Source organism: Dryas octopetala, chromosome 4 (genome assembly GCF_963921425.1).
Source record: "Dryas octopetala chromosome 4, drDryOcto1.1, whole genome shotgun sequence".
Taxonomy (NCBI): Eukaryota; Viridiplantae; Streptophyta; class Magnoliopsida; order Rosales; family Rosaceae; genus Dryas; species Dryas octopetala.
The window spans coordinates 15,861,152-15,930,913 of NC_141369.1; the positions used below are offsets into that span (position 1 = coordinate 15,861,152).

At 35.2% G+C, this 69,762-nt stretch overlaps 8 protein-coding genes across 15 annotated transcripts in view; 5 read left to right on the top strand and 3 right to left on the bottom strand.

Annotated features, from left to right (window-relative positions):
* The first annotated feature begins 365 nt into the window (after positions 1-365).
* Positions 366-9,781, top strand: LOC147287310 (putative protein phosphatase 2C 6). Of its 3 annotated transcripts, none has more exons than XM_086242273.1 (4): positions 366-485; positions 5,126-5,410; positions 9,048-9,153; positions 9,294-9,781. In XM_086242273.1, exons 2-4 carry the CDS (start codon positions 5,144-5,146, stop codon positions 9,632-9,634), a joined length of 714 nt encoding a protein of 237 aa, XP_086098399.1. In that variant the 5' UTR covers positions 366-485; positions 5,126-5,143; the 3' UTR covers positions 9,635-9,781. The 3 variants fall into 3 exon arrangements, with proteins under 3 accessions (XP_086098399.1, XP_086098400.1, XP_086098398.1); XM_086242274.1 differs by having other exon boundaries at positions 458-550; XM_086242272.1 differs by lacking the exon at positions 366-485 and adding an exon at positions 800-1,103.
* An 8,437-nt stretch (positions 9,782-18,218) lies between these two features.
* On the top strand, positions 18,219-20,085 carry AHP4 (HPT phosphotransmitter 4). Of its 2 annotated transcripts, XM_086241710.1 has the most exons (6): positions 18,219-18,400; positions 18,600-18,730; positions 18,821-18,889; positions 19,069-19,140; positions 19,359-19,431; positions 19,799-20,085. In XM_086241710.1, exons 1-6 carry the CDS (start codon positions 18,341-18,343, stop codon positions 19,844-19,846), a joined length of 453 nt encoding a protein of 150 aa, XP_086097836.1. In that variant the 5' UTR covers positions 18,219-18,340; the 3' UTR covers positions 19,847-20,085. The 2 variants fall into 2 exon arrangements, with proteins under 2 accessions (XP_086097836.1, XP_086097837.1); XM_086241711.1 differs by lacking the exon at positions 19,069-19,140.
* A 1,365-nt stretch (positions 20,086-21,450) lies between these two features.
* ELF7 (hydroxyproline-rich glycoprotein family protein) lies at positions 21,451-28,246 on the top strand. The gene is made up of 12 exons (XM_086241869.1): positions 21,451-22,905; positions 23,348-23,416; positions 24,558-24,665; positions 24,759-24,939; positions 25,027-25,103; positions 25,190-25,309; positions 25,775-25,880; positions 26,831-26,917; positions 27,028-27,096; positions 27,193-27,264; positions 27,396-27,539; positions 27,640-28,246. Exons 1-12 carry the CDS (start codon positions 21,962-21,964, stop codon positions 27,775-27,777), a joined length of 2,115 nt encoding a protein of 704 aa, XP_086097995.1. The 5' UTR covers positions 21,451-21,961; the 3' UTR covers positions 27,778-28,246.
* Positions 28,247-28,768: 522 nt separating this feature from the next.
* Positions 28,769-39,406, bottom strand: MET18 (ARM repeat superfamily protein). Of its 3 annotated transcripts, XM_086240015.1 has the most exons (20): positions 39,251-39,406; positions 38,853-38,915; positions 38,714-38,768; positions 38,296-38,393; positions 38,046-38,204; positions 37,866-37,925; positions 37,076-37,264; positions 35,660-35,713; positions 34,985-35,071; positions 34,145-34,862; positions 32,525-32,904; positions 32,152-32,225; positions 31,339-31,447; positions 30,246-31,138; positions 30,032-30,107; positions 29,839-29,950; positions 29,616-29,692; positions 29,260-29,340; positions 29,105-29,184; positions 28,769-29,003 (listed from the first exon to the last, which is right to left on the bottom strand). In XM_086240015.1, exons 1-20 carry the CDS (start codon positions 39,320-39,322, stop codon positions 28,976-28,978), a joined length of 3,465 nt encoding a protein of 1,154 aa, XP_086096141.1. In that variant the 5' UTR covers positions 39,323-39,406; the 3' UTR covers positions 28,769-28,975. The 3 variants fall into 3 exon arrangements, with proteins under 3 accessions (XP_086096141.1, XP_086096144.1, XP_086096143.1); XM_086240017.1 differs by lacking the exon at positions 28,769-29,003 and having other exon boundaries at positions 29,092-29,184; XM_086240018.1 differs by lacking the exons at positions 37,076-37,264; positions 37,866-37,925; positions 38,046-38,204; ... (2 more) ...; positions 38,853-38,915; positions 39,251-39,406 and adding an exon at positions 36,871-36,938 and having other exon boundaries at positions 28,771-29,003.
* A 1,019-nt stretch (positions 39,407-40,425) lies between these two features.
* LOC147287314 (uncharacterized) lies at positions 40,426-42,397 on the bottom strand. Its single transcript, XM_086239278.1, has 4 exons — positions 42,066-42,397; positions 41,883-41,990; positions 40,872-41,802; positions 40,426-40,760 (listed from the first exon to the last, which is right to left on the bottom strand). The coding sequence occupies exons 1-4, from the start codon at positions 42,309-42,311 to the stop codon at positions 40,540-40,542; spliced, it is 1,506 nt and encodes a 501-aa protein (XP_086095404.1). The 5' UTR covers positions 42,312-42,397; the 3' UTR covers positions 40,426-40,539.
* A 125-nt stretch (positions 42,398-42,522) lies between these two features.
* On the top strand, positions 42,523-44,063 carry LOC147287315 (2-oxoglutarate (2OG) and Fe(II)-dependent oxygenase superfamily protein). Its single transcript, XM_086239279.1, has 2 exons — positions 42,523-42,995; positions 43,222-44,063. Exons 1-2 carry the CDS (start codon positions 42,636-42,638, stop codon positions 43,834-43,836), a joined length of 975 nt encoding a protein of 324 aa, XP_086095405.1. The 5' UTR covers positions 42,523-42,635; the 3' UTR covers positions 43,837-44,063.
* Positions 44,064-44,333: 270 nt separating this feature from the next.
* Positions 44,334-51,310, bottom strand: LYK3 (protein kinase family protein / peptidoglycan-binding LysM domain-containing protein). The gene is made up of 11 exons (XM_086239277.1): positions 50,115-51,310; positions 49,428-49,502; positions 48,434-48,727; positions 47,870-48,015; positions 47,685-47,774; positions 47,491-47,596; positions 46,917-47,068; positions 46,731-46,828; positions 46,500-46,647; positions 45,299-45,406; positions 44,334-44,827 (listed from the first exon to the last, which is right to left on the bottom strand). The coding sequence occupies exons 1-11, from the start codon at positions 50,713-50,715 to the stop codon at positions 44,663-44,665; spliced, it is 1,983 nt and encodes a 660-aa protein (XP_086095403.1). The 5' UTR covers positions 50,716-51,310; the 3' UTR covers positions 44,334-44,662.
* A 15,034-nt stretch (positions 51,311-66,344) lies between these two features.
* Positions 66,345-69,762, top strand: part of LOC147287317 (auxin-responsive protein IAA26-like) — a 3,729-nt gene continuing 311 nt past the window's right edge. Inside the window, exons 1-7 of one of the 3 annotated variants that reach the window (XM_086239867.1) lie at positions 66,345-66,763; positions 66,974-67,056; positions 67,196-67,794; positions 68,481-68,764; positions 68,945-69,095; positions 69,462-69,526; positions 69,633-69,762. The exon at positions 69,633-69,762 is cut by the window's right edge and continues 311 nt beyond it. In XM_086239867.1, the coding sequence (XP_086095993.1) occupies positions 67,268-67,794; positions 68,481-68,764; positions 68,945-69,095; positions 69,462-69,526; positions 69,633-69,682 (1,077 nt within the window). In that variant the 5' untranslated portion in view covers positions 66,345-66,763; positions 66,974-67,056; positions 67,196-67,267 and the 3' untranslated portion in view covers positions 69,683-69,762. Of the gene's footprint in view, positions 66,764-66,816; positions 66,881-66,973; positions 67,057-67,190; positions 67,795-68,480; positions 68,765-68,944; positions 69,096-69,461; positions 69,527-69,632 lie in introns of those variants that run through there. The other 2 variants (XM_086239865.1, XM_086239866.1) reach the window with 2 other exon arrangements.

Genomic DNA, 69,762 nt, shown 5'->3' on the forward strand with positions numbered 1-69,762 from the left:
AAAACACTTATTGAAACCTTGCAATCTAATAATTTACCTTTATTATGTTTATGTATGCTCACATTTCTCATACTGAGGCAAATCTAACGACAAAAAACACTACCGAACTTAAAAAAATAATAATAATAAAGGAAGAATCGGGATTAAGGATTTGGACAGTGGCAGAGCTATAAATGGGCACCATTGGGCTACAAAATCTCAGGCCACCCATCTTAGCCCAATTACACAGTTATTAGTGGGCTTGATTCGTGCAGCTCACAATTTTTTTTTTTTTTTTTTTTACGGAAAGCGATGTCGTTTGACCGGCAAACCACCCAGTAGAAATAAGAGAAACAGAGCCGAAACTCTTTTAGTTTCTTTCGTATCTTCTTCAGTCACTTTGGTTTTCCTACAATCTCTTTCTCGCTCTATCTGTTGGGTGATCGAGATGTTGAGGCTAAAACAAAGTTGGCCGATCAACTTTGAAAAAACCCCAAAAACAAAAGGTACACAGCTCTTTCACTTCTCCACCTAACAAGCTAAAGAATTAAAAAACAAAAAAACAACTGAGGTAATTCCATGTGAATTGTTTACCTTTTCCATGCTTTAACTTGCATTTGAGCACACCCATCTTGTTTTCATTACCCTTTTTCTATCTTGCTTCAAATTAATGTATTCAAGTATGACTGAATTATTGTTTTGTGTGGTTCATGTTTCCATGCTGTCTCATTGGATATTTATTGTTTGTTTTGTGTGATGGTAGTACCAGCTATAAATGTGTGATTATTTGATACCCTTTGATGCATGGTGGTTTTACATTCTAGAACTGTTGTTGCCTCTTCCTTGCCTTGTTGGTTGACCAAATTACCATCTTTACAAACTAATTTGCACCCACAACTTGAAAAAGAATTTCACTTGTTCCAAGTGATTGCTAGTGCATTCTGGTATACAATAGTCATTGGTGGTGATAGCCTTTCGGAGGAGACTTTGGGCATGAAGGACAACTCACTATATGAGTGTTTGTGCCTGCTCCATGCAAGGATTTTTGTTCATCCACACATTTCTACAATCTGATTGAAGGTCGTTTTGCAACACCGGGATTCATTCTAAAGGAAATGTTTAAGGTTGGATTAGAAAACATTTTGGGATGATGGATGTAGTCTTGAGGATGAGTTGTACATTCTATAAAGGGAACTTTATATTGTTGGCATTCAGGGAATATTGTATTAATTAATGGGAAAGTGGTAATCCATGAATAATGTCATGTGGGCTATGAAACAGTTTCCAACATTAGTCTCATTATACTATAAACATGAATGGGCTTTCAGTTAGGATTCTTGAATTTAATGATCAGGTACTCTATATGTTGTTGTTTCCTTTTGACTGTCACAATTCAAAAGGAGCCTGATGAGCTAATTGGTCATTGAAGGCGTTATGCTCTCCTCTCAATGCCAATTATGTATGTTTCCCCTTTTTTTTTTTTTTTTTTTTTTTTTTTTTTTTTTTATGCAGTTGAAAATTCCATATTGAATAATGTTAAAAGTGTTTTTACCAGAGATCGTAGGTAATTTCTCTTGACAGTTCATATTGCTGTATATTTTAATGTGCATCTTTGTTTTTGCCTGTGCCATCTTAATTTTTTTATTAAGTTATAATAAGCCTAGAAGTCTTTATTGCTCCATAATTTTACAAAATTAAACTAACTTAGTAGATATGTTTAAGTGATGTATCAGATTAAAAATTGCTTAACATGTTGGAGCAGTCACAGTTTCATAATACTCCTTGTATCATGATACTGAATAACATTGTATTGATTCATCTGTTGCAATTGAATTATTGGTTGAGAAAATATATATATGTTACTTTGCGATGACTAGTGGTGTCCAATTTGATTTCAGTCTAGATGGAGAGAAGACATGTAGTGTAGAAAGGAAGGAAAGTTTTAAAGTAGATTAATGCCGGGGAAATGGAGAGCAGTACATATAAGGACAAAATTTTGATTTTTAAAGCATGATTCAGACACTAAAAGAGGAAAGGGTTAACTCACAGGTTTAAGGGATTCAAGTAAGAAGAAAAGAATTCTCATGCCTCTAATGGAATTCAGTTTCAATTCAATAGGTCGTAGAATCTCTAAGGTCTAGGATAAATTAATTATGTCCAATTAAAAGTTGTCCTTCTTACCGAAAATGGTCCAAACCTTTACCGCAATCTCATTCATGTCTTTAAAGCAAAGATCTTGACAGAAATTTATAAATCCAAATGATTTTCTAGAAGGACAAGCCCGCTAAGATCTCTCTAAACACTATCATTCCCCCATTTACTTAATTTGTGCAATTGTAGTTCGACCCCTTTTTTTTTTTGGGGGGGGGGGTGGGTTGGGAAGACGAGATAACAATTGGCCATATGTTGTCAGTAGAGGATCTTTTCTATTTGTGTTTAGTGACCATTCATTTGGACACCCCTAAAGGATCATACTTGTTCCACATAATTTTCGGAGAAGCGAGTTATTATAGGGCAAGCATTCTACTTCCAGCTAGTCAAATCCACTAATCCTTGCAGAAAGGAAAGACAGTGGAAAACCAACTTACTTAAAGACGGAGTTGTCGTTACTTTTTTTGGGCGTATTCAGCTCATTCTAGACTCTTTGTAGAATGAATACTTCTATGAATGGGCCGTATTTGTATGGATACTTCTATAAGTGGGCTAGCCATTAAATGCCGATACTTTTCAGATTCTCTCGGATATATATCCGTCTTCTTAGGCATGTCAATAATCATAGAATAAATTATAAATATGTAAACTTCTGCAATACTTATTATATAGGGTGCGTCTTTGACACATCTCAAATGTATATTGCAATCAATTCTATTGTTGAAAAGAACAGTGGTTGAATTTATAACATAGGATTGGTTTATATATGGTATGACTAATGCTAGAGTTGTGAATGTTTATGTCATTATACTAGCACTCTCCCATGAGCATACAAACGTGCTTGCAAGATTTCTATTTTCCACCTTTTTTTCCTTATTTTATTTTAAATATAGTTGATAAGAGGATCTTTTCTGTTGTGTTTTATATTTAGTGACTATGCTATTGGAAATTCCTAACTGAACATACTAGTTCCACCTTATTCTCTAATAAGTGATTAATGTATAGGCCAAGCCTTCTTCCAGCTCGTCGAATTTCTTGCAGAAAACCAACTTACTTAATGACCAAGTTGCTATTGCTTCTTTTTAGCATTTTCGGCCCATTCTAGAGTTTTCATAGAATGAATACTTCTATAAGTGGGCTGTATTTGTATGTATACTTCTATAAGTGGGCCGTGCATATATGCATACATCTACAAGTGCGTAAGTGGGTCATATTTGTATGTATACTTCTATAAGTGAGAAATATTTGTATGTATTTCTTTTAGATACTGATGCTTCTAAGATTCTCTTGGATACACACCCACCTTCATATACATGTCAAGAATTATAGATCAAATTCGTTAATTTGGAAATCCAATACTAGTTAGGGCTCATCTTTGACACAGGAATGTGATTGAATTTGTAAATTTTCTCTCTTTCTTTTCGTAGGAGAATTTATAACATAGGATTGGTTTATAATTTTTTTATATATGGTATGGCAAATGATAGAGTTATTAATTCTTATGTCATTATACTAGAACTCTTCCATGTGTGTACGTGCATTTGAGATTGCTATTTCTATCTCTCTTTTTTTTCTTATTTTATTTTAAATATAGGTAATTCTAACCGACAGAATTGTAAACCAGTTGTGGGTGGCTTTTCCTTTGTTTCCATATATCAGTGTTTTGCTTTGTTTTTTTTGTTTTTTTTTTTTAAATATGGATAGTTGTAACTATACGGAACTCTAAAATAGTTATTGGTAGTTTCACCCAGTAAAATTTGAGTCTGAAGAAATTTTTAATAAAAGCGTAGGACATAAATATTGAGTACATAGGGAAAGTGTGAATCAAGAACCCAACTTTTCTCTTTATATAATGCTATAGATTAATTACAAATGCAGGATATATATATATATATATAAAGTATTACAAAACAATGCATATGTATGTTTAGAACTTTATTTATTTATGTATTGATTGAGTAGCCCTTCCATATCTTCTCAATCTGTATCCTATATCCATGTTGATGTTTCATATATTCGGACATGATGTAATCTTAGTGTAATTAATAAAGGCTTTGCCGTATTTGTAGTCTACATGGGGTTGGGAGAAAATATTGGTAACCCCAACAACCAAATGCTAATATCATGAAACTGGATTCTGGTTCATAAAGGCCTTAGAACTCCTTTTCATATTTGTTTAGTCATACTCTTACTATACTGGTATTTTGTTTCTTTCACTTCATCATCTAGTCAATTGGAATATGATTTCTCTTTTGAGGATCTACGTTTTTAGGATGTCTTTTCCATTCTTCCTATTAGTATAAGATAATGAATATATGGACCAAGAGAGGAATGTAGAACTGCATCAAAGCAGTTGTATGAATGCTCCAGCCAAGAAAGAATCAAATCATGTACTTTTTCATAATTCAGGTGCCAACACATGGAATAAATCTTTTCTCCTGCACTTTCTCACACATTGAATTTAGAGCAATTTGTATTTGGTTGGGCAGAAACTTTTAAGCATTTCATGGTTCTAACTATTTTAGGTTTTAGATTATACTCATATGTGTTTCTGCATTTTCTATATTACATTTGTCAATCAGCATTTCATTCATCTACCCAGTATGTGTGAAGCTAAACATGACTGTCGTATCATCATGACACAATTATAAGGTATAGATTCTTAAAATTTTGACAGAAGTACAAAGATGTTTGTGTGTGTGCTATTGAATCCATTGTATTAATCATACAAACCTTTGTTCAAAGTTTGTATTTATGTAAATCAACAGAGAAAAGTAATGGAACTTCGATACATTCTAGATGGAAATGATGGTTGACTCTTTTGTCTGTGTCTAGGAATATTTATCAGGCAAGTTCATAATGGAGTGTGTAATACACGTTAAACATAGATTGCTAGATTTATCCTGTGTAGTAGACATGCTTTACCATTGGCCACAGATGCAATGCAAATTCAACTCATGTAAATTTTTCTCATCATTTGGATGATGATTTTCAGGTGAGTCATTATTGTTCAATGAGGCTCCATAAACTATTAGCAGAGGAGTGGGATAGAGAAGTTAGTGAAGAAAACTGGAGTAGCAAGTGGGAGATTGTCCTTTCCAGGGCTTTCAACAGAGCAGATGATGCTTTTAAAGACAGGGCATTAGCACCATACACAGTTGGATCAACAGCTTTGGTGGTGATTCTGTCAGCCTGCCAGATCATTGTCGCCAATTGCGGTGATTCTAGGGCTGTGCTTTGTCGTGGGGGTCAAGCAATCCCTTTGACATCCGACCACAAGGTCTGTCCATAAATTTCTAATCTCTTTCTTTCCTTTGGCTATAGATTGATATGGATACGGTCTAAAGCTCAATGGTACTCATAGGTTATTCTTTGCATGTTTTCTTCTCTTTTTTTTGGGTCAAAACTTTGCATGTTTTTTTTTTTTTGGGTCTAAACTTTGCATGTTTGCTTTTTATGTAATTATTCATTCTTTTACTCACTCAATCTTTAAGCTTATATTTTGTTTTTTTTAGAATAATTTTATATTAACTATACCTACCCAGGGCCGGCCCTGAAATATGTGTTGTGCTCAACTAAAAGTGTGGGCCCTTTTCAAAATCTACATTAAAAAATATTTAAAAAAACAAATTATATTAAAATTTAATGCGTATTACTAATACTTTTTAATCTGACTATGATAGAAATATATACATATATATATATATATAAGAAGAGAATGCCTATGTATCTGATTATCAATGGTATTATAGTGTTATAATAAATAAAAATGTATTATAGTGGACTTGATGATTTTGGGCTGAAAATTTGAAGACAATAAAAATATAAAAAAAATAAAAATAAAAAAAAAATAAAAAAAAAAACAAGAAAAATATATTAATACAAGTGCCAAATACAAAAAGTAAATACCCACATGACCAACCCACCAAGAGAAGCCCAATTTGATAAAACTCAACTAACCACAGTTTAAGTTAAAGTGGTGTTGATGTTATATGAATAGCAGATAGCTTTGAAATTACATACATGAACCAAGGTTGGGGGTTCTTTATTATGGGGGGCCCTGTCCAAGTGCACCGGTTGCACATGCCCAGGGCTGGGCCTGTACCTATCATTAGCATATGTAATACATGCTTTTGTTTAATGGCTGAAGATTTTCATATGAAGTTCATGTGCATTAAATTGTTATGTAATTACATCTCAAGCACTGCTCATTGTCAATTTTATTGCATGAAAACGTTGAATATGCATGTAGAACATTATGGACATGAAAGAATATGGTTATGTTGATATCTGGTAGATTCTAGTTTCGTTATGTCAAATCCTTAGACAAATTGGACTATGTATAGATGTTTCAAATGGCAGTTATTACATTTGCTTTTGTATGGTCCTTAGAAGCTTTGATCTGTGAGTGACAATTCTAATTGATCCTGGTAGGGGAAATTTTTTGACCTTGGTCGTGTGGCCTTGTGGGAGTTAGCTTTTGTGAATTCGTGATACCTTGTGTCAGGGCTGGAGTCACCCCCCCCACTACTTCAAGCAAACCCTCTAATATTAAGTTACGATCTTGCAATATCAAAAGCATAAACACTATTGGCCCCTGCAAAAAAATATTGAGTTATATTTTGTTTTTTTAAAGTATAATTTTATATTAACTATACCTACCCCGGGCCGGCCCTGAATTTTGTGTTGTGCTAAACTAAAAGTGTGGGCCCTTTTCGAAAATCTACATTAAAAAATATTTATAAAAGAAACAAATTATATTAAATTAGTGCATATTAGTAATACTTTTTAATCTGACTATGATAGAAATATATATATATATATATATATAAGAAGAGAATGTCTATGTATCTGATTATTGATGGTATTATAGTGTTATAATAAATAAAAATGTATTATAGTGGACTTCATGATTTTGGGCTGAAAATTTGAAGACAAACCAAAAAAAAAAAATATATATATATATATATATTAATACAAGAGCCAAATACAAAAAGTAAATACCCACGTGACCAACCCACCAAGAGGAGTCCAATTCGATAAAACTCAACTAGCCACAGTTTAAGTTAAAGTGGTGTTGATGTTATATGAATAGAAGATAGCTTTGAAACTACATACATGAACCAAGGTTGGGGCCCTTTATTTTGGGGGGCCCTGTCCAATTGCACCTGTTGCACCTGCCCAGGGCCGGGCCTGTACCTACCATTAGCATTTGATTAATACATGCTTTTGTTTAATGGCTGAATACTTTCATGTGCATTAAATTGTTTATGTAATTACATCTCAAGCACTGCTCAGTGTCAATTTTATTGCATGAAAACTTTGAATATGCATGTAGGTATGGACATGAAAGAATATGGTTATGTTGATATCTGGTAGATTCTAATTTCGTTATGTCAAATCCTTAGACAAATTGGACTATGTATAGATGTTTCTAATGGCAGTTATTACATTTGCTTTTGTTTGGTCCTCAGAAGCTTTGATCTGTGAGTGACAATTCTGATCGACCCTGGTAGGGGAAAAAATTTGGCCTGGGTCTTGTGGGAGTTAACTTTTGTGAATTTGTGATACCTTGTGTCAGGGGCGGAGCCACGTTGAGACCAACAGTGGCCATGCCCCTGCCCCCCCAAAATACTTCAAGCAAACCCTCTAATATTAAGTTACAATCTTGCAATATCAAAAGCATAAACACTTTTGGCCCCTGCAAAAAATGCAGAGTTAGACTATTTGGCCTTTCTTTGTTGACTCTTGGCTGTGTGCGGCTCTCTCTCGGTCTTTAGCCCAATTTCCTTGTGCTTGTGTTTTTTTTTTCCGGTACATCATTGCTTTACTAAAAATTGGAATAGTTAAGTTATATATATAGTAAACCAATTCTTACTAGTAAATGTACTAGTAACCCAATATATTTACCAAAAATAAAGAATAATTAGGTAAATTAGTTAAAAAGTTTGACTAATAACTGCTTAATTTAAATATGTTAAAGTGAACTTTTATCTTCTTCTTTGTTTCCTTTTTATTGCATGAAAAATTTGTTTTTAAATTGTTCCACAATTATTTTAATGTAATTTGTAGTTTTTATTTATTTTTTTGTTTAGCTACAACATGTTTTGTAGGTTGTTAATTTTTGGATAGTATGTGAATTTTATAATTTTATGAAATATGACATGTTCTATAAGATTTTTATTTGGTTTGCAAATGACAAAGTGATATGGGTTTTTAAAAGAAAAAAGGTACCTTAAAACTCTTGTTGAGGTTAAATAATGTTGCTTCTATTTTTCCTTGTGTTAATTTTGCTTTGAATACCTTATACTTGTGCTTTATATTTTGGCCCTTCAAATCTAAATTCTTAGCTCCACCCCTGCCTTGTGTGATGTGGTACTTAAAGCATGCTTTCATCTTCTTTCTTCACCACCCCCACCTTTTTTTAAGGAGGGGAAGAAAATGGGATGTTTGTGGACAACCTTGTTCTTGTGATTGCCATTGTTTGTGATTGGGAGCAAGGAAAGTGGGAATCAAAGTTTGAAGCAGTAAAAGACTGCAAAGTGTCAATGTCTGGGAATTATCTTTCTTTAATCTGGTTTTTCTATTAAGTTTACTTTTTTACTTCAAATGTGTATATGTGGTCTGGAGTTTAATATTATTGCACTTTGTAGTTGCTAATAAATTATCCTGCTGTCATCTTGCCACTTTCCCCATTACTGCTCTTGGGCTTGATTCAATGAGCACACATGCAAGCATATGAATATATAATTGTATATATTTTTTATGATGTGGAATCCTGCAAGGTATTGTTGTGGGGAGTTTTACCTAGGGTTCGTAGACATGTCAAAAATATTTATGCATACTACATTTATTGGGTAGAATTTCTACTTAGTTGCGCACTATATGAATAGACTTGCCACTGTCTACTCTTGCAGCTTGACAGAGAGGATGAAGAAGCAAGAGTCATTCGGGGAGGTGCCAGAATTCTGTACTTGGGATGCCCCAGGGTGGAGGGGATTCTTTCTATGACAAGAGCCATAGGTTTTCCTCTGCCCCTATTGCGAACCAATAAATTCCTCCTTTTACTATTTACTGTTTATTTTATCAAAATAAGCAACAAACTCATTTGATCCTAAATATCCTAAATAATATGCATACTTATATATACGTCTTTGATTCAGGTGATCAAGATCTGAAACAGTGGATTATTTCAGAGCCAGAAGTTACTTTCTTCACCCGGACCGAAGAAGATGAATGTTTGATTCTGGCGAGTGATGGCTTGTGGGATGTAATGTCTAATGAGGAGGTGATGGGGTTGGCCTGCCGGATGCTGAAGGAGCAACGTAGGCTGTTTGCAATGGGAACCTATGGTTCAAGCTGCCCAGCACAGTATGTTGCACAAGAAGTTGTCACACATGCTCTCCACACTAGTTCTGATAATGTTTCAGTTATTGTTGTGGACCTCAAAAGGCTGAGGCGAAAGCGCCAACCAAAAGCAGCGGATACTTTTAGATCAAAATAGCGAGAGACTAGGGTATTCAACTGGACATTTTATATATTTAGTTTTTGAACTTTAAAACTAAGAAGTTCGAAGTTCGAGCCAGTATGTATTAATAAAGCATCTATGCTAGTTGAACTTTTAGAAATATTTTCCCCACATATTATCATATGAAGCATTTGTGGTAGAATCAGTACCGCTTTGTGAAACCAAGTTAAAAAAGAAAAGAGAAGAATTTGTTTTACAATTTCTAGCTAAGACCCAAGCTCAAGTGCTCAACCCATGCACTATTATTTGGGTTCGGGTTCGGGCTCGTGCTCGGGTTTGGGCTTGAGTTTGGGCTCGTGCTCGTGCTCGTGCTCGTGCTCGGGTTTAAATGGGTTGCAAATAGTGAGAGACTAGCCTAGCCATCTATGGGTACTTCAACTGGATGTTTCATATATATGGTTAGGCATGAAAATGGACCGGATTTGGATCCGAATTTGATTTGAAGTAATTAAAGGGATATAGATTTGTGATCTCAATCCGATGATTCAATTACGATCCAAATCTAATAACCCATTAGCTTAACAAATCAAATGTGGATTAACGCTAATTCAATCTAATTTAATATAATATTTAATTTATTTTTTATATTTTTAACAAAGATTGTATGCGTAAAAGTAATTTGAGGTTGTTTACATATTTAAATACACTTTTGTACTTAATTACATAAGGAGTGCTACTATTCCCACCCCATGTCCTATTTTTCACCCACCCTATAATTACACCCCTTTAAAATTTTAAGAAATAATAATCCTCTTTTTCCACCCCCTAATGTCCCTAAAAATTCTTACTAATAAATACTCTTTCCACCAAATTTCTTTCTCTATATTTTCTTTCTTCCATAAACCCTAAACTCTATTCACCTACCAAATTTTGAACTCATATACAACCTCATACATACTCTTAGATCAAATAAGAAGAGAGCGAGAGAGGAGGGGGCAGGGTTCAATCAACCGATAAATTATAACTTTGTAATGTGCTCAAGAACTTTTTATGTTAGGGTGAGATTGTGAATAAGAGAATAAACCAAACAAAAAAATTAAAATAACAAGGGGGATTTGAGAATATGAATGATCGAGACAAAATCATATATTTGAAACAATATCTTAGAATCAGATTGTGAATAGATCTCTGTAGAAGAAAAAAAGAAAAATAAATTATTGTTCATAAATCCAAAGTGGTTTTCCTTATAGATTAAAGTATGCAATATGAATGGAAGATGAAATGAGTTTAGGTGGGTGTAGAGAAGTAGGTGAGTAAAGTATCTTTTTGTTTACATAAGTCTTTAGAGGTCATTTATCAAAAATTAAACAAGTGAATAATATTTTTATAAAGTAGTGAGTGGGAAAATAGGACATATGGGTGAGAATAGTAGCACTCAATATGTTTAAAGTTCAAAATTAAAAATATATACATATACAAGAAAATAATGGCATTCAGCCTAATACTAATAAAATTTTAATCATATTTAAGTCTCTATATAAATCCAATTAAAATCGGATCAAATCAAATCCGATACTAATCGGATATGGATTGACATGTTGAATCTGATAATCCGAATGTGATTTGAATCCGATTATGAATGGATTCGGATTTGAATTTAGGTTAATTCGATTACAATCCAATCCATTTTCAGGTCTGTATATGGTATTTAAAACTTTTAAAAATTCAAAATTTGAACTAGTATGTATTAATAAAGCATGTTAATTATGTTATTTGAACTTTTAGAAATCTTTTCCGAGCAGATGATCATATCAGGTGCAATTTGAAATGCATTTGTGAGAAAATTAGTAATTCTTTGTGAAATCAGGTAAAAAAAGAAAAGAGAAGAATTTGTTTTGCCAATTTCTAGCTAAGAAAAGGTTACTAGGACCTATAATTTACTAATTTTAGGGGTGCAACTCGAGCGGGTTGGTAAGTCAACCCAAGCTTAACCCATACTTTATTATCCAAGTTCGAGCTCAGGCTCGGGTTCGAGTTTCGGCCCGTGTTCGGGTGTAGGCGAGTTGCAAATAAGTGAACCTAACAAAACCCAAACTAACTTGGATTGGGTTCGAGGTGGGTTCCTTCGTTCGAGTTGTCCAATTTCCTTGGGTTGTACTCAACCTGGGAAATCAATGCACGAGTTGGGCTCAACCTGTAAAACCTTTGTTTTGATAAAAGTAACCAATTAATCAAGCACTCAAAACTTCATATATCAATTGGGTTCAAATAAAACACAGCAATACCTTCAAGGCTTCAACATGAAAAAAAAATAACAGTAACAACATCACAACCATATTGTTGTCAAGCGCCTAGTTTGGGTTTATTCCACACAAAAATATATAAAAAATAGAATACTTATTTTGACCTCCTCTAGGTTCTCTTCAATATCAATATATAAACTAGATATCATATTACTAATTTAAACTAAAATATAAACTAATATATAGATTATTATATAAAACTAATACAATTCATGTTCTGAATTTGGGTTGGAATTCAAGTTTGGGGGTTCAGATGGGCATGACCTTTACTCAAGCCCAACCAAAAATACGGGTTAAGGTTGGATTCGGGTGAGTTTTGACTTTTTCAAACTCTACCTCACAAGTTCAAACACCAAGTTGAATTCAAGTGGGCTCGAGTTGACCCGGCCCAAGTTGCACCCCTAACTAATTTATAGGGGGAATTACTAGGGGCTTAAATTTGCAGAGTGTGAAAGGTGTTGAGGTCAAAAACATGGTTTAGAAAGCAGGAACCTCTTAAGGACCATGGCGCTGGGATGTATGGTTATATAGCTTACCTAGGTTTCACTTGCACAGGATCCCCTTAAACTGTAAGGACCATGGTGCTGGGATATGGGTTTCACTTAAACAGGCTCCCCCTTAAAATCAATTCTCCTTGAGATATGGTATCCCTTGTGTATTTGCACTGGCAGAACAAAACTTATTAATGGAATTTCCAAATTTAAAACGAAGCTAAAAACCTTCAACATGAGTCTGTAATGTAATTCAACAATGCAATTCTATTCTCTACAATAATTATCTAAAACTGGCCTTTCCAGTTCCCTTTCCTGTTTCATAGGCTTATATACTATGTGATCAAAAAGGCATTCCAATAATGAAAATGGCCACTGAAGACCTTGGTGATGAAAATGAAGAAATTCTCATCACATATTTTCTGGAATCATGTTCATATTTAACAAACTATTTTTCACTATTATGATCTAACTACTGCACATATTTATAACTTGGATACATGTGGAGTTTGTGTATGTATGTAATAATTAGTCATATTATATGTGGTGTTCCATTTGTGCTTCTCTGTTGGCTAATACTCTACCACATAGCATGTCATATTTGCATCTTAGACATGCTGGACCACTAATCACTAATTACAATTGTTAGCACACTAAAGTTCTGCCATCTACTATTCAGCATAACCCCTTGTCTCAAAGGGTTACATTAATGATTCTGCCTATCAATAAATCTAATTTGGTATGATTACCAAGTTCTTTCTCTTTCAGGTTTTTTTGGCCAAGATTCTCTTTCAGGTTAATTTGCAACTAGGACATGTCTCATTCAGTTTATTTGATTTTAGGATTAGGCAGAAAAACCAAAATTAGCAGCAGCGTTATAGTGCGGTTGCTACTTGCAATAATGTCTACCAAATAATGGATTCTTATGATGATGTGCAGAATTGATTCTGCAAGAGAATATCTGTTGAAAGGTCATCAATGCCCACAAAATTGGGTTTATTCCCAGGAGCGCATTCTTATTGAGAAAGGCAATTGAAAAGGTACATCTCTCAAGAATGCCCTGTAGCAGCTAATTCATTGGTGTGTCATGCAGCCCCAACCATTGCCTTTAGGGCAGTGGCATTACTGCACCCCCACATATGCTCCTTTCTTGTCATTGAATCTACTAATTGTTACTTCTTCTTTTTTTCATTAAACATTAGTTGACATAAAGCTTTATGTTTGTTCAAAAAATAAAACTGTTATTTTTACACTGTCCAATTATTTCAAACAACCTTATAATTTTTTTCTTTTACAATAGATGAAGACCTGAATTCTGTTGTGTAAGTTCAGCTTTCATTTTACTCACTAAAAAGTGATGACCTACTTCATACCAAAAGTGAGCACAATCACCTTATTACCTTCAATGTGCATAATAACTAATGAATGATCTATGAAGCCATGCTGAAGGTGATTAGGTTCATTGAAGATTAATATTCACAAAGAAGCTGTGATTAAATCTACCTAACATAACATTGTCCCCAGTACTTAAGGACTTTTGCATTCTTCTTTACCATTTGCTATGGCTCCATCTTCTAGAAAAAGAGCCATCCAACACCACATCAACTGGCTTGTCTTTTCTTATAGTAAATAGAATATTGTGGCACAAAAAACACAAACTCCTAGAAGGCCAGAACAACTCTACTCATAAAAAAACTTCTATTTTCTTTTAACTTAAAACTTTCTCCTGTAGAATCATATCCTTTAATCTCCTAATAAAGCCAATTAGCTATACAGCCTATACTGAAGTAGCAGAGACCAACTTACCATGTCATTTTGCTGATGTAATTTTGTTATGGATCTGATCAAAACCAAATCTCATATTGCATGAGAAGGCATATATTGATCATTTCCATGGTGGGATTCTTATCAACATAGGAGAAAGTGATTGGAAAAGGAATCACAAACTATGCCAGCAAAAAGCAACACAAAATCATTATTCTGATCCCACTCCACCCACCCAAGCCCCTCAGCTTTTCAACTCTTTTAAGAAAGCATACAAAGCATACAAAAGAGCAGATGTGACCGCACATTGTGCAAAAAAAAGTTTGAGAGAGAGTTGTAATACCTCTCTTTCTTTCACTTCTCACTTGGGTGTGTGGCAGAGGAATAAAGGGAGAATCTCTTCTTAAACACTTCTTTCTCCATTTAACATCTTGCTGAAATTGCAGGCAGAGTGAGAGTGAGATTTAGAGACTGACATGACAAGGACCACTGCAAGGTGAAGTTGCTGTGTCAATCATTATTGGGATTTTCTTTCAACTGACATGTTCCTAATTTGGTTCACTTGATGATTCTCCCACCAATATTCTCTACCCACCAAATCCTATTTACCACTGTAACAAGGACAATTCTATTATAGAAAGTTTTTGAAGGGGGAGTATGATATATATAAAGTACATCACAATAAAATAGAAAGTAAGGAGTCTTCGTAATCAAGAAATAAAATTTCGGGTTTCGAAGAAATTTTGATGAAAATTTTGATAAAAATTTTGAAGATTTTTAAATTTCGACAAAAATTAGACAGAAATGACATAAATTACTATCAAAATACGAAAATTTTAAATGAAACTTTACCATATGTTTATTTAACATATTATCTACTAAATTGATAAAAAATATTGAAGAAACCAAATTATATAGTAGGCTTCATGTGATATAAGATGAATATAATGCACGCTGGAGACAAATACTGTTAAATAAAATTAATATAATGAATAAATGAAATTATTATATTATTTATACTTTATAATCTGTACACTAAACCTTATATATTTTATAATCTATATCCTATATTGTTTAGGATATGGTATATGATATTAGGGTTTAGGCCCTTTATGATATTTTAAATTATTTTTTATATAGAAATATATTAGAGTTTACTAGTTTAGGATTTAAAAACAACTAAACAAAACTCCAAAACGGCCAAATAAAACCCCAAACTATTTTTTTTCTTTACAATTGCCCATAAGCCCCAAACCTCAATCAACTCTAAACCTTTTAATTTTTTTTTATTTTTTTTTTCTTTTCTTTTTTTTTTCTTCTTTTTCTTTCCTTCCTTTTCTTTTCTTTCCTTTCCTTTCCTTTCTTTTCCCTCGAGGCTCCCGCGCTCCACTGTTTTTTCTTCTTCATCCTTTCTCTCTCTCTCTCTCTCTCTCTCTCTCTCTCTCTACATCTCCAATCCATCACCAGATACCAACCCACCATCACCCTCACCTTCACCTCTTTCTCCCTCATCTCCCCCTGTCGTCGCCTCGATCTTTCTCCCTCGATCTCCCCCTACCGCCACCTCCTCTTTCTCCCTCGATCTCCCCCCTGCCGCCCCTACCACTGCTCCATTTTTTTCCAAAAACCCAGCCTTCTAAAACCCAAAACCAGATCTCACCGCCGAAAATTTCACCAAAATTTCAAGGATTTCGGCGAAATTATCCCGAAAATTTAACAAATATAGGTTTCGATTTCGACACCCCAAAAATCGAAATTTTCGGGAAATTTAACACCTTGTTTGTAATATATATTTTAAAAGAAATAAAGAAAAATTTAGGGTTGGTGCCCCTGAATTAATAAACTTGCTCTATTGCTCCATTCCGGCCGGCCGCCCGATTGTGGCCCTGTGGGTGTATTAATACACTTACACTCACACTCACACTCACACTCACACTCACACGATAAGAGTTTGATTTGAATTGTATTCGTACCATACAACACGACTGCTCTATCGAAAAATATTTTTCTAATTATATGTTTTGTAAACCCTAAAATCTAGTGCATAGGGGTTGACTTGTGTAAAACAGTCCCTCTTTTACTTTTACCTGAAGAATCTCCCTCATGTCCTGCTGTGAAGTCACTTTAACCATCACAGTCGGCAGTGACCTCCTTCAATGTATTCTTCCATCATGGTAGAATTGAAATGAATTGAAAGGCACAACGTACGTAGCTAGGTCATTATAATTAAATTGGACCTATATATGATCCTAAGTTATACAAGTACGTACTGATGCTATTCTTTGTCCAATAAATTACGAAAGTCTAACTATAAAAAATCAGTGAAGAACAATTAGTATAACAAGAAAACACATTTAAGTCTGAAACAAGAGACCTTCTACCATACAGACACAAAACCGCTTATATTCATTATTCAAAATTTCAAAATAGAAATAAAAAGGCTCATATGAGATTTACATGTGGTGCAATATATAATTGTAGATGGACCACATAGGCTATGCGTGTGTTATAGGATGATGGTTACGTTATAGAGAGACAGTGAAGAGGTTAAAATTGTTTGAAAGTAAAGAATGTGTATTATATTATACGAATATAATCATTTATGGATAAATAGTGATCTTCTCTTAATAAATATAAAGAAAAATTATAGCAAAATGACTATTACTATACTCCACCCATTTTTCAGTTAAAGATCTTGTTTTTCACTTTGATTCAATCAAAGACTATAATTAATAAAGTGTTTCAATCAATGATATTTTGTCAACTTTGTTACAATTTCCGTTAAAAATGAATTAGGTAAGGATCAAGCGACCAATTTTTAAGGACAAAAAAGTCTTTTCTCTTAAAAAAGTAATAAAACAAATTGAATTTTAAAAATTTTAAAAAATAAAAGGGGCCTCCCTCTTCCCCCACCCAGTCCCTTCCCTCCCCTCCCCCTACCACCTAGCCCCGACCCTCCCCCTCTCATTTCTCTCTCTGCCTCACTTTCTCTCTCATCTCTCTTTGTCTCTCCTCTCTTTCTCTATGCCCAGCCCCTCCCCACGCCACCCCTCCCCCATCCCTGTCGCACCCCCCCATTTTAGTTTAGTTTTTTTGTTTAATTATTTTTCATTTTAAAATTAATTAGTTTTTTTATATAAATATTTTGGTTATATTTGTTTAATTAGTTTTTTTTTTAATTTTTTTTAGAGGAATTTACATTTTTACCCTTAAAATTGGTCAATTTTTTAAAAAAATTATAACAGAGTTGACGAAAATATTTTTGATTAAATCAAAGTGAAAACGAGATCCTTAACTAAAAAATGAAATATAGTAATAGTTCTTTTGCTATAATTTTTCCTAAATATAAATATCAGACCCAATGTTACGAGCATGGACTTAATTATCACATGCACCGTGTGCATTTGTTAGCTTAGTACACTTGTTTTGGCTTTAGTGAAGATTTCATGCTAGCTTTTGGGCTCTTTGAAGATAAATTATTTGTCTCATGCATGCATACGATGCCCAATATGTGAAAGGGCGGCAGGTATATGCCCAAATGATCATGCATGATTTGATTGACATGCAATTTGGCTTATACATATAAACAAAATTAATATACTTGATTAATTAATGATTAATCGGTTGATAATTTAGTACCGAAATATGCATGTTAGACTATTTAAGTGTGGACAAAAGAATAATAGAGATTTGAGTGCATTAAACGCTACTATAACCCATTTTCACTAAGAAATTATATATATCTAAATAAGGGGCCGGGTATTTAGAATCTATATATGGAGAAGCAGGTGCATGGTTGGGTCGAGAGATTTAAGATAATTCATAAACAATTATATGTACGGATGATGACATGTGTTTAATTAAACTAATTACAGAATCAGATTTGCCAATACGTACTATATACCCCACAAAACCCCCCATCACTTGATGCATGCATGCTCATCCTTTTCATGGAAACTTGTCCACATACACATATATACCTACCAGCACCACCCTCATCATCCCCCTACGATTATATAAACCCTCCTTGCTGCTCTCCATTTTCTATCATCACAAATCATATTCAATCCCAAGTCTATTATTTCACTGCCCCTCTCTCTCTCTCTCTCTCTACGTCCCTTCTTTATTATCCCTTAATTTGCTTATTATTTTCTGCACCTATACACATTCCTTCTCGATCGATCATGGAGAAGAACCAGTTGCGTCGGCAGGTTCGCCTCATGAGGCAGTCCCTCTTTGATCAGGTTACTCATTTTCTTCCTTTATTTCAAATAACTAGCCTCGAGTTTACCGATTAACTGTCTATTAATCTAGTGGTACGACTCTCCACATGCAATGTTAAAAAGTTTTCAAGTTCGAATCACCACCTTAAAAACAAAAAAGAAATTATCTTTAAAGTTTAAGATTTTAATTAGTGTTGGGGTGGTATATATCTCCCTGCAGGGATTTCTGGACGAACAATTTGTTCAGTTGGAGGAGCTGCAAGATGATGCTAACCCAAATTTTGTGGAGGAAATTGCTACATTGTTCTACCGCGATTCATCTAAATCAATCCAAACCATAGAGCACGCACTGTAAGTCAAATTTTTCACTTATTTTTTAAAAAAATTTCATTAATTATAATGATGGTTTATAAATATCAGTGATAATTAATATTGATGCAGACAGAAAACCCCTCATGATTTCAATAAGTTGGACAGTTACATGCACCAGTTCAAGGGAAGTAGCTCAAGGTGACTAAAAATCTTCCTGCTGCATGCTGTAAAAATTTAATTAGAATATTCATTATTTATTATAAAAGGAATGTGCAAGTATATTCTGTGTTGGCCTTTAAGATAACAAGCTATAGATTTAATCCCTTAATTAACCTTTCTAAATTTTAATTTGGGTGCATATATATATATATATGCAGCATCGGAGCCAAAAAGGTGAAAGCTGAGTGCCAACAGTTCAGGGAATATTGTAACGCACAAAATGCAGAAGGGTATACAATCCATCTATATCACACTAAATTAAATTCTCATCATCATCGTCATCATATATTCTATTATTAACGAATTAGTTGGAATCATCTACTTATATTATAACAAAAAGTATATATAGAAAATCTTATTCCCCAAACCAGCCGACAAATTAAAAAATAACAAATGCATGTCGATCACTATATTTTGGTGCCTAATTTTGCATGAATGCAATGATCAGATGCATGAGGACTTTCCAACAGTTGAAGAAGGAACATGCAACACTGAAAAAGAAGCTTGAGGCTTACTTTCAGGTGACTCCCAAATTTCCTACGTTACCATGCATTTGATCAAATGGGGACAATTTTGGGCTTATATATATTATATCATGGGAGTGTATGCATCAATTTATATGAGAAAAACTTTGGTCCGGAGACTCGGGACTAAGCCTTTCATGCGGCACAATCACCCACTTAAAATTTACTACGTACATGACTAGTTTTAATTACTCTTTTTTATTTCTAAACAACCTTGTATCATAGTTAATTGTAATTAAAACTAAACAAATGACAAGTTTTAAGTGAGTGATTGTGCCACTCAACAATGTGAGGTGGTAGGAGACTCCCACTCATATATAGAAGTATAGAACTGCGCATTTAATTTTCCTTTTTCTTGATTTAGATGGCAAGGCAAGCTGGGCCCATTGAGACTGCATGTAGGCCCAAGTAATGAGAAATCGATCGAGAGCCAGATCGAAGCTGCAATGTGGAAAAATTAATGTGTGGTCGGTGGATTTTGTACTACATATGTATACCAACCTACCTAATTAGGAGTTTATAATTAAGGGAAGGTCAAGTGGGTCGCTTAATTAGCTAGCTAGGTGCTTTTTGATTATTCCAATTTCCATGTAAGTAAGCTAGCTAGACTAGCTATGTGTTGAATGTTTTGGTTCATCAATGAAAATGCATTGCTAAGTTTTCCTCTTCATATAACTAACTCGTTTTGCAATGTCTAAGGGGGTTGAGAGAGAGAGAGAGAGAGAGAGAGCTAGTACATGAAATGGGCTACTACAATGAGAATGGGCTACAGCATGGAGTCGGATCAATTCACCCTCGGCTCTTAGGCCCAAAGCAATTACTTTGGAGTTTGGGCTATAATATACGTTTCCATTGATCTGATTTTAAAAAACAATTTTATATGCACCCATAAATTTGATTAGTGCACTTAATTTCTCATAATACCAATCCCTACATTTTACAATTACTCGAAATATAACATTTACTCAATACGCCTAATCCTAATTTTAAATATCCCAAAATTAGCCTTAAAACTAATTTTTATTTATTTAAAATTAAAAAAAGGGGCTAGCCTCCACGATTGAGGCCAGTCTGCAGTGGAGGCCGTGGCTACTGACTAGCCGCTCTCGGGCAAAATGGCAATCGCCCAACCTCCTAGCTTTTTTATTTAAATTATGAGTTTTTATTAATTTATAAGAAATATTTTGTTCCACCAATATATCTTAGAGATTAAGCACAAATCAGCACAAAAAAATCAGTAAATGGTATTTGGCCAATATATCTTGGAGATAAGATCTCTAGTCGATCATAAATACTTGTTAACTCATTTCTACCATATATGGATTATGTTGGCGTAAAATAATTTATCACACAAGTTAATGCATGTACATACTTTTTAAACCTAATTATGTTACTATAGTAAACAAGATTTTGTATTGTTGGCATGCCTGATACACAACATAACATATTGTTGATTAACTCAAAAAATTATGTGCCTCGATCCAAATTTGAGAACATTTTAATAACAAGACGTTGCATTGTGGGAGAGTAAGATGGACAATGTACTGTTGACGGACTTTGAGGCACTATGTGTCTCGTCTTCAGTATACGTGAGACATAATATATTATCAGCGGACATTATTTTAATTTAAAAACATAATTATCCACCCTATTATTAGATTACGTAAACAAAATTTTCTTCAATCAATCTTAATTTAGATGTTCATGGATATTTGTAGGTTTGCCTTTGTTTGCAAAAAGAAAAATACATACATAACACATGCTTGGAATACATAATTGTAATAATTAAGAATAAAACTAATTTAATTTTTGGGGCACACTTTTAGGAATAAAATTATATTGATGAATGATGAAGTGGCAATATTCATGGGTATTTGTAGGTTTGCTTTTGTTTTGCCGATAAGTTACAACTTACAACCTAAAATAAAATAAAATAAAATCTTATGAGCCCAAACAAAAAAATAAATAAAAATCCGAGAGCTCACAGAACACTGTGTTACTGTGTACACTAGTCGTATCGTGTAATATAATACGAAGAGGAAGATCGTCTCTTTCCCTCCGAATCCGATCTCTCTCTCCGGTCACTCACTCTACCTTCTCTCTCTCTCTCTCTCTCTCTCTCTCTCTCTCTGTGCGTATATATATAATTGCATTATCTTTTTCGCTTGGGTTTTCGGATTCTCGCGAGCTGAGTATTTAGGGTTTGAGCTAAAGCTGGCTCTCTAGTCTCTCCCTCCCAGGGTTTACAAGACGTCTGGTTCAGCGATTTCAAGCTCCCTCAGTCCAATTTTCTCTCTCCTAGGGTCTGTTATTTGTTGTGAATTCAGATTCCTCAGCTATTCAATATATAAGTACATATATATAGCTCACAATTGGGAGCTGTAGTTCGGTTTTTAGCTATTTTAGAGATTGAGAAAAAATAAAAAGATTGCTGCTTTAGGGTTTTGATCAGAGGGACTTAGAATTTGTGGAATTGGGTGTCTGAGGTTTGTGGTAGATTGTTGGGTGTTGGAGAATTAGCTTAGCTATGGCTTCGTACAGGCCGTTCCCGCCTCAATCGTCATTTGGGCCGCCCCAGAATCCAAACCCTATAGCACCACCGCAACAGCGAGGCAATCAGTATAATCAGAATTGGGGTGGTGCTGGTGCTGGGGACGGGGCTGTGCCCGCAGCACCTTCTTCGTACCCTCAAAATTACAATTATCAGCATAGTAATTATGGCCGTCCAAGAACTCAACACCCTCATCCACCACCACAATACACTTACCCGCCACCGCCTCCGCCACCCGAGAATTCATACCCGCCTCCTCCTCCCCCTCAAGCTCCTCCAGTGGGGCCAAATAAGATGGCTTTACAGCCTCCACAAGCCCCCATGTACTACCAGGCTTCTCAGTATTCACAGTTTAATCACCAGCCAATGCAGCCATTGCAGCAGCCACCACCTCCGCCGCCACCGCCTTTATCTCCACCCCCAAGTTCTTCTATCCCGCCACCTCCTCCACCCCCAAGTTCACCGCCACCACCACCTTCAGGGCCCCCTCCACAGAGTAGGGATAGTGGTGTAGATAGGGGTTCCCATGACAAAGGGGCTTCCAAGGAGGTATCTGTGTCTGGGAGGCGTGAACATGGGTCTTTGAATCATGGGGTTCCTCAAAAACTGCACAAGCCCCCTATCCCTTCGGTGCCAGTGAAGAAAGCAAATGGGCCGCCGGGGAGAGTGGAGACAGAGGAAGAGAGGAGGTTGAGGAAGAAGAGAGAGTTTGAGAAGCAAAGGCAAGAAGAGAAGCATAGGCAGCAGCTGAAGGATTCCCAAAATTCAGTTTTGCAAAAGACCCAGATGTTGTCTTCTGGGAAGGGGCATGGGTCAATTGCAGGGTCACGAATGGGCGAAAGGAGGGCTACTCCATTCTTGAGTGGTGAGAGGGCTGAAAATAGGCTAAAGAAGCCAACAACATTTTTATGCAAGTTGAAGTGAGTATGTTGACAGTGACTTACCTTTGTTCGAAGAACACAGTGCTCTGACTTGAAATTTTCTTGATATATCAATTTTTTGTTCCTGTTTCAATTGAATTGGACAGCCACCTTGGCTGCTTTTGTAGGTCAAAACTTAAATCAATTGAAGGTTGCAAAATTTTTGTAGGATAACTAAATACAACTAGATAAGGTCTTATAAGAGTTCCTCATGTTTAGTAAATGATTTAAGAGTGATAAATCTTTTTGAGCAATATAAAATTTTTCTTGTGCCTTTTTTTGTTTATCCTATTTTGCAATGCCAGTTCATAGGAATCTATATATATAAACGGCTGAACAGTGTACTTTTAATTAGAAATAACGATTGTGCATCTCTGTGTGTGGCAAGTATGCATTGTTTACTCTTGTAATGACTCCAATTTAAATTGTGTGCTCTTTGAAGATTCCGGAATGAACTTCCAGATCCAAGTGCACAGCCAAAGCTTATGTCTCTGAAGAAAGAAAAAGATCAGTAAGTCACCTCTTTTGTTTTTCAGCCTTTTCAACATTTATTCATTTAGGCTTTTCTGTGTGTACATGCATGTTTGTTAAATTATTTGTGCATGCACTCTTTTAACCTTGTTGAGGATGTAAGAATGGGTAAGTGGCATTATATGATTGCAATCATTCTCAATTGTAGGAATTAATATGAGCAATTAGAACTTTCACAATGAATGTGCTCAAGAAATGGAATTCTATTAGTTTGTAAACCAATACTTGACCACACTCTATTCTAATAAAAAGACTCAACCCACTCAAACAAGAATATAGTGTATTATGGGAAAACACTTGAGAAAACAATTTAGAATATGTAAGAGTTGGAAAGAAGAAAGCAGACGGACGAACATGGTTTATTTAGACAAGAAAATGAATTTCTACTGCTCTGGTATGGAAGATGCCCTTAGTTGTTAATTTGTGCTACTATTTTATCGAAGAGAGAGAATTATTTAGAAAAATCGTGGTAAAAGGCGTAGAAGCTTTAGGGGAATGAAGTGAGAATGGAAAAGACATGTGAAGAATGATTTTCTTATGAGCCAGGTAGCATCCATTTTACAGGGTGTATGGAAGACTAGAAATGAGCTGTGTTAATCTAGTGCGATAGCATCAATCCTATTAGTATTTATGGAAGACTGGGTACAAGGGGAAACTTGATATTGTACTTTAAAGTTAAACTGAATGCAACAAGAAGTTCTAGATGGACAATCAAGAAAATATGAACAAGCAAAGCAGGTTCACATGTCATTCTTGGATCATTTAGAAGATAGCATTCAGAAAATGTTGGTGCGTTTGGTGGTTGTTAATTTTCACGTTTCAGGGCTTACTTTTTAAAGTCTTCGGGGGAAAAGAGTATCCTATGGTGAAATTTTCATGTTTTAACACTCATACTATGGTTCAAGTCTCATTGGGAGACTGGGACTTGGCATATAAGTTTGGTTTTTGTCGAAGCTTGCACTATGGAAACCAATTTATCTGATTGTTGAGATAATGTCTTTATGACATATGTTTTAGGAGTATAATTATTATTCTTTGTTATCTTATTATCAAATTTCCTGATAAATTCAATTATTATTGTATGGTTAACTTTTGCAATCTTTCTTCCCTCACTCCTCCAGATATACAAAATACACAATAACGTCATTGGAGAAAACATACAAGCCCAAGCTTTTTGTTGAGCCAGATCTTGGGATACCTCTTGACCTGCTTGACCTCAGTGTATACAAGTATTATTACTCTCCAGCCCTAACCTTTTAAAGACATCAGAAGTTTCTTATTGGATGACAACTCTGAACATCTCTTTTTACTGGTTTAATCAGTCCTCCTAGTGTTAGACCACCCCTCGCTTTGGAAGATGAGGAATTATTGCGTGATGATGTAGCAGTGACCCCTGTTAAAAAGGATGGCATCAGAAGGAAAGAGCGACCTACCGATAAAGGAGTTGCATGGCTGGTTAAAACACAATATATATCTCCTCTCAGCATGGAGTCGGCAAAACAGGTAGTTAATTAATGCTCCATTTTAGATAGTATTATTTCTTGAAATATATGGTAAGCTATGTTGTAACTAGTGCATTGATATCTGCAGTCTTTAACTGAAAAACAAGCAAAAGAACTGCGGGAAATGAAGGGAGGCCGCAACATTTTGGAGAACCTTAATGATAGGTGTGCTCTTTTCCTACCTACCCCTGTTTAACATGAAAATCATATCTATTATTCATTTTAACTAATTGTCTTGAATAATCTTTCAGGGAAAGACAAATCAAGGAAATTGAGGCATCATTTGAGGCTAGCAAGTCACGCCCTGTTCATGCAATGAATAAAAATTTATACCCTGTTGAGGTTCTACCTCTGCTGCCTGATTTTGATCGGTATGGAATATTTGACATTTCTCTGTTTACTAAAGCCCTTTATATGCTTATCTTGATAAGTAAATTTATTATAAAGTGGTAAAGACTTATGGTTTGTCAAGCTTAAGTTGTTTTTTTTTATTTTTTTATTTTAATTTGGGGGGAGTGGGGATCGAACTTGGGTACAAAGTGGGCAATTCCACGGCCCTTCCAACTGGGCTACCCAACAATTGCAAGCTTAAGTTGTTTAGAAACAGCTTGTTATTTCAGAGTCCAGACATTTGGAAACATGTATATTCATGTGTGAGCATCCATGCATACAGATTATAATTTTTTTTTTTTTTCAATGAAGACCAATTGTGATAATGAAGAATCGGGCTAGTGACTGATTAATTGCAAATCTAAATCATTTACATATATAGCAATCATATTGCATTCCAGAATATTCTCATCAACTTGGGGATGTTGATAAGGCTTTTGTAACAGGTATGATGACCAATTTGTCCTTACGTCATTTGATGGTGCTCCCACTGCTGATTCAGAAATCTACAACAAATTGGACCAGTCTGATCATGATGCTTATGAATCAAGGGTGAGTTTGGGTTATCATGCATGCATCCAGTTTTGGTCATAAATTTAGATGCTCAACCCCTTATCCTTTTTTAGACCCCAAAAAATATAAAAAAACCCCTTCTCCTTTCTATTTTGAATTTATAGGACTCTGCAATCTGCATCACATTAACAAAAAAAAAAAAATCCCCAAAATCAGAGAGTGAGAATTTGATCCTAAAAACTAATAGAGGACCATAAAAATTGCATGAATTGATAAAATGAAAGGCTTGGCAAACAAACAAGAAAAACTCATACAACCTTTTATCCATCTATGCCCCACTTTGACCGTATCAGTGTTTGCTTTCCTTCTTATATTTGAAATTGTATTTCTTTACTACCGGTTAGTGTGTGTTAGATGGTTGCAATATACTAATAAAGTATTCATTTAGGTTGGGAAAATAATTTTAAGGATTGCCTTTGTAGGAGGTAAATCCTTTCGGCCACAACATAATGTCCCTTGATTTACATGAATTTGAACCTTTCTTATCTATGTTTTTTATGTTAATTTGTGCTGGTCATGCTACTTTCAAATTGATTGTATCCATAGATTGATTTTGGTTGAGTGGCTCTATTGCTCTTCACTTCTAGTTAGCTGAATCCACCTTCCATGTGAATTGGCAAGATTGAATTGCCAATAATGCTGCCCCTTTATTTCTACTCTGTGCAACCAAAAATATCTTTTTCTTTTAACCAGAGATCTTGGCTTTGGTAGAAAAATTTTGTGCTGTGGTAAATATTATGTACAAAAAATGCATATTGCCTTGAACACGGCAGTTATAATATGCAATGATTTTAGTTATTTTAGATTGTCATTTACATCAGATTTAGTCTGCATCTGTATACACGTACTTTGATTATTGTCAGGAATTTTTATTTTTGTCATAATCATACAAGTGGCTACTGATGCATTATGATCTTATTCGATTACAGGCCATTATGAAAAGTTATAAGGTAACAGGCTCAGATCCAGCTAATCCGGAGAAATTTTTGGCTTACATGGTCCCTTCTCCAAATGAGGTAGATATGCTTGTTTTGAGTTCTTAATCTAGATCCTAAAGCACATTACATTAACAGCTCATTAGCTGTTCTCATTCTCATATATTATTTATTTATTTCAATGGTGGCAGCTATCAAAGGATCTGTATGATGAATCTGAAGATGTTTCATATTCTTGGGTTCGCGAGTATCATTATGATGTATGTATGGCCACATATTCTTGGGTTCGCGAGTATCATTGATTAAGCCAGTTTTTTATTGCTTATTTAATAATAGTTCTTTTGATGCATCAACAGGTAAGAGGTGATGATGTGCATGATCCCACAACATACCTTGTTTCATTTGATGAAGAAGAAGCACGCTATGTGGTATACACTTGAATTGGGATTTTTTTTTTGTGCATGTAATTTTTGCTCTTTTCTTTTTTGGAAGAGCTCATCAATGATTGGCTAATTTAATCATTGGGATACGCTTTCCATTCATTCCATTCACAACGCAGCCCCTTCCCACAAAGCTTGTTTTGAGAAAAAAGAGGTCCAAAGAGGGAAAATCCAGTGATGAGGTTGAACATTTTCCCACACCTGCAAGAGTGACCGTCAGGCAGAGATCAACTGTTGCTGTAATTGAACTAAAGGATGCAGGGGTATGATGATAGAGCTATTTTTTGAAGTTTAAATCCTTTAGTGTAGGTAGGATGATTTGAATAATTGCATATAAATATATTGACTTGCTGCTGCATTCAGGATTATTCGAGGGGAGCTCCATCAAATTTGAAAACAAGAAGGTTTGATGGGGAAGATGCCCTTGAAAGACCACAGAAGATTTCGCGACACCAAGATATTGATGAATATAGTGGTGCTGAAGATGATTTATCTGATTGACTTCTCTGTTGATGTAAATGTGGCTGACCGTCATGGAGGCTTGAAGAGTGGTGGCAACTAATTTGGGATGATTTCCCAATTGTGATCAGATGTTGCTGCGAAGCAAGGCGGGTGGCGAGTGTGTACTAATTTGGCAGCTTGCTGTCGGGATGCCTGTTTGAACATCAAAATATCTACATGTGTCTTTAGCCACAGCCAGGGGCAGAACATACAATAGAGGGGGCTATGGCCCCTGTAAACTTTTGAAAAAAAAAAAAAAAAAAATTCAGTTTACGTTTATATGCCCATATGTGTTGAGCATATTTGTCATTGTAAAAACATGTTGTTCTCTTTTATTTTTCTATATTCTTCTATATTCTTCACATGCATATTGATGAGGTGAAACACAAGTTACACCAAAGACCGGCATTGTACGAACTACACAGATTAATGTGGGATATGCTGACTCACGGAAAGCTTTGTGGAATGGGTTGCAATGAGAATTGAAACACATATGAGATGAAATAGGTAGCTAGAGCAAACAAATTAAAGAAGGGAAGAGATTGTAGGGAAATTAACTTGCAATCTTGTGCAGAGATTGTGGGCACAAGCAATCTGCCCTATTTCTAGGATGGAACATCGAGATTTGGGCAAGGAAATTAAATTAAAGAATGAAACGGAAATTAACTTTGCAAAAATATATAGCATTTAATGTTTCTACATCAAATCTCATCATTTAAGTTATTTAACAACTTGGGGAAAAATAGTCATTCAAAATATTTGTTTTAATTGATGTTTTAATTATTCATGAGTTGATTATATATTACATTAGTATTTAGGTTCCTAGGGCTTTAAACTAAAAATGGAGGCTTGAAGAGGTCCAATTCTATTTAAACGTACTGATTTTATTTTATTTTTTCAAAAGTTTGCGGGGGCCATGATCCATTGATTCCATTTTATGTTTCGCCTCTGTTTAATAACTCTGTACTGTCCTTCATGATAACTTTCAGAGTAATTTCATTGATTAATGAGAAAATGAGTACAAAGAGATATTTATACAGAGTGATTAGCTCGGCTTAACCCCAGCTTAACCACTAACTAATCTAACAAAGCCTTAACTAATTCCACGTAATTAACAGTAATGCAACAGAATCATAGGATTGGATCATGACACGTGGCGACAATCTGATGGTCCACCAATGCTTTATAAGTGAAAGAACTATTTCTGCAATTGATAGTTTGATACCCTGTTCATAGCAAGTGAAATCCAATGTTAGTAAACGGATAAAATTACAGAAGGAGTAAAAATCTATTTAAAGCTACGACAATATTGATTTAAATGACTAACCATGCTTGCCGACATCTAACAGCTTCCTGACGAACAGCCCTCTTTGGATCATCAAGAGCCTTGGATAATGCTTGCAGTACCTGAATCAGGTGGATGTATAAGAAACAAGCATGCACACACATGCAAAAACATCTTATGATAAAAAACCAACTAACCTGTGTTCTCATGGGAAAGGTTATTGCATGGGGCAGCTCAGATGTTGCAAGAAGACATTGAATTGCAGTCTCTCGAACAAGCTTAACATGTTAAAGAAAGATACATCAACCGAAAAATAAAAAAATTACTTCAACTCTAGACTAATTATTTGTTCTATTCTGGCTTTCTTCACAGTAGAGAAAGGCTAGCAATGAGCCAGATAACAAAATTTAAGGAGAAGAGGGGTGGAAAACTGAAGTTGACACTTATGACAGTCAAAAATTAGATGCCTGAAAGAAACAGAAAAGGTGTGGCAGCACTTTTATAGCACAAGTCAGCAACAAATGAAGTTCGTATATAAAGAAAGATCTGGTACCATCATATGAGGGTAGGCAATAAGCCCGGTGAGGCAATTAATTAAAATATGTGCATTCTCCATGACAACTTCTCGTCCTGCATGGACAAGCAGAACATTAGAATTAGGTGAAGAGTTATGTAAACATAGGCTAATGGTAAGCAGTCACATATCAGGAGGTTAGATAATCCACGAAGAAACATATAGAAAACAGACGGGTATAGTGAGATACAGTTGGCCTTACCTTTTTCATCAGTCAATATTCCAGATAGGACTAGCAAAAGACTGTATAGCTTATCTTTATCCAGAATATCCTCACTTAGCATGGACAATCCATTCAGCATTACTAGCATGAGCTGCAAAATTGACAAGGTAATGTATCCACGACATTAAAATGGCAGCAGAAATTTAATTAGATTTGTTTTTAAAAAAATTACCTTCTTGGCCTCACTCAAGATAACAATTAACGGAGCATTAGATATAAGGTGTGCAGATGCCCGAAACAGCATAGATCTGAAATAAGGCAGTAGTTTGGGCATGTAATAAATATAAGAATCTTCTAATCAGGACTTCAAGTTCTAGCTTTAAAAAGTCAACAAGAAGTTTCTTCAAGCCATGTGCAATAAGTAGTATAGACTAAAGTGTATGTACCTAGACAATGATGAATCAGATTTCATTATCAAAGACTGCAGAATAGGCATCACTGTAGAGAAAAAACGCTGCTTGTAGAGTGGCCGTGTTATGGCATGAAATTTACGGTTCAAACAAACTTCAGAATCACTCATAAGAATGTCAAATGCATCTGCTGCACTTCTCATCACAGAATGCTGCTCGCAACTGTTTTCTAACAAACCTTGCTTCAAGTCCATGGTGCCTATTTTGCCATCTGACAGTAAGCACTCCAACAGAATTTTAGTTACATCTTTTACTTTTTCATGACCAAATAGAAGCAAACCTTTCCCTATCCATGCTAGTCCCACAATGGCATGGACTTGAAGCAGTTTATTGCTCAAAAAACCAAGGCATAAATCAGTAAGGCCCACTTTACTGCCTTGACTTGTTCCACATCTGCTTGAAACTCCATTTTCATTCAAATTCCATAATTTTGTCCTGAAAATCATATCCATTGCCTCTTCCAACGTACATTCATTTGAAATTGCTGTTTCATTGGATTTTGAACCCAATTTGTTGATCACAGAACCCAATGCCTGAGCTGCTGGAACACAACCTTTAAGAAGGGCTGTCATAAATAAATGCAAAATTCCTTTTACATTTGGAATATGTGTTTTTGGACACACTGCTATGATTACTGATGCAAATAGGGAAAGAATCCATTCATCTCTGTACGAAAATTTGTCTATCTGTTCAGAAAGGTGCAACTCTTCAAGCTGGATTGAAGAGGAGGCATCCGTGGATTCCTTAGATGGAATAGATATGCCTGATGAAAGAACGCTGTAAGCCTTTTGGATTATAATGTTCTGGCTTTCCTCTGAACAACTCCCAACAGCAAGCTTCATTGCCATCATTGTTGCATCAAGAAGTCCCTGAAGTAAATATATAAATATTATTAAATATTATTGGACTTCTTGGTGTAGTATTATAATCTATCTTTTCAGCAATCACTGAATCCAGGTTAGCAATGTGGAAAGGAACTGAAAGATGTTTCTAACATAATGACTAAACATCATAATGCTAAAATCTTCCTATACAAAATACAAAAAAAAGTTAAAGAAAAATGCTGTACCACTTCTTCCTGGACTTGAACGCTAAACTCTTTGCAACTTTCAGCACAATTCCAAATATTAATGACAAAACGCAACAGAACTTCCTCAAAACCTCCGGTTTCATTGATCCTGAGCCCATTTAAACATAAAACTTCATATCAACAACAGGAATGGCGCAAAAAAGGAATGACAAAGAAAAGAAAACACATTACACTGGGAGCACAAACAATCCAGCAACAAAATCTCATGAATGCAACACAGTGCTCTCCCATATATGACCCTTAAGTTATGTATTACTTTGCGTACTAATAGAAGAGAAACACAGATATAAGACAGAGAAGTCACGCGCATTTTTGTTGTGGTGGTAATGTTTACTCTAAAGAGCAGAAAGAGGGTCAAACTTAGTTATATAGATTTCCTGACCATGACTATTGCACTTTACAAAGACAAATAAAAGTGTATATGCATAGGTGTAACACCACAAATAACTAACATAAGAATATGATAGTTCAATATATCGGAATCATATGTATTCAACTAGGTGGTTCAATATATTTAATGCGCCCAACAATGTTCATGAAAGATCCTTTGTTTTCCTAATAACCACACAATGAAAAGGTGTGAATCAGTCTTCATATATCTAGAATGAAATATAGGAATGACTCTTCAAATATCTAGAGTTCTCTAGGAAATCTAAACAGGTTGCATCAATTTGTAAGTTGTTGTTGAACTCCTAGATTAAGGGTATAATGGTTGAAAAATTAAATAGAAAATATTCAGCAATCAGAATAATCAAAGTTTACAAATTGATACATTCAGCTAGAAAAATATACCACGAAAAAATCTTATTAGAGTAGCATTCCAAAAGTTGAATTGCTTTTACTGCTGACTTCAAATTTCCATGGACCTGAGCAAACAAAATGCAAAGACAAGAGCCATTAGATAAAGAGAGAATGCTTCGAGCATATAACCTAAAAGAGAGGATTGCTCACCCAAAACAATTGGAACAACTAGAGTGTAATAAAAAATTAAAAGAAAAAACATGAATTGTCCTAAATTCTTAAATTGGAGCCACAAATATAGTAGATTAACTGCAGATGACACAAACATGTAACATCATCAACTTCTTGACTGAGTGCATTCCATGAACTTTATAAAGGAATAGTTTCAGTATGACAAACAGAGAATTTAAAGGCCCATACATACATATATATCAGATAAGTTGGCTACTATTGCCTCTTCCAGCCCTTGTACAATTTTCAGCATATGATTTACCCCACTAGCACCAATCTCAGAGATTGCTTCCAGTTTTAGCGGAAAAGGCACACTAAAATCATCAAGAGACACCAATGAAACAGTCTTTTCAACAACAACACCTATGTAGCTTAGTGCCTTCTCCGACTCATGATACGTATTAACAAATGAGCCAATGTGCACTAAAGCCTTCAATGCTAGCTTCCATAACAATGTCTTGTCGAAATCCACTAAGATGATTGACATGAGTGTCGTCAGAACATTCTCAAACATTACTTTTGACATTGGTATGAAATCTCCAGGGAATGTAGTCAGAATCTGTAAACCCTTCACTGCATATCAATTTAAAAGGAAAAACAGAATCATATGGTTGGAACTGGCACTCAAATCTCATATTTATAATTTAATTATATAAAACATGCATCGGTCACTCAATTGGAAGATCAAATCAATATAAAAGAAGTTTTTTCCTTTAAATTTCTCTCAATGCAAGGAAAAGAGAGAATAGAAATAAATTACCCAAAACACAACATGATGATGGATTATGATCTAAATTATGATGCATTATATTATTTGTTAACATAAGATGAAGTGCAGGTTTTGCAGGAAGCAGTGTAAATAATTGTACCGTATGCTGAAGAACATCCTAATATGTCTTAGTAACATTGTTAGACACAGCATGGAAAGGCAAAAAAAAAAAAAAAAAAAAAGACAGCACGGAACTGAAGTTCCTGAAAAGAACAGAAAGCTTGAATTAAGCATTAAGGGGAATGCTATCCACCTTCTCCTTTATTACTCTCATTCCACATTGTATTTTCCTGATCGGAACCGTTCATTTTTTAGATAATTATATGAAGATCATCTCTACAAAAAATCAACTAAATCGGAAATTCTTTGGTCATGTAATCGTTATCAAATATACAGACGGTGAATCATATTATTACCAAAATCGTCTGTTTATTTGATACATAACCAAATGATTTCCGATTTGATTGACTTTTTGCAGAGATGATCTTCATAGTTAAATCTAAAAAATGAACAGTTCCGATCATGAATTTACACTGCGGAATGAGAATAAGAAAAAAGAAGGTGGATAGCATTCCTCAAGAATTAAATAGGCAATTCTGACAAAGAGACACAGATTACAAACTATAAGGCATTTTAATATTTCAAACAAGCACACACAGAAGGTATTCAGCAAAAACTCGTCATTCTAACACAGTACTATCAACACCATAAGATTTGAGGATTTGACAAATGTCACAAGTACACCAAACTTCTCACCTGCAGCCTACAGATCTAGCCAAGTTGGTACAAAAAAGTGAGATGTAGAATTTTAAAAAAGTAACTGAGCTCCCCTAAGTCATAAGATTTGGGAATTTGATAAATGTCATATCTGACACCAACTTCCTACCTGAAGTGTGGCCAGGTTCGCATAACTCAAATTTTTAGGATTAACTCATCACAGGGTAAGCATCTTGGGTTATGAACACGTTAACCAGATGCAATTAGATGTAATGGCATGTTCAAATAGAAAAGCTTTGTACTGCACTGGAAACCTAAAGCATTCACCTTTGAAATAAATATCTGCATCATGAACAACGTCATTAGCATTTTTTGCCAAGGTAGAGCAAAAGGCATTGACTAGTGAAGCCGCAAAGCTCTGAAGCATGTAGCAACATGTCTCATGTGCAGTATCAGGCTTCTCGGCAAGTTCGTTGAATCTCATATTTAAATCTCTGCATGCCGCGATGAATTCCACACAGAGATAAAGGGCTCCAAAATTAAGTCCTTTAGAGGAAAAGGAATTCTCATTAAGAGTGCAATCCCCAGATGGATGTCCCACAGAAATCTCCAGAGTGTTCATTAGGCAAGGGAAGAAACTTTCAAACACACTATTACAGCAAGCCATGGAAGTCTTGGTGATTATATAAAGGATGCGACCAACTGCATGTAAACGCTGCTTGCCTTGCAGGGGAATATTATTATAAATCTCATGACTAGCTATGGAGTTGAAAACTATGTTTATATCTTCATCCCGAACAATCAAACTTAAAAAAGCATCATTTTGCATGGAAACCTTTTGTAGAAGCATTAGAGCTTCTGTTGCAATTTCATTCTCTTGAAAACCAAGGCCATATAATGGTTCTGAAGTAAAGGATTTAGTGGGCTCTTCCAATGAACTACTTATTGCATGTTTTAATGAAATCCAAATAGCTTCAGCATGTTTTGCCATTCTGTCAGCTCCATATCTAGACGTGCAGTAGTTAAGATACTTCAGGGAATCAACCTAGGGCATAGAGACCAAGCAGTCAAACGATAGTTTTAGAAAAAGGCAATTCCACAAAATTACAGTGAAAATTGTTGCATTTGCAACACAAAAGATAGTTATGCATTTGAATTGCACCAAACCTTTGCTAATGGCAGAGAAGAAGAAAGCTTCTCAAGAAGCAATGGAATGGCAAATGGCTCAAATAAAGGTGTGGACGAGAATGCTGACTGCAGAAAGACAAAATTTAGTTTAAATATATTGCATGTGAAGATCACATAGGTAGTTATATACATAAGTAATAAATAACTTCTAATATCACATGATGCCATCTTACTCAATTGCCTCATCAAAAAAGCACACAATAAACTACTGCAATAAAAATATAATCTTTCTCATGCACACAACAAGTACAGTTTTCCTTCACTCCAGATCCCTTAATGTTTAACCAAACATTTGAATAGGTTTCAAAGCTATTGGTTATTTCATATAAAATTCTAAAGCCTTGGGTGTACACTTCCTGCAGAGATGAAGAAAAATTGAGACAACTACACAAACTGAGATGAAGAAATATTAAGGAAAGGCAGATGTGAACCCGTAACTTCTAATATAGGGAACTAAACTGCAACATGAAATTCCCAAAAAGAGCATTCTCACATGTGCCTAGAGTAAAGAAATCAACAAAGAAGCTGTACCCCACCATATAATGAACATAACAAAGTTCAGAATGCCAGAGAATCATAGCATAGAAAAATTCAGGCAAAAGATTAAGAACGAAAGTCATTGAAAGGGCAGCAGCGGTTTCAGTGAAAGCATACCATTAGTGCCTTCGAGAGGTCATCCCTTCTCACATCAGTGTCTTCATCTTTCAGCTGGACAATGTATAGAATAAAAACCACATATCACATATCAATGAAATCAGAGAGTATGAGATTGTAAAGAACTGAACATGTGGCATATGTAGGCAAACAAGGAGACAAGTAATCTATATTCTATATGATATATATATATATAAACCAACAAAACAGAAAGCCACAACTGTGATTATCTTCAACGGCATACCAATTTCAATGAGACTGGAACAAACGAGAAACCATAAAAATTCGAACCATAAACCCTAAACCCTAAACCCTAAACCCTTAAAATATATATATATATATAGAGGCCCCTTCCGTTGAGGTATACCTCATCTTAAACATTATGAGGTATGGCTTGTGGGACCCACTCCGTATTGTAATTCGATAATCGAAGCGTCTATTTTTTAAGTCTATATACAAGGATCATCCTTGCAAAAAATTAGGTAAATCAGAATATATAAAAGATTATATATATGTAAAAGATTATCTTTTTCATTTTAGTTTTGAGAATTTAATAGGGCACGGAGAAGTAGATGAATTGAATAGATTCTATCAATATAACATTGTGTTGCAGGTGGCAGAAGAGAAAGCAACAATTGATTATTCTACTATTGCAGAATGACACCATGAATCTCTTCTAGAATAACTACTAAGAGATCAAAATTCTTTAGCCTCGAGCAGAAATGACATGGATAATGGTGATGCACCATTGCAAGAAACTGGCAGTGCAAATTGTTTTGAATCTTTTGATAAAAGACATAAAGTAAAGGATATCAAGGTACCACCTGAATAAATAGTAATTTGAGTCATTAATTTTGGCAACTGCAGCAGTTGAGAGCTGTTAGGCCCGTTACATGTAATGTCATTGTTCACATCTAGAAATAGGTTTATAGGTTGGTATACTTAAGATGAACAGTGTATCATATAACAGATGGAACAATAGTCTTACGGGCTGTCAGGCTAGTCACAACAGAGTTGTAAGGGTTATAAGTACCATAGATCACCAATCAGGCAACTACAGTAACATATTCATAAAATAAAAACAACTTTAATGAAATTTAACAATAAATCACTGGCACATACATAATCTCATTAACAATTTGACAACTCAATTGTCTGGGTGGAGACATCCTAATTGAACAGGAAACATTCCACTGGTAAAAAAGGCTTACATGCATCATTAGTCATTTCCAAGAGGTGGCTTCAGAGAAGACCAAGATATCAAAAAGTTCCGTCACATCTATACATAATGCAATTTAAGAAACTAATTTTAGAATTTTTATTCATAATGCTATAAAATAGTTTACACAGATACACTTTTAAAAGTAAATAAAAAAATTAGTCAAAAATTCAACCAAAAGGTAAAGATAAGCTTACGTGAGTAAAATGAATGGGAAAGTAACATCCCAATAATTCAAATAGCTCTCCACAAAAGCTTGCAAGTGGCCCAGATGGCTCTGGAAATATTTGAACCAGAGCCTCAACAATATGAAATGTTAACATTAAGCAATGAGGATCCTTTTCTCCATCAATAGCTTCACAAATCCCATAAAAGAGGACTTCACCCTGGACAATGGAGAACAAACTGATCAGCATGTTACCGGAATCACTGCAAAATTACTAGGTAAAGTAGACAGAAATCAGTTGAAACCTCCATGTATAAGGTGCACACACATGCATGCCTGTGCAGAGAGAGAGAGAGAGAGAGAGAGAGAATTGAGTCATGAGATGACTGAAAACTATCAAATAGTTCAAAAATGATAGACTGTGTTAAGGAGAGCAATGATATTAAATTGAATCCCAAACAGACACTTGTAACATGACCATGACAATGAGTTTCAGGTTCTAATTTGGCCTGTATAAAGCAACCCAGACATTCTCATTAATTGAATAGATGTCCATTGAATTCATAGCATTTATTTTAGTCCAAGTTCTTCTTCCAAAAAAATTTCAGGTCATTCATAAAGTTGCAATGAGAAAGGAAACAGCTAATTGGCTATGTATTGTAATCAACCAGGGTTAAGGTGATAGTATCAGGCATCTTTCCTTTTTCCCATAATTTTCATCATATACCACTGAAAAGATTATAAAAACCGATATAGTAAGCAGACCAAATTTATGCAGACAGAACACAAACAAGTTGAAGGAAGCAAAACAGAAATAATACCATTGAAGCAACCTCATTGGGATGACGTTCTAAAAGACATTCCAAAAGCTCAAAGCAAAGCTGCAATAGAATTTGGACATGGCAGTCAAACAGTTTGTTTTCACAAGTCATTGGCTATACATTTAACAGCAAGCAGTAACTTTTTAATGTCTTAGACATTAAGATCATCCATAGTCCTACCTTTCTGTCATGCTGCCCTAAAGATTGCACCTGTAGGGTCTGTATGTAAGACTGAGCAACCACTTTTGCATCACTAGCAGAGACCGTTCCAGCATTAACTTTCCTCCTGAGCAGTGCCAAGCAACCAACAAGTGCACCACGTAAAGCTTTCCAATCTGCCTGATATATGAATAAAATCACTAGTTTACTTTTGAGAAAACAAAATATGACATTGCAAAAAAGATGTTGCAGAGGAAAAAAGTCAACGCACCAGTCTGTCTGTGAAGAATCCTATCAAGCTATGAATAGTTGCATTATCCAGTGGCTTTGATACAAGACCTGTTAGAACTTCTGCTAGAAGAAGAATGCCTGAAGAAGAATACCATGTTCCAAGAAACTTTCAGATCTTGTCGTTAGGTAATCAGAAACAATCTACAATCTAGAGTAACACTCTTTGAAAAATTTATTAGAGAAAGAACAGATTATGTAACTTTAGTATGTGTACAATGTTATAGAGGAGAACTTATGCATGGTTACAGATTTATTGTAGAAGCCCAAGACGTTTACTCTTTCTCATAGTAAGACTTTTTAGTCTAAGAATAAGTGTCCATGGTAGTTAATTACATCATTAGTAATTTATTTTTGGGTTTTCCAAAAGTTCTAAAAATTTAAAAAGACATAAAAGTTACCCCGAGCACGGATCACATTATCCGTAGTGGTCAAATACATCCTCATCTCTCTCACCTATTCCGAAACACAGAAATTAGAGACAACAAACCAATTGAATTAAACCGGAACATAATGGAAAATGAAAAGATTTAACTGTACCAGCACTTCAATAGTTAATAAGTCACTCTTCACGAGAGAAATGATTGAATTCAAGCTTGCAGCCTGTAAAGCACACACATTTTCAGCTTCAAACCATCCTAACCCGAAGCAGAAACATGAAATAAACTCATATATATAGGTTACATAGTGCTACAGTACTTGGAATTAATATATGTTTTTTATCAAAGTACCTACCACCAAGCAGGCCAAAAGTGAATTCAAAACTCCAAAATAACAAGAAAAAATAAAAAAAGATTCATAATTTAGTTAGAATTCTTATTGTTTAACACTTTTTTTTTTTTACTTTATATTTCCGAGCAGCCAAACATAGCATTAAGGAACTGAAACTAGTAGAGAATTTTCACTAAGAAATTCTAGAAACTGGAGGAAGCGTGAACCTGCTGGGTAGGAGAGCGAGACGTGTCGACGTAAGACTCAATGTGCTGAGTCAATTCGCTCGGTTCCACCATTGTTAGCGAATAAAGAGGTTTCAGGGTTTTAGGAAGTGTTGAAGAAAGGTGTTGAAACAAACGAGTCACCCAGTCGGAGAGACCTAAAACCCCAAAGTTTTTTTCTTTTTTCTTTTTTCTTTTTTTTTTTAACAAAGCCAAAAGTTTAAGTGAAAACCCCCTAATTTTTCAATTTGTTCTCTTGGAGTCTTGGTGAACAATTTTTCATTTATATGTTAGTTATTAAAGTAATATCATTTTAGTCGTGGCGTATTTTTTTTTTTTGGTATGTATGTGATATATAGGACTTATAATTCTAGTGGTGAAGCATTTTTCTTTTCTTTTTTTCTGAAAAAAAAAAATAAAGCATTTTTCTTTGTCATGAAACGTTGACATATCCACCTCATTCCCCAACCTAGTGATAAAGCATTTTACCCCACAATAAAGAGTTCGAATTTTATGGAATTTTTACTCTTCTTCCCTTGAATAAGAAAATGGCATTTTTTTGTTTGATAACAATGAATCAAATTGCACAGATGACATTTTTAAAAATAAGAGAACGGTTCCACTTTGCACCATCTGCTGCTTTATTGCAATGTTCTTACATGAAAAACCCTTCTTTTGACTGCAAACTTCGATGCTTGTGGCTAACTTTCAGCTTAATTGGAATTTATTTTATCGGAATGCTAGCCTTCAGTAATTTGTGCAATTTCTTTGAACATCCAACAACAAAGATTGCCACCTGAACATTGTTATCATGGACATGGAAAATGGATGGACCAATGCTTATTGAGCCCCTCTGATATTGGATACTTGAAATTCATGATGTAACTTGCATGTTGCAGTTTATGCCACCAGTTTGTATGGTTGTATGTGGGTGTGGCAATAGGTTGCCAATCTTATTATGAGACTTAGATTTCGTTGACCCTTGGAAATTAGAAGTCAAATCTTGCAGATGTATAAGCTTCAAGTTTATTTGTAATTGCTGGTTCATGAACAAAGAAACAGAACTACAATGAGACAGAAAGATATAACAGCCAAGAGAGGCTTACAAAAAAGATGAATTTTACAACACACTACTCTGCAAAATCACATGTGTTGCTGGTGGTATTGATGTTGTAGGGATACAAAATTACATGAGCTAAGCTCTTTATGCTTCTAAAGATATAGATGAACCACCTTGTACAAATCACAATTTCTGAAAGATCCACGAAAAATATTTGTTCAAAAGCCAATTGCTAATGTCCATCACAAGAAGCCTCATCCAATCGGTCAAGAAATCCTTTATGAGTTCCAAAGTCGTTAAGACAAAGCTCATTCGTAGAAGCTGCTTCAAACTTTGTCCACAACTCCCTCTTTAGAGTATTCTCACCAGGATGTTTGCCTGTCCGAACAACTCTTTCAGGTTCTTTCCAGATGGGAGTGCTTTCAATCAGTGCAAAGCTGCCACCCACAGCCTCTGTGACAAAAGAAAGGATTTGAATCAAAACATGTCCAGTATGCTATATTGCTATCTGTGTGCTCACCCGAAAAAAAACTAGTAAAGGAGTAAACAATGAATAGCCAATACCTTTGGGACAAGTTGTCTTGGTCTGATGACTGCTGCCTCCCTGCCCATCATTTTTGTTTGACAGAGATAAATTCACTTGCTTATCTAAAAGACAGCTGGTTACTGGCAAGTGGCAATCTGTAGCAGCATTGTCCGAAGACTTTTCATCAGGCGGCTCCAGCAAAACACAAGTTTTGGGAGGTGACATACACCAATCTGGTGATGCTTCTACATCTTTCTTTCTAATTTCTGGTTTATAGGACTTTTTTAGCGCCAAGAGCTCTGGATACCTGAAAGCTAGATCCTCGGAAGCTTCGCTGTCAGAGGAATCACTGTAATTACTGAACCCAACTGGAAATGGGGTGGACCTTCGAACAACCCCATGAAGGCCCTTGCAACCAGGAGGAGACTTTTCATCAGGCGACTCCGAAACAGGTTCAAGCAAAACACAAGATTTAGGAGGAGACATTTTCAGGCATGGAGTCATGACATTCACAACCATGGACCCCCTTCTTTTCGAAAACATAGGTGTAGAAACAAACCCAGACTCAAGAGTGCCTCCTGTTTCAGTAGCAACTGAATCAGATGGCTTACTTGGAGTTGCCTTTGTCGTTACACAGTCAAGCAAATCATCATCTGTATCTTCAAAAGTAAGATTAAAGAATGGTAGCCTATCAGTAGTATTATTAGAAGTAACCCTTTCGAATACCAACGACTTAGAAGGCATTGGGGGTTTGGATGATAGAGACTTCGATATGGGCAGAGGGGTAAGCATAAACAGATGCCTTCCTCTCTCGATAGTGCAGTCAGCACGCCAAGACACAAGGGGAGAAGGCGAGATTAACGAGTCCAATTCGTCCTGTTCGGGACTCTCAATCTCGCCACTTTCGACTCCGTTTACAGCAGACCGCATAGGAGTGGAGAGTGCCCTCTGAAATCTGGGCACCCATGGCTGCAAAATTGCATAAATTTGAACATCAAATTGGCCAAAATACGATGTATAATACAATGTGTGGCTAAGAATTGAACAACCTTCAAAGAGGAAATCATTTCAGACAAGAAATGTGTGAAGGATTCAACTTCGTTGCTTGCTGCTGCTGCTGACTTGGATATAAATGCTTGCACAACAAGCTCATCAATCTGCCCATTCAATACAAATCAACAAAAACACACAGAAAATTTCCAGATCAAATTTTTCAAGAACGAGAATGTTACCTGGTTAATTAGGGAAGAGAGATCGGACTGAACGAGCAAGAGGCGATCGAGAGCATCGTCGTTTCGGTCCTCTTCGTTTTCTTCTTCTTCTTCTTCGACCCTAGGCCTCTGGCTGTGTTCCTCCTTGTCTTTCTTCTTCGCGGTGGCTACGGACTTCGAGAATCTTCCGCCACCATTGCCGTTCGATACGTCCCTCAGCGCCTTCCTCACAGTCACCGACCTCGCCCTCTCTTCGTTCCTTGGCATCTCTGTCTCTCTCTCGCGCTCTCTCTGTCACTCTGCCTTTTGAATTTCACAAGGGCCCGCTCATTTCTACCTATATTTTACTGGGTCAGTGAGTCCACTCGGAAGAGTAATAACACGGGCTTTCTCAATTAAAAGCCCATTACACTATTGGGCCATAGTAAAAGCCCATTACAACCCAACCCACCACATACCTGAACCTAGACGCAATTCCCGACAAGGTACACACAGCTCCACACTATCACTCCCCCAGAAACCTCATTCCACTCACAAATTCTCATCTCGACACTGCAAGCCGCCGCGTCAACCACACGCGCCATCTCAATCATGGCGGGAACTTTTGTGGAAATCCAAATCCCACAGCAAAAGCTCTACAACGGAATCCAATTCCCGGCGGTTATATCTCCGGGTCCCACAGTTCCCTTCACTCTCTATCCTCTGACCAAAACCGTCGAAGCCCAGAAACCGTATCTTGAGGCCCTGCTCAAAAAGTCCGGGGCCGTACTCTTCAGGGGCTTTCCCGTAAATACAGCCTCGGACTTCAACGACGTCGTCGAGGCCTTCGGCTTCGAGGAGCTTCCCTATGTTGGCGGAGCCGCTCCGAGAACCAACGTTGTGGGTCGGGTTTTTACCGCCAACGAGTCCCCACCCGACCAGAAGATTCCATTTCACCACGAAATGGCTCAGGTACTTCCGTAATTTACTCAAACTTTCTGGGCACTCTTTCATTTTCAACTGCAGTTACTTCTTGAAGTAGCTTATTATAGGATGATGCGACATGTCGTTTTTGTTGTTTTTTATAGTAATTAATAAACTTGTTCCGTTGTTCGTAACCGTGATAAGTGATAACATATCAACGTGGTACGACGGTCTCACAAAAATCTGTTTATGTTGTAACGACATGTCGTTACAGGTACCAGAGTTCCCATCCAAGTTGTTCTTCTTCTGTGAAGTAGAGCCTGGAAGTGGGGGAGAGACTCCCATTGTTCTGAGCCACATTGTGTACGAGAGGATGAAAGATAAGTACCCAGAATTCGTCGACAAACTGGAGGCTCACGGCTTGTTATATACGCGGGTATTAGGCGAAGACGACGACCCTTCTTCTCCAATTGGCAGGGGCTGGAAGTCCACATTCTTGACCAAGGACAAGAGCATAGCTGAGCAAAAGGCTGCTAAGCTTGGCATGAAGTTGGAGTGGTTGGAGGATGGAGTGAAATCGATAATGGGACCAATCCCAGCCGTCAAATATGACAGCACAAGGCAGTGCAAGATTTGGTTCAACAGCATGGTAGCAGCATATACAGGGTGGGAAGACGCAAGGAATGACCCGGTGAAGGCTGTCACGTTTGGAGATGGCAGCCCATTGCCCACGGATATCATCTACGACTGCCTGAAAATTCTTGAAGAGGAAAGTGTTGCCATCCCTTGGCACAAAGGTGATGTTTTGCTGCTGGATAACTTGGCTGTCCTTCACTCCCGGAAATCGTTCAGTCCACCTCGCAGAGTCCTAGCTTCACTCTGCAAGTAGTTTAGATGTATGTATGTATGTATGTAATTATGTATGTATGGATGTACTTCTCCCTTTTGGAGAGAAAGGGAAATGTTGCTACTGAGACCCCTGCATAAGAGGTCAGATGCTAATATATGCAGGCGTCTTACTTGTTTGTCCATGTCAGGTTAAGGTATGTGTTGACAGAGCTTGTACAATCCTATTTTAATAAGCATTTGATATAATGATATATGGTTTAGCATTAAGCTTGTTTCATTCAAAATTTCTGTGTTTTTAAATAACTTTCCATTCGTTTTTTGAGTTTTTACCAATATTTTGGTTGATGTTTCCGTAAACCTGAACTATGTACTGACATTTTCAGCCATGAATAAAACCATCCCATTTTAATAACTGTCATATGTTAAATTAAGAAGCTCAATGCTTTTAGAGATCCAAGATGAAAACATACTGCAGCCACTTGCATTATCACAGTATATATTTAGAGTATAGGCTTGTAATAGAAAATCCATGTACAATAGGGTCAAAATATAAATAACGATAATTTGATAATATTTAGCTACTGAAAGCTTAGTTGTATTACAAGGAAACAACCCTTCCTCAGCTCTTCTATCACATCTTAAGTTAAATCAAAACTTTCCCACAAATGACACTACAAAGAATAAAACATCTAGGGTGGGGGAAGAAAGAAACAAACGAAAGAGCAAGAAAGAAAGGATGACGTAAATACCACCATCTCCCCACTATATATGTGCTGCTATATACATAACCATACAGATAAAAAAAAAGAGGCAAAAGAATGAAATATTTGAAGGCCAATTGGGTTGAAAAGGAAGTTGCTGTTTCACTATCTTCCCTGAACAAGGCCACTGAATACCTGGCTGTTCCCTGCAAGGGTAGCTTCCCACTCCACAGAGGATAGAAGGATCTGTGACAGGGAGATCACGACTTGTTTCATGTCAGGCCGTAAGATAGGATCTTCATCTACACATTGCTTCGCCATCATGGCCACCTATGTAATGAGATACACCAAGGAAGAAATGAACAGGTTATTGATAAAACATTGAAATTCGACTTCAAAATCAACTAAAAAGTTTTTTTTTTTTTTTTTTCACTTTGATGGTATAATTTCTAGAAGGGTCATAATTCTAAGGGCTATTTAAGCCCTTTCTTGCCCTGGTCCAGGTAGGTACTCAGTATTAGGACATGTACTTTCCATATCTAAACCGATAGGTTAATTGTAGTATAGTTTAGTTTCAACTTAATTTTCGTAGGTTATGATTCCTGTTTGCACAGTCCTTTGAAAGAATAAGCACAGCCTTCTCACTCAAATTGACATATAACTGTAATTTGTATGTTAATTGTCATCAGAAAATTCTATGGTTTATCTCTCGAGCACTTTCTTGTAGCAGACAGGTTCTGTCAGTGAAAGCAGGCAAATAAATCCACCAATGTTAATTCTTAAAAGGTGAATATAGTTTACCTTGAATAGACAATCATGGGGATACAAGTCCATCATATTTGGATCGATGTAATCTTTCAAGCTTGACATACTCATGGAGTCAGGTGCGCTCTTAAGTGCTGCTTGCATCTGCAATGCAGACAAAAATTAGGCATGATCATAAAAGTAGAGCATCTAACAAGCATGCTTGCAGAAGAAACATTCGCATAAAGAGTGACAACAGAAATGCAGGAAACCAAAAAAAAAAAAAAAAACCATGATTCACATGTTTATTTTTCAAAAATATGCAAAGGCAAGTACAGAATGGAGATGAAGAGGAATAGCTAAAATTTATCTTTTACTTTCTCATTCGATTTAATGTTGTGCAAGTCAAATCCATTGTTTTAAGTTTGAATTTTGTCATTTTGAAGTAGAGATTGCTCTGATTTTTCAGAGATATGAGAGTATGATGGTTTGAAATCTATGACTTTGGAAACTTTTGCAAGCACCCATGCCTCTCAATGACTCCACAATGCTAAAAATTAGAAAGTAAACAAATTAATGTCATTCTGTGCAATGGCTAAGATCTCTAAATAAACAAAAACTGACTTATCATTCTTTTTATGCTTCTTGCTTACTTCAGACTTCAGAGTACCTTTAATATTCAAATACCTAACAGCTGCCTCATGATTTATAGTTTCATTTACATTTATTGACAACTATTGGTTTCATCTCTAAGAGAAGTTCTAATTTTTTTTTTAATGCATGTGAAGGTTTCCGACCAAAAAAAAATGCATGTGATTTTTCTGTACTCCCATTCTAGACTTCCTCCAGTTGAAGGTGCCTCTTTGGATAGTTATATACATTCTTCTTCAACCATTTTCCAAGTTTTTGAGATTGGTCTTTGAAATTATGATGGCATGCCAGATTGGGATCATTTGACAGCAGTGTATTACTGAAAAATACAAAATAAAATAAAATTCATCCTACTTTTCCAATGAAAATCATGTCCTTCACACAAATAGAATTGGATCCAAAACTAGGCATTAAAACATTAGTCTTGCTCAAGTCAGTGAATTAGAGTCTCTTAATCTTCTCGAAATTCCACCTTTAGCACAAAGAGCAGGCCAAATTATATAAATTTGAGTTAAAAACTACTGTAAAGAAATGTTATGTGCCAAAGATCACCAGATTGTTGTTATAGATATAGAAAATAAAACTATGTCTCCTCAGCGGAACTTACAATGGATACCAGTGAGCGTCTTTCGGGATTTTTTGTAACTGTGCCTTCAGTTCGTATAACAGCCTCCCTTCCTGATATAATCTCAAAAAGAACAACTCCAAAAGCATAAATATCACTTTTTGTAGAAGCACGGCCATCACTCAAGTATCTACAATGAAACAAGAGGGAAGCAATTAAAACTCTGTGAACTTGTTAAGGACATAGTAGTCAACTGTAAGTAGGGTTACTTACTCTGGAGCCAGATAACCATATGTACCAACAACTTTGGTTACTGTAGCTTCTCCCTCGCCTGTTTTACCAACAAGTTTTGCCAACCCAAAATCTGAAATCTAAAATACAAATAAGAAGTTTAATAAGTGACATGCACCAAATGTATGCATACACAACACAAATGAAATCAGTATATGATATCCGAACCTTTGCCCTGAAGGTACCATCAAGCAAGATGTTGCTTGTCTTGATATCCCGGTGGACGTAATGAGTTTTAGTGTGCTCATGGATGTATTCGAGACCTCTAGCAGTATCAAGAGCAATCTGAACCCTCATGATCCAGGAAAGTGATGTATGACCTATAAGCCAGTTAATCATTCGCGGAGATTAATAACATATGCATGGCTCAAAAATATAAGGTAACATGAAGCATATTTTAAGGCCCAGAGTCCATGACTCACAATGGACGTTTAAAGATACAAAGTTCAATTGACAGAAAGGATATGTCACGGCCAGGAACTTGATTGAGAGAATGTTGTGCAAATATTGCACTATCTAGAAATCAATTTTGGTTAAATGGCTAAGGTGGAAACCAGCCAGACCAGGCCTATCAGGCTAGCACAAGGCTCAACAACTTCTAGTGATCTTGGATCTAACCCTGCCAGGAATTTGGATTCTATCTGGAGCGGTTTAGAACAAAGGACAGTTTCTAATAGGCTTTAACATGAAGCATATTATGGGCCAAAGAGAGACATATTCTTAGCATTAGCATGTAACTTACCCTTGTTCTGAGGATCATGCAAATGGCTTTTAAGTGAACCTTTTTGGGCGTATTCATATGTAAGGAAGAGCTCATCAGCACTTGTTGCATAACCAATCAATTCTACCTTGACAAAATTAAACCAAAGTAGGAGTCAGAGTTCTGAGACAATGAAAGATGAAAGCAACAAGCTCCAGAACTACAATGAGAATTACCAGATTTGTATGATGGACCTTGCAAAGAACTTTTATTTCTGCAAGAAATTCTTTACTTTTTGTAGTAGTCATTCTTTTAATTGCAACTTCCTACAGAGAATTCAAATCCACAACAAATGTATGACAAGGACTCTAGATGGTAAAAGAAATGTAAATAATGGGAATCAAAGTAGAGAGCTGCAAACCTGCTCGTGAAGGAGGCCATAATACACAGAACCATATGTTCCATGCCCCAGAAGACGTGAATCAGAGAACCCATCTGTTGAGGAAAAAATTTCTTCATATGTGAAGACAACAGGCTTCTCCATGTCAAGTACATGACTGCTAATAGCTGCAACAAGGAGAGGACCAGTCAGACATTCCAAGATTCAGATGGAAGACCACATTTTGTTACATGAAGATTGGATACAGAAGCAGATTACACACACTCACACACTCCCTAACCCACTGAATCAGAGTAAAAGATAATAAAGAGCATCTGCAAGCATTTAGAAGTTCTGAATATGGGGACAAAAACCCAAGATTATGATATAAACTTCTATTGCATGGAGATCCATTCAAAAAAATTGTTAAAAAAGCTCCAATTTATATGTTCTAAGTTATCCCCTGCCTTCTAGGTTATTTTTTTCCCCTTCTACAAAGAATACACATCAGATATGTAGAAAGATACGGCTTCATATTGAAATTTGAGGGAAAAAAATTACAATTTGAGTCAGATAGATATCATAAAATAGTTCAGACAGTAAAACCTTTGGGAATGGTTGTCTGCTGGCTGCTAGAATCCCCATTGGTTTGCTTCCAATCTGCAGACGTGCAACAGATGTACCTTCCTGAACCACAACAGAAACTTGGCTTGCGAAGAATATGAAACCTAATCTGGCCATCAGGATCTTTTGAATGACCTCTTCGTGCTTCACTAAAGCAGCTTGATGACCTCAGGCAAACATACAATAGTATGCCTAATACTATCACAACAAGAATGATCCCTAAACTCCCTACGATCCATAAATATGGCACATGCGCCTTATGGTTCAATTGAGTTGCTGCAAACAAATAGCAAACAAGATATTATAACTCTTAAAAAGATGTAGTAGTGTGGCACTATGCTGCTCTTGAGTGGGGAATCCTGCGAAAATTAGAAAGGCAGGGGGGGAAAATAAAATAAGAATCAAAAATAGGAAGGGATGCTGGAAAACCAGTAAATTTCAAAACATTATCTACTTTGTTTCATTCTCAACAAACTAACAATTCTGTCTCGAAATAAAAACTGCAATAACTTTTGTCATCAATGCTGCCGTTTAGCTATTGTGAATTGAAATGATTAGATGCATCAAAATCAAAACAGAAAATGCATTCTGTAAGCTTACTCACATGGCTTTCTCAATAGTAATTGAAACATCAAAAGTAACTGCAAGCATAATAACTCATGGAGAATCTTAATTTTTTTCTAATCATCTTGTGATTTGAGCAACTTTCATTTGATTCAAATAAATGCAACGTAAACTTGGATCAAGGTCTCTTAATGAAAGTTGCTTCATCATGTATGAACCTTAGCAGTTTTGCTTCTTTAAAGTTTCCAGATTTTCCTCTGCATTAAGCTCAACAAAACTAGATAATAAGACAATTACTTATCAAAGCAACTACTTTTCAACTTTTAATTTTGTATGTATTATATCAAGAAAACTAGAAGTTCACTGTTTCCAACAAAGTTAATATAATTTCTCTTAATATATCAAACTATACCTGGAAAACTGTCAATGGATGGAGCAGGAACAGGAGCGGGAGGAATATTCTCCAAAGGATAAGGCTCACCAGGAACTAGAACAAAATAAAATAAAATTAATAAGTAAAAAATAATAACATGATGAAATGATTTGTACTCAGCCAAATTGCTAGTGAGCACTCTCCATTCGACCAACAGAACAATGAATTTTAACTTTTCATAACAAAACACAAATTTTCACAAAATTGTATAATTGAAGATAAGTAACATTAGCATCAAATTTGGTTAAAGGTTTTCCATTCTGGCACAATCATGATGAATTGATGATTGCTCCACTCAAACATGGCATGACATCTGATTGGAAATTCAGAATAATTGATAGACATGCACTATGCCTCCACATTATGCAATGAACATTTCACTCGTCCATCCATTTCTATCAGATTGTCTCCATACTTCACTGTTTAAGTTTAAATGAATTGAATTTGCCAACTTTGGACTAATCTAATCTGTGAAATGAGTAGCATTCCATTACATGTTTCCCAACAATTACTTCCCACAAATACGGAAATACCTCACCACATTCTAACCCAAAATTCAACTACTCAACTAAACCAAACCCACAAAGCAATATCATAACCAAACCCACAAAGCAATATTATAACCAAACCTTATGAATCAAAAAGAGCAAAAAAATAGAGACTGACCTGAATTCAAAGGTATGTAATACAGAGCACCAACAGTCACATTATCAGGATCAGCAATCCCATTCACTTTCTCAATGCTATCCATACTAACCCCAAACCGGCTAGCCAAAGACTCAATGCTATCCCCATCCCTCATCACATAACTCATCAAATAGTTCCACAGCCCACTTGAACACCCACAGAGCAGCCTCAACGACACAACACCACCGATTCTCGCCCTTCTCGTCGTGTTGGGAAAGAAAGTCAGCCCACCGTAGGCCTCCATAACCATGTCATACACATACCCTTCACTGGATTTCTCAGTAAACGTTGTGTTGGTCAAGTACTTCTTGATCCCCTCAGCACACGAGCAGTTCTTCTTAACAAACACATAGCCCCGGCCGTCCCCGCCTTCTACGGTCACGTCTTGGGGCAATACGTCGAACATGCTCTGAATCACCGCGAGGGTCTCGTTGGCTTCGGGCTTATAGGCCAAAAAGGAAGTGCACAAGCGACTAGTGTCCGTACAGTTCATGGGTATTGGGCCGGAAGCTGTGGAGGAGCTGATTTGGAGGAAGAGAAGGTATAACAGGATGGTTACAGGCCTCCATTCAAGCTTCATGGTCAAGAAATTGGTCACCCAGAAACAAAAAATGCAAGACTTGTGAAGTGGGTGATTCTAGTTGAGCTCAAACTTTTAGTGTGGATCACAAAAATGAAAAAAATGGTGGCTTGGTGGAGTGAGATCAAGATTTGACAAATTGGGTTGAGCTTAGCAGAATGATTGAAGGAAATTGATGAAGCAAGTCAGCTAAATTCCTTTGATGGGTTGACAAGAAAATAGTAGATAGGTGGACTGAGATCAAGAACTCACAAACTGCTTGCTCTGAGTTCTAACTATTTCTGAAAATAGTAAGTTGGTGATACCAAGTTTAGCTAAAATCTAATGGTTCTAATTGTGATTGTTACCATAAATATATGTGTTGATTGGTAGATTGGAGGAGAGAAAGATCAAGAATTTCAAGGTTTTGGAGAAAATGGGGATTGTGAAAAATTTAGCAGAAGCAGAATGAGTTTGGAGGTGGAGGTCAGGGGGGTTTGAATGACAGCAGCAGATGAAAGGAATGAGGGGATTGTAAACAGAGCATTTGTGTAGTCTTTTGTGTGTGTTGTTAACTCACTGAACTGACTCACTTTTTGTTAAATTTGCTTGCAGCACAAATTACAGTGAAAAAAAATAAAAAAGAAAGTGACCTCCAAGGCTCCAAAGAGGTACGCATGGTTTTGCAGAGAGCCACCCACCTGGGGGATAATTGGGGACCCCTTTTTCTTTTGACTAAACTGCCCCTTCTATGACTTTGATTAATAAAAAAGGATACAATAAGCTAAATACTTCATGACACTTTGATGTGTTATGGACCTTATGGTATTATGAAGAGTTACAAATTTTAAATTAAAGTGAATTTAACATTTTATCCTTTAATCAATAAAATTGAATGATTAATGCATTTCAAATTTTGAAAAAATCTTTCTAGAAAAACAAGAAAACAAATTTGGGTGTCAAATCAATCTAAAATATAATATATATCCTTTAACCATTATAAACTACAAATTTAGTTGAGAGCATAAAAATGGTAGTGCATATTTATTAGATAGGCATTTTTGTGGACAAAAGTAAGTGAGATAGACTTTTTAATTTCTAGCTGAGATAGATTGAAAATGAAAGAAATGGAGCTTGTTTCTTTTGAGAATTTTTTTGTAATAAATACATTTGAGTAGACACATTATTTTGCATAAGGGATTTATTTAGAGATATGTAATGAAGATTGGTGAGCATATTTTGAGAAGGAATATCAATGATGAAAATGGGTATATAATTAGTGATGCAGACAAAAATTTAAAAATAATAATAAACAGTATTTTTGTTCTTAATTTCAGAAAGATTTCTATTTTCCGCAATATTTACAAAAGAATAGGAAAAGTTATTTCCAAAGAAATAAGGGCAAAATGGGAAATAGAATTTCACGGGAATGGTAATGAAGGCTGGTTTTGGGAAAAGGATGGCACAAGTTGCGAAGAGCTGGCAAAGGGCACGACAGTTGGTTGGGTCCCACGAAATGGCGCCAATGCCTCAAAAACTCGCCGATGAATTAGTCTCGTTTCTGGCGACTCCCAAATCATACGGTGAAAGTTCGTTGACTCTTGGCTGTTGACCCCGGAGTAACCGACAGTGACACATGCTTTTGGTTTGGTTGCGTACACCAACATATTCATAATTAAACTATTACTGAAATTAGGGCCGATTATTGGGGCATCTTATATTCTCTTCACTAAATTCATGGGCCTATTGTTGGGGAGCTCAAAATTATGTTACCGTGTTTTATTGATCGAGGAATCCTATCAATTTTCTTCACTTATTTTTAATAGTTTTCTTCACCTATTTTTTTTTTAAGTGTATTTTTATGATTAAAATTGTTTATTTTTTAAATAATTATTTAAAGATTATTTTTATAAAAATTTAGTAATTAAAAATTATTTAATTATGTAATCGTTATCAAATAAATCAACAGTGAATCAAAATTGTTACCAAAATTATCTGTTTATTTAATTACAGTTATATAATCAAACGATTTTCGATTTAATTAATTTTTTGTACAAATAATCTTCATAGTTATATCTAAAATATGAACGGTTCTGATCATAAATTTACATTGCGAAATGAGAATAATAAAAGAAAAAATGGATAGAGAAGGTAGATTGGAGAAGATTGATAGCATTTTCCTTATTGATTATAATTGGGTTCATTAAACGAGATTTAAATTATTAATATATACATCGACACATTATTTAATTATGATCCATATTTTGATATTTGACATCATCATACAACTCAAATAAATCATATAAACTCATAAGTCATAAACTCATATCCATATTGGACATGGGTGGAGACACGTGAGGACATGTGCCCCAGTTCAATTTTTGTTAGAAACAATGTTGTGTGCTGATAGCCTGATATTGAGTTATATTACTTGAATACCATTAATAAATCAACATTTTTCATTAGTTTTCCCAACTCTCAACCGGTTTTCGTATTTTAAAAGACTCTTTATAGTGTTCGTTATGTTATCTTTCAAGTTTCAAATGCATTTAATGCCCTCATTGATATATTTTTGTGGCTCCACTAGTGCTAGTGGTAACTACATTGTTGACTTACTTCGTAATAGTTTTAGTTTTTAACATTCAATGGTTGTCTATCACAATATTAGAACTATGATTCCAAAAGTTAGTAGGTTGAAACCTTCAATTTTCATTTCTTATTTATCATTTATCAAGTTAACCAATAAGATGAAATTGCTCCTATATTGCCCACAGTTATTACCTCTTCATGCGCATGATAGAGTTGCACATGAGAAAGGGTATAGATTACATATGAGAAATGTTAAGTTTTTTAGATTCAAGATTGCCTATGATCTTGGACGAAAAAAAAAATAAAGATCACCTATGGTCTCCAATTTAAAGATTGCCTATGGTCTCCAATTTTCATACTTTAAATGAAGACCATAACTCAACTCAACTCCATTCTCCATATATAAATGTGTACTTTAAGCTCCACTTTCACAATTCTCTTTGCTTCATGAAAAGCCAAATATTATTATCCACCAATAATCCATTGTGCATTCATGTTTATTAATTAACCGAAAGAAAAAAAAAATCGTAACATTTGTGAAAAATCAACTTCATGTGCATGACTAGTTATTGTATTATAAAATGATGAAGTAATCCTCAAGTTAGGGAGAGGATGAAAATGAAAATAAAGGGAAAGCATCTCTCCTTTATTATTCCATTATTTTCTTCTGTTTCGTGACTGACTGTTCTTGACGATTGGCTAGGAATCTCTGTATCTGGTCACTACAGTAGAACCGGATGTAGCAAATTGATATTTAATACTTGTATTTGCATGGCGATTAATTGAGTGGGGCATAAATCGGGGACGTGGGGTTTTGACTGGGTAGGTCCTCACGTGGATAGGAGACAACTGTAATATAATTTTTATGATTATCCAATGGGACACACACACTAGTGACACTACAGAGAGAGATCTTAACCTGGAGCAAACGCCAAAATATACTAACCAAACCCCCAAAAGTAGAACAATAATTATTACCTACTCGAACTACAACTCTGATACTCACTTTATTTTTTATGTCCTTTTGATTTTCTACTACTTTTTTTTTTTTTTCGATAGAACACTTTTACCCTTTAGTTTTCTTGCAAAATAGCGTCTTGAGATGAGTATGTTTTGGATTGGTTTGATTTTTACTTAAAACGGCAAACCAAATCAATTTCATTGGATTGGATTTTTTTTTTTTTTAAATCAAATCTACCAAATTATATATTAAATCGAACCAAATCAATTCATTTATCCTTAATTTGATTTGGTCGGTTTGAACGATTTGAGGAGAAAGAACAAATAAACAAAAAAAAAAAATTAAGAGATGAAAAAATGAAAGGAAAATTGAAGAAATTAAATAAGAAAATGGAGAAAAGTTGTGAAGAGAGAAAGGAGATGAGGCATTGACTAGAGGAAAGTTGAGATTGAGAGAGGAAAATCGATAATAGAAGTGAGAGAAGTAGCAATGAATATTGATAATTATTAAAAAGGTCATACTTGGTTTGGTTCAATTTAAGTGATTTAGGCAGTTTACAAATAATTCAAATCACTTATCCAACCGCAAATAGCGATTTGGTTTGATTTAAAATCGATACACTTTTTATGTGTAAAAACTAAACCAAACCACTCCGAGCAGTTTGGTTTGGTCAGTTTATGCCCACCCTAACAGGTATATCCTCCATTTTAGTTGTAAATGTTATGCATTGTGGAAATGATTTCCATGAATTTTGCATAATGGTTTTGTTGGGGTTCATATTGAATGAGATTCTAACACAATTATCAATATTGTTGCTCATAAAGTTCATATATGCAAATTTTTTCATTCCTTATTGAGGACATGATTTACCTTTTTGTAATGAGTTTAAATATATTTATGATAGGCTCATTTCAATACCAAATTTACTTTCAAAAATAGTTCAAAGTTTCAATATTATATATAAACGAGACAAGAGCCCGAAATAGATAGTTGGAAATTGCAATTCCTACAAAAATAATGGAAAATTTAATGAAATGCGTGACATCCAATAAAATTTAGGGTTTTTTTTTTTTTTTCAATTTTGGTATCTTAACTTTGAGTCTTGTCTCAATTAGGTACCTAAATTATTATTTGTTCAAATTTCATACCTAAACTTTTATTTTGTCTCAAATTAGTATACAATGTGACTTTTGTTAAAAAAATATTAATAAAATTTAGTCATATGTGTTATACATGTCATATCTAGGGTTAATTTGGTCTATTCACAATCCTACGTTGACTTAAATGCCCCTAATTTTGATGTATTAATTTTTTAAAAAATTACCTTATATACTACATTAGGACAAAATAAAAATTTAGGTATAAAATTAGGATAAATAATAGTTTAAGTACTTAGTTGAGACTTGAGACAAAATTTAAAAGTCAAGTATCAAAATTGAAATAGACCTTAAAATTTAAATTAGCTTTCCTTAAATGGAAACCTAAAGGATGGGACCTGCCGCTCTGCTGGATGCATGTGGATTTGGTTAATAATCCAATTAAATACCTAATTATGTGACCTAGGCTAAGATAATGCAATGTAGCTTTCACAATGATTTTATCATATGCCAATATGCCATCAACTCTTTGATGGTAATGAATTAAATTGAATCATTATTTTTGTACTAAGCAATCAATCATCCAGACTGGCTGGTCTGGCTTTGTCGTACAGAATATGCAAGCTGCTGCATTACCCTCTTTATATTTTAATATATAATATGAATCTCTGCCCAAGGCCCCACTCCCCTTGGATCTTGTCTTTGTTTGGGCTTTACAATTCCAAGAAGAAAAGTTAGCTCTTTTTCTTAATCACTTCTCTTAATCACCTCAACTACACACGTGTCAAAGTTTGATGGTGGGTTTAATGGCCATTAATACCAAATGATGTGAGTATGTGACTAAGATGCTTAAACCAATTGTTCATATTGAATCCATCCCACATTCCCACCCAGTAGTTTAATTTATTGCTATCGAATAAAACACTATGATATCTATCACATCATTGATATCTCCAATTTGGGACTTGATTTTCTAACCCCGATATCTCTCACATCATTGATAATGTATTAACTGAGCCCATCTACCATACACATCCACCATCTGCATGATCTAAGGGCTATCATGTCGCCTGCAAGTTTGCATATAGTAGCCCCAACGTTAATGAAGACCCAAGTTGAGTAGGTTGAGGATCGTAATGTTGAGTACTTGTCCAAAGGGACAATGCATTGTAATATAAAATGTGTTTTTTTTTTTTTTCTTTTCAAAATTTCCATTAAGGTTTATCTTTAGAAGAATCAGTCAAATAAAAATTATTATTCATATTAAAAAAAAGTATTACTTTAAAGTCCATTTTACAGTTTTTAATAATAAATTAACTTACTTAAAAAATTGTAATGATAAATAGATTTACTTTGTACAAATAAAACTCACGTTATATTTTCTTCCGTGTTTTTTGTGCCAAGCCCTCATCGTATTTTTTTTTTTTAACTAGGCAATTGTCACTGTCAAACAATGACAATTAGTAACAATATAACACATGTGTTTTATGCAATTCAAATGGTTACTGTCACACAATGGTAATTGCCGAGCGCTATGTGAACAGTACTGAGTGCTCGGTGAAAGTGCCGAGCGCTCGGCTTATTAAAGTGGACCGGCATGTTACCGCGTTTTTTTAAGTAGGTCAGTCAATCGTGGATTTTTTCGTTTTGGACTTTAAAAAAAAAACCTATAATAAAATGACTAAATAATTATTAGTAATTGGCTGAATAATTGTGAAAATGAACATTTTCAAATCATGTAACCTGAAATGAGCCTTGCGACCAACAGCAAAATAAATAAACACCCAAATTAAGACAAAAACCAAAAGCAAAACCACCTTAAAGAGGAAAGGGGTCTTCTCCGTGCACATTCTCCTTTTAAGTAGCAAAGCAACTACATATATTATATGTCAGCGTTTTCATTCTTCAATGAATGACCTTACTTGAAGCTTTAGGTCTGCAAAAGATACCAAAGGGCTTCAATTGAGTGATGCTAATCATTTCATTTTTACAACTTCAATATGACATCTCCTTTTATCAAGAGGAAAAAGCAACTAGCACATCACCATATCCCAAAATTATTCACTTTGAACTAAATTTGGTGACCATATGCTTAATTGGTAGCTTATTCATTATGTGAACTCTACTCAAGTGGCATTGAGGTGGGATGAGAAAGTTGTAGATCTTAGTTTGTATTTTTCGGCTCCTTTTCTTTTGCCGTTTATTTGCTAGGTAAAAATAAATAAAAGTCAAATCAAACCAGAATAAATTATATGGGCTTGGAAAGAAAGTGACTATTTAGCAAAGATGTATCCATATCCCCATTGTACATCTTTAACCATTGATATTAAAAAGTAAAATTTTTCCTTTGTTTGCTTAGAATTGAAAAAATGGATGTTCATGGGCCAAAACAGTTGCCATCTCACCTTAAGCATGGGCTCTGCTTTACCAAAGCTATTTAGAACCTGAATCAAAGCCCAAACACTGGTCACAACGTTCTTAATTTTCTAGGCTACCCTTTCTGTGGTTGTAATTTTCAATGATTCATGACTTTTAACCAAAAGTTAAAACAAAGTTCTGTGGGCAGACATTTAACCAAAAGGGCATTGAAGAAGGAACAAACATAGTATAGGAGTTTTCTTTGAAGCCTTGAAAGCTAGATTTGAGGTGGATAATTGGCAGTGGGCTAACCAACCACATAGGTTTGAACAAAGGTGACTTTTTGTTTTTGGGTGTTGAGGGCCTAAGCCCAAGAACAAAACAAGACTAGAAAGGAACAAAAGGTGATTTTTATTGGCAAAAAATTTAGAATGGGCTTTCTTCAACAATTTCATGCATAACTATTGGGCTTTGCTTGTGCAACTGAACCCATATTATATTCCTACAAGTAGCCCAAGATACCAACCTATGATGCAAATATATCAAGGCTGTTTGTGGGCTTTATGGGGCTTCAGTATAAAGCTTTCAGAGGCCCAACATTTTAGGCTTGGTGAGTTTTCATCAAGAAGATCAAACTTGCATACCAAATAATTAAAGACAGTTTGACAATTTTAGAGGTCATGCTTGTGCAAATGTGGCATAGCAACTTTTGGTCTGAAAAGGACGGACTGCATGCTTGGTTTAACTTTTTGATCTCAAACATGATAATTGTAACATATCTTTGTTGATTCCATGGATCCAAATGAGGATTATGATTAATTTGTGCGGCTAATTACTCAAGTCAATGGCGCATGCCAACCGTTAATCATTAGATTCATTACCTAATTAAAGAAACTAAGCATGGAAAATCATGGCACACTTGATTACTTTGGAGACTCTTGTCATGATTCATGAAGACCAAACATTATTGTTAAGATGTACCCAATTGACATAAGCATAGAGTTATAAATCAAAAGTGTTCCCAAGCCAACCAACACAAAATATTTTTCTTTTAAGATAATTGCCTTGGACAGACGTCACACACACGTGGGCATCTGTCAATTATTGATATATGTAGAGTTCACTGTAAGACCCACATATATCAACGATTAACAATTACCTCTATTTCCTATTTTTTGTTTTTGACCTATTACTGACGAGACCATTTCTGACCAAATATCATCATCATAACCCCTTGAAAAGCCAATATGAATTAGTTTGCTGGAGGGTCCTCAAAAACTGACTTATTATAACTAAGGTTAGAAACATTCCTAACTAAGGTTAGGAATGCTTTGAACTTAAAGCTAGCTTTTGCCTCTTAGGATATGGATATTGGACGTAGAGGCTGCAATAAACAATTAAACACAATGCACTCTCTCCCTTTAAGAATTCTTTTTTTCTTTTTTTCTTTTTGGTAATCCTTTTCTTGGGTCCTTTCTTTCTGCATGTCCAGATTAAATTACCCACGTTTTCTAAGAAAAGAAATGGACCCTTCAGTGATATATCCATCATATAGTTTCCTTTCCTTTTAATTTCAATTATGATCATGAACAATATTGTCACATACATATATATATATATAATTAAGTTTATTCTTGGTGTTTTCTAGAGTAGAATAATATCTTCCTATTTACTTAATTTGACACTTGGTGTGTGGTTCTCTGAAAACGAAAAAGAAAAAGAAAAACGGCGTCTGCACCAAAAAAAGAATAAAAAAACGGGAATGATGCGTTCTCACTGATCATTCCGGGCATGTGGGCTTTTTCATAAAAGCCTATATAGAAGACTATAAAAGATAGATATGCTTTGTTTTATTGCCAAAGAACAATCTTATCGTTATCATATTCAATTATTCATATCACAAAAACTGCACACTTCCTTTATGCTATACCAAATCATACATGCTTGATGATGCTTATGGCCTCTCCTGTGGAGAAAGATTTGTGTCAGGCAGAACAACCTACTTAAAAGATGATATATATTAAAGATAATTTGATATATATAGACACATCATCTTTTAAGTGGGCTATTTTGCCACTCAGTGTTGTCAGATAACCATCTTTTTCTCTCTCTGCATCTGAAAAAATTAATGATAAAACATAGATAATACAATACATAGATAATTAATGAGAGGTTTAAATTACAATTAATTATAATAGATACATTAAGTGTCACATATGATTTGCTAATATGATGTATTATTCCAAATTTCATTACGGAACATGTACAAACTAGCTATTAGTTTAGTGGTAATTTTTTTTTACAGTGATTGAGATTTTCCTACCCTCTTTCCAAATTAAAAAAAAAAAGTCCCATTACCATGCAAAATGTGTGTCTGAGAGGCAGATCGATATAGGAAATTTTGTTTTCTTATTGTAATCCTGACTTAATCTTGAATTAAGACCCAAGATGAAGTGAGTCATCATGATATTCAAAGCAAGTGCATGTATGACTGTTTAAACCATAATCATGGGGGACTGGTGGTCAATTAAGATAATCAACTGATCTGGAATAAACTAATTAAGGACTAGATTGTGGACCTTGTGGTCTCCTTTTATGGAAAAACCTGCATGCCTTTTACTCTCAATGGAAGCATTGCATAATGAACACACACTACAAATTAAATCCACCCTTTGGCCCATAATGATTAACAAAAGGGGCTTCCTAGTGGTTGTTATGAACACTACTTTTTAGCCAGCAACCTCATTTAATGCTTCAAATTATCACAAACATGCCCCCTGCCAAATAATTAAGATGACAATTCCTAACCTTTTCCTCTTTAGAATTACAAGGGAAGCTTCTTAGTTCTTATATGCCCCAATTTTAGCAGATTCCGATCCCAATATCAAGTTGGACATCATTGCTAATATTTGATTTTGCTCTTTATGGTTAATTTATAAACTGCTATAACTTATTCGCGGAAAGTTAAATTATGTGTTTTAAGTTATTATCGACGTAAAATATTTAAATTTAGTTGACTATTATAATTCATAGATAATTGCATATATTTAAAATTTGCCTTAAAATTTGTACTTACATAATAAAGTGGGTCAGGTTTTACTCATTACCAAAACCAAGTTGTAGTAACCTACTCAAATGCAAATATAGTAAAATACTATACATACAATGCACTTATATATATTTTATAGAAATGAGGGATCGGGTTCCATTCTTATAGTTGCAAATCAATACCCCCACAGTCGACCCACAAAAATATATCCACAGGCCAAGGATGGTCCTGCTCCTACCACAGAGCACACTTGAATTGACATTTGTCACAGTAGCAGTGCTTATTTTAAAGTGAAGGAAAACAAAAAGAAAACAACAAAACTATCCAAATGACAGTGATGGTTTAATGTAGCAATTAAAAAAAAAAAACAGGAAAAAAAAGAAGAAGATAGTGATGGAAGGCTTGGAATTAAGTTGGAAGCAATCAATGAAATGAAGAAAAAACAGAAGAGAGGTCAGGGAGTAGGGGGGTTGTATCATTCATGGTGGTAAAAAGTGGGATTGTGAAAGTTGATAAGGTAGTTTGATCACATAGTGTTTGAGATAAAGCATCTGTGGGGTCTGCCACAAACAAAGTTGGGGATGGAGATATATATCAATGGTGCCTTTTAATTTATATATGGTGGTGGGTTGTTTTTATAGTTGGTGGTGGTGTGGATGACTTAGTTTGATGTATAAAAACGTGGAGAAAACTTGGTTTGAACTCAGGCAAAGCATCCCCTGGCTTGTAGGCTTGTAGCACCCACACAATGCCCCTCTCAAAGAATAAGGACATCAAAGAAAGTTTCTTAGCTAATTAGGTTAAGATTGCTCGATCATCACCCTTTTTCTTAGTAAAACAGCACTATCACATAATTTTTCTGGATCGAATCCATTAAGTACTTTTGTTAAACTTAATCTCTCACTTAATAATTGGGAAAAAAACATTTTTAGTCTTTGTGTTTTATCCCAAAAACAAATTTGGTCCATGTAATTTTAAAACTCCACATTTGATCCATGTGTTTTATGTTTTTTGTAATATAAAGACAATTTAAAAAAACTCAAAATTTCAATTTTTGTTTAAAAATCAAATTGAATGGTACATACATGATTTTTTGTTATTTTTTAATAAAATTTGCGAGTTTATTAGTTTAAATTGGAAAAAAAAAAATTTATCTTAGTTATAAAATGTCTTTAAATTGCAAATAATGTAAAACATAAGAACCAAATGTAAAATTTTGAAATTACATAAACCAAATTTGTTTTTTTTTTTTTTTCCTTAATAATTTGTATTCCTTGTCCCGTGGATGGATTGGCTATATATATTCGTGAGAAAATGTAAAGGGTAGTACGATTTGCACTCTCTAGAAAACTTATTGATAAGTGCAAATAACAACGGAACGAAAGTGTTATTAATGAAATCAAAAAATTATAATTTGTGATTGTAATATTATGTAGTATGATGATAGTCTTGATAGGGTGTTATTTATTTATTTTGATTATAATATATATCTAATTTTAAAAGTCTTTTTTAAGATTTAAAATTTTAAAAATTAATAATTATACGTGTTATAATTTTGGTATTATTATAATCACACGCAATAATTTATGAAAGCTAAAAATGCAGTCTCACAAATCATTGCTGTATAGCATACATTAGTTGGCCCTACTTACCCAAAAATAAAAATTGAAGAAAAAAAATGATGGGACGGTCGGGATTTTGCCATCAAAGTGACAGCCATGATATGACTGGCAGGCTGTAGTGCGCCTAGTCTGATTTCCATCCAATAAATTCCTGTTATCTTTGAAAACAAAAGCATCATTACCAGTACGACCCCCTCCTCTAATCTCGCTAAACCTACAGTCTGATTTGACACCCACATCACGAGCTGTTCATCACCGTCCCTTGCACAATCAACGGCTCACGATCTCTCTCCGACCTTTCACAACACAAAATCATTATACGACCTGCCGTGCGTCATAATAACGGGGGCCGTTAAACGTCGAGCATGTTGGGTTGGTCGGAGGGGAAGGGGTCACGTGCAGTCCCACGCGAGCGGGGGAAAGGGACGCAGGTGGGGCCCACGTAAAAAAGGTAAGGGATTTTCCGAGACGTGGCGTTCAGTCCTAGGCTCACGAAGGCTAAGCCTAGTGTTTGTACTTTTGGTCATTCGAATGCGTTTCCCAGTATCCAACCAGACCAACCGACCATGGCTCATACACTTTGGTCATAAGCTCCAGGCTCTTTAAACCTTCTGAGCCACTTTGAAAAACTCGCTGAGTTTTTCGATTTTATGGCCAAAAAATTAAAAAAAATCGTTTGATTTAAATGACCATACATGAGTTCACTTACGGACTGGATTAATAATAGAAAAACATTAGATTATAGGAACTATATCCCCTAACTATCTGTCTAGTCGTAATTGTCCTCTATAATGTTGAAAAAATCTCCCACTCTTAAATAAAAAATAATCATATAAATTATAATCTCAATACAACTATATTTTCAAATAAATAAGACTATACAATTTATAATATGGATATATTCAAATATAAATTCATCTAATTAGTAGTCTAACAATCTAATATTTTAAAGCAGTAATGCTACACTTACCACATTTTTATACCACAATTGCATACCATCTTACATGACATTTATACATTGGACACTACAAATTAAAAAATAAAACTTAAAAAAGAAAAAGGAAATACCCTTCCAGTAAAGTAATGACACATCATATAAAATACAAATGTGGGAAAAAAAATGTGAGACAAATAGCATTATTGATTTTAAAGAGTAACACACGAAAGTAACAAGAGAATCATACTTTCTCACTCCATATTTTTTTTTAATATCATTTAAATCTAAGTCCAAGGTTAGTCTTGAAAAAATTGCTTAATTATGAGTTTGTCAATTTTGGGATACATTTCCACCAACCCAGTCCATGGATTCCACAAATCTTATAGAATTTCTCTAATGAAAACACCAAGAAAAGAAAAGCAAAATATTGAAATTTTGTACCCCTGAAACAATATATTTGAATGAATATTGTCAACACTAGAGCATATATGATACTAGGCTCTTAGCATTAGCTCGTCAATTTATAATTTTATTTTGTCCTTTATATTTTATATTTTTATTTTGTTCGTATTGTTATTCCCACCATTGTTTCCACGTTTTAAGATTGTGGAATATATTTTTTATTTTTTAAATTTTATTTGAATCATTGTATTTTATAACTATACCTTCATTTATTAAGTTATTTTAAAATGACTATTTTGTTGAATAAAAGGTATTTTAAGCAATACTATTTTTAGTGAAGCCTGTAACACTAAACTATTCTCCTGATTTTATAATAGTAAAAATATGCATACCTCAAAATGGTTTCAAGTCATGTATTCCTTTTGTGGTCTTGGCTGAATTGACCCGACTACTACGTGGAGGAAGACACTCTTGTATATATGCATGGCAAACACAAATCCGGCCTCTATGTGCATATGTGTCTATATTTAAAGAGAGTAGTTCATAATATGAATTTTCATTGATCGAATTTGGGTATTAGATTGGATTTTGGTTATAATATACGTAGATACATTATTACTAAATTGTGAATATCTACCTAGGCGCATTCAAATATTAATCATACCTACGCATAATAATGTACATATCTATATAAATAAAGTTAAAAGACTATAATCAAAATTTAATATAACAGATGAGTTTAATGAAAATTAGATCTTTCATTTGAAAATTTGAAGTTTATAGTGTAATAGATATTGGGATATGCATGCATTGTCTTTTTGATCAAGATATATGCATGCATTGTCTTTTTGATTAACTTCTCACACTCTTTCATATAGCCCCCATATATCATAGTTCATATATAAACAAATATATGCCCTAAATTGCTTTGCCAATCACCATATATGAAAATAGTACATTGTCATCGCCATGTGGGGAGGTAGGGTCATCTGTGTACATGCAGTCTATTTTTTTGGTCAAAATGAAGGAACAGATTACTTAATGAAATAGCAACAATACAAAAAAACTTGACCAACTAAGTAGACTAAGAATAGTTCATTTTAGTGATACCTTAGGTATACATTTTTAATCCATATTCAAGCTTTCATAAATACTGTAGATAAACAGTTTTTCTTACTATAAATCACCCATCACAAGCGTAACGATTGAGACCCACATTAATGCATAATTGACAATTACTCACACACGTGCAGCATTTTTTCTTTGTCTTGCAAAGTCTACATTTTGACAATATGGAAGGAAATGTCGTCAAATGTCAACAAACCTTCATCGTCGCATTCCTTTATTTGTTTAGGTTCTTCTTTCTTTTTACAAGATGTTGCACCAAAACTATTATAATGACAAGAATGTTTTAAGAGGAAAAAGTTGAAAGAGTAAAGTTATATTAATTTTTGAAAATATATAATACGGTGATAACGTAGTCTGTTAATACGATAAAAAAAGTGATTTATTCGGTATTATAGTAAAATGGAAAACTAAATGTTGGGTGCAATAAGACATAAAAGAAGGCAAATGGAAATCACTAGCTAGCAGTCAAAGGGGGACAAAACAAAACAATGGCGTAGATGCATGTTTTCAATGTAAATTAACTCAAATGAGTACTAGTGTTTCAATCCAACAAGCAAGCATCAAGGGCCTCATGGTCATGAAGTGCAACCTTTGGTAGTTGGTTAGCCACCAATTATGATTGAACGAAAAAAAAAACAATTATGGGGGAACACATTATATACACCCTTTTTAAAAATTTAGGCGATTATTTACGAGTTATTGAAAATCTCTTTAGCGTACGGAACAGAGTATAAAGAAACCCCATTGCATACACATATACAGATATACTCATATACTACAAAAAAGCACCTCTCCTTTAAGCTGTGCTAGAGACAGAGTACTACTCCCTCGAGCTTTGTGTAATGTTACGCTAGCTTTTATCAGTTCTCATCTCAAGGCTACCACAAATCCAACGGCTATGATTGTGTTTTACACAATTCCTATGGTGGGCTTGCCCACATCAAATACAAAGAGGGAGAGAGAGAGCAGACAAGATCATGGGATCTGCATGTTTTTATTGCACAAGCCCTGCAAATATGGATCATGCAAATCCTTTCTTCAACTTTTTCCTCTCTTTCTCAGGACTGTCAGGAGCACATAATATATTAAAATAAAATAAGAAAAACCCAATAATACCCCATCCATCAATTTTCTTGGCCTGCTAAAAAGCAACCCCACAATTAATTAACTTAAAGCCGAGCAACAAATGTCTTGCATGATTATCCAAACCACCTAAATTAACATCTACTTAATCAGTGACTTTGACACTAATAAAAGGCAACATGTTTTGGGTTGTGTGCTAAACAAAGGCTTATGTGTCACCCTCCTCGAAGTGTACCAAAATCAAACTTATATTAACATCAATTCAATTATAAAGCACTTGGTTAGTTGGTTTGCTAGTGACTTTGAGAGCAAGAATGTCATTGTAAGTCTTTCTCTTTCTTAAGGACATGATCTCTCTCTCTCTCTCTCTCTCTCTCTCTCTCTCTCTCTCTCTCTCTCGTCCCTAATAAGGAGGGGATGTTTCGGGTTGTGTGCTAATGAGGCTAAAAATATGTGTTGGTGAGCGTGGTAGACACATCAAGTGAGAGAGTATCTTTAGGGGGAGGTCAGCACAGCACGCTTTGCTTCCTCAGTTGAACAACCCCTTACCCCCTAACGTTTTTTAGAGGGCTCTGGTTGCGTGCGGTTTGCTCTAATTCTGTTTCCTGTTTTGGGTTCTTTGTGTGAAGGGAATCTCTCTCTGGTTTTATCATTTTGGTCTCTCTATTTTTCTTCTCTTATGTAAATCACTCTCACCTATTCATAACCCAAGTCCCAAAAGGTGCGGAGAGAAAAAGAAAGGTGAGAGATAGAGAAGAGAACCCACTAAGCGTGCAACAAATTTAAAAGAAAAAGTTGGAGACATCAATCCCACCCTATTATAGCTTCCTATTTGCTTTTGGGGTTAGTATTCTATTTGTTTTTTTCTTGTGGGGTTTACATCGGGCTCGTAATATTGTATGGGGTTATATACTTATATGGGTTTTAGCCTTGGGGTACTGGTTTTAAGGATTTTCAGAGGTTTGAGGCTTTGAAAGTTGGTGCTTGTTTCTTCAAGATCCTTTTTGTCTATTTCTTTTTGACTGTTTCCTCTGATCTCTTTCTGTTATCAAGGTGTGTGAGAGCTACTAGTTTCTGAGCACATGAGGTTGTTGGTCTTCAAAATCTTGAGCTTGGGTTGAAGATCCTTGTATAAGGTACCTGACCTTTCTCTACCTTCCTGTTCCATTTTTCCTTGTTCATGTGTATGGTTTTTAGTCCAAGTTTGTTGATTTTGTATTTTGTTGTTTGTGCCTCAGCCTCTAACTTTTTTATGCCTTTCATTTCCCAGTGAAGTTCTCCAATTTGCCTACTTATTTTCTGGTGTGTGAAAAGTTCAAGGGAAAGAAAAAAGTTGGTTTTTTATATATGGTCACAGACATGGAGGGATGTTCAAGGAATGCGGAGGCATGTCCTCAGCTGCTAGATTTGATTCCAAGAGATAGAGAGTGGTTTGTGAACAGGGATGAGAGAAGCCATGGCTCTTCAGAGGAGAAAAAACTGGAGCTTAGGCTTGGACCTCCAGGTGAAGACTGGTCTTTGGAAGGTACCTCCAGAAGCAACAAAGAAAGAGATGAGTCTCTTCTCTCTCTTGGGTACTTCTCTTCCATGTCCTCCATTAACCACAGCTTAAACCACCAGACCCAAAAATTTTCTTCCTCAGAGAAGCCAGCAGGGACTGTTTTGTCCTCTCCATGGTCTTCTTCTACTTCTTCAGGGTACCAGCAGACAAAAGTCCCATCCTTTCTTCAGTTCACATCAAGCTCTCAGAGCTTGCCTGTCATCCCCAAGAAGGCATCACAGCCCTGTTGCACTAAAGTGGTAGACTTGCAGAATGCAGAAAAGAAAGCACCAGCTTCTGCAAATACAGCTGTGCCCAACAGCTCTCAGAAAAGGTACTCCAGCTTTTTCTCCTTTTCTTGTGTTTTTTTATCTTTTTTGACAGAGGATATTCACTCACAGGTTCACAATGCTAGAGCTAGACAAGTTTTGTGGTCCATGCATAACTGCTTCACGTTTCTATGCTTCCATTATATTTAGTGGATCTGATAATATTTATATTTTTTCACTTATTTATTCCTTTTGGGTTGAGTGTAAGTGTGTAACTATTGTCACATGCTTTTGTTTTACTATGATGCATAGATTTTGTTACTTTCTATTGATCTTTAATAATAAAGTTTAGTTTCTTATTGTTTATCAAGCATGCTATATGTTCTTCCATTTTCATGCAAGTTTTGCCTTTTCTGGTATTCTTCTTTTAACAAATCTCCTTGGGATGAAGCCGAGATATTATTTCTTTCACTATTCCTTATTCTCAAATTCTTAATATGGAAATGTAATTTCTCACTCAAAGTTTATCATAATAATTGACATGCAACTACTTTTTATTTATTTACTTTTTCAAATTTTTACATGCTGTTTTATTTATTTGTTCTCTCTTTAGTGCCCTGCAACATTAATAATATTTGTTTCTTGATATTTTGTATAATTTAATACATGAGCTTTTAATACCACCTTTGTACATCTTAAATTGTGTTTGTGCTAATTCTTTTTCTTTTGGTCTCCCCCAAAAAATAAACAGAACTGCTCCTGCTCCAGTTGTGGGTTGGCCCCCAATTCGATCATTTCGGAAAAATCTTGCAAGCAACAGCTCATCAAAACCAGCAGCTGAGTCCCAAAATGTAGTCCCAACAAGCAAGGTTCCTAATGGCAAACCAGCGGATCATCAAACTAGGAGAAAAGGTCTGTTTGTGAAAATCAATATGGATGGAGTCCCCATTGGAAGAAAAGTGGACCTCAATGCCTATGATAGCTATGGAAAGCTCTCCTCTGCTGTTGATGAACTCTTCCGTGGCCTTCTTGCAGGTGATCATCGTAATTAAACTTCAATAATTATTGTACCCACATGGTGATGTTACTTATTAAATTTTATTCTTATTATTTTGCATAATATTTAGCATGAAAATGAGCCCTGTGCAATTTCGTTACAGAGATGTATTTACTATTTATATCAGCCTGTTTCTTGTCGTTTGCTCTTATTTTTAGCTCAAAGAGATTCCTGTGCTGGTGGAATCCAGAACACCAAGCAAGAGGAAGAGAAAGAAATCACAGGTTTAATGGATGGAAGTGGGGAATATACTCTTGTATATGAAGATAATGAAGGAGACAGGATGCTTGTTGGGGATGTCCCATGGCAGTAAGCATCTTATCATCACTGTGGTTCTGATGCAAAATTTAGATTATTATTCTTTCTTTCTCATATTATTATATTCCAACACTTGCTGATATGATTGAGCCTAGAAATAACAACGAACAAATCACCATTTTTTTGAGTTATGCAGGCATTAGATTCCTAATCTCTTTTAACAATATGCCTTTGTTTTTTTATAATCCTAAAAATTATAGTACTGTTTTTTGTTTATGTTGTTATGCAAATGATTCCTACAATGTTGTTTCTCTTACACTTGGCTTGTCGCCATGATACAGTAACTTCATAGTGTCATGTCACCACTAACTGCATAAACAATTGTGTATAATTTGGTTCTCAATGTATGATCTGCAGCATGTTTGTGTCCACTGTGAAGAGGTTGCGTGTGCTGAAGAGCTCTGACCTTTCTGCACTATGTCGTGAGTTTGATATATTTTTATTACACAACTTTGTCTTTATTAATTAAAATATTATTGGCTGCTGCTTCCTTGTACTAATTATAAATTAATGGTGTTTTGTTTTCAGTTCGTAGCAGCAAGCAGGATAAGATGCCACTTGACTCTGCATTGAAGTGAAAAAGAGGAAATTTTTATCTACAGAATCCCCCACTGAAGTTTGTACTTAATTTGTGGTAGACTTTTATTTGTGAAATTTT

Coding starts and splice junctions, on each gene's coding strand:
- LOC147287310 (XM_086242272.1), top strand. Junction 5,411..9,047: donor CTTTGACATCCGACCACAAG/GTCTGTCCATAA, acceptor CTACTCTTGCAG/CTTGACAGAGAGGATGAAGA. Junction 9,154..9,293: donor TTCTATGACAAGAGCCATAG/GTTTTCCTCTGC, acceptor TCTTTGATTCAG/GTGATCAAGATCTGAAACAG.
- AHP4 (XM_086241710.1), top strand. CDS start 18,341: ATGGAGAAGAACCAGTTGCGTCGGCAGGTTCGCCTCATGAGGCAGTCC. Junction 18,401..18,599: donor GGCAGTCCCTCTTTGATCAG/GTTACTCATTTT, acceptor ATCTCCCTGCAG/GGATTTCTGGACGAACAATT. Junction 18,731..18,820: donor CAAACCATAGAGCACGCACT/GTAAGTCAAATT, acceptor ATATTGATGCAG/ACAGAAAACCCCTCATGATT.
- ELF7 (XM_086241869.1), top strand. CDS start 21,962: ATGGCTTCGTACAGGCCGTTCCCGCCTCAATCGTCATTTGGGCCGCCC. Junction 24,940..25,026: donor GCATGGAGTCGGCAAAACAG/GTAGTTAATTAA, acceptor TGATATCTGCAG/TCTTTAACTGAAAAACAAGC. Junction 27,265..27,395: donor AAGAAGAAGCACGCTATGTG/GTATACACTTGA, acceptor TTCACAACGCAG/CCCCTTCCCACAAAGCTTGT.
- MET18 (XM_086240015.1), bottom strand. CDS start 39,322: ATGGTGGAACCGAGCGAATTGACTCAGCACATTGAGTCTTACGTCGAC. Junction 35,072..35,659: donor ACCTCTCGAAGGCACTAATG/GTATGCTTTCAC, acceptor GTCTTTCTGCAG/TCAGCATTCTCGTCCACACC. Junction 29,693..29,838: donor AATATTGACTGATGAAAAAG/GTAAGGCCAACT, acceptor TTGTCCATGCAG/GACGAGAAGTTGTCATGGAG.
- LOC147287314 (XM_086239278.1), bottom strand. CDS start 42,311: ATGCCAAGGAACGAAGAGAGGGCGAGGTCGGTGACTGTGAGGAAGGCG. Junction 41,803..41,882: donor AAATGATTTCCTCTTTGAAG/GTTGTTCAATTC, acceptor GCAATTTTGCAG/CCATGGGTGCCCAGATTTCA. Junction 40,761..40,871: donor CAAGACAACTTGTCCCAAAG/GTATTGGCTATT, acceptor CTTTTGTCACAG/AGGCTGTGGGTGGCAGCTTT.
- LOC147287315 (XM_086239279.1), top strand. CDS start 42,636: ATGGCGGGAACTTTTGTGGAAATCCAAATCCCACAGCAAAAGCTCTAC. Junction 42,996..43,221: donor TTCACCACGAAATGGCTCAG/GTACTTCCGTAA, acceptor ATGTCGTTACAG/GTACCAGAGTTCCCATCCAA.
- LYK3 (XM_086239277.1), bottom strand. CDS start 50,715: ATGAAGCTTGAATGGAGGCCTGTAACCATCCTGTTATACCTTCTCTTC. Junction 48,728..49,427: donor ATCCATTGACAGTTTTCCAG/GTATAGTTTGAT, acceptor ATTTGTTTGCAG/CAACTCAATTGAACCATAAG. Junction 45,407..46,499: donor GACGCTCACTGGTATCCATT/GTAAGTTCCGCT, acceptor TCTGCATTGCAG/ATGCAAGCAGCACTTAAGAG.